A 55,543-nucleotide genomic window follows, 5' to 3' on the forward strand; every position below is an offset into this window, starting at 1 on the left:
AAGTGAATGATATAGAGTTATTTTAATCTTAGACTACGTATGTCCATCACGTCCCACTTCACACATGGGCAGAAGTGAAAAACAACAACACAGGACGATGAGAACGGTGTTAATTGTCTGTCTTAGCAGCTTCTCTCGGGTTTTAAAAATCTCAGGTACAATTTTAATGTGAAAGAGTGTTTATTAACAAAACTGACTCGTGTTATCTAACTAAAGAACACAGGGGTTCTTTAGTGGGCGTTGTTTGTGTGCTTGTGGGGAATTTGATATATATAAAAAAAAAAGTGTGAGAGATGTAGTGTGGCGTTAATCCTCTGGGGATTGAGGAATAATAATACTTCACACCGACAAATACTTAATCTCACAGTGTGTCAACTGTAGTGTTTAGCTCTATGTCGCCATGTCAAGAGAACAACCATGGGCACTGGATGATGCTGTCGACAGCCTGTTGTCAGAGCTGATCTGAGTCCAGTCGCTTGTCATAGGTGATATACAGTATGAACCGCAGTGATCAGAACTTCACTGATTTTGCAGATAAATTGGCCAAACTATTTGTTGAATCTCAAGAATTGGGGTTACAAATCTTTTTAATCAACTAAATCTAATGATTCAGTACAACCAAAACAACGGCTTTACAAATCACTAGTCACTAGTTGAGTTACAAGTCTCCAAGTTCCCTTTTCACTTGGCCATGGGCTGCAACTAGAATGCCACTGAGATACATTGTAGGTTTTAAATGAGTGACCTAATAAGGTTAATTGCTCAAGCTTGCTTGTCATATTGCTTGAGACTGACTGACACAGACCTAAAAAAAGATTGATGAATGGCTGTGGACGCAAAGTGCTTTCTCATTGGCAAGCACCAGCACAGTTCCCATTCGGGCTCAAGTGCCTCTAGGAACCTAGATGCTTTCAGCAAACCCATGTTCACACCAGTTACAGGGGTGTTCCAACACCCTGTTTAATCAACAGTGGGTGCTGCTCAATGAACAATGTGAGGAGAAGTAAATATGACTGTGGCAACATGGCTGCTCACACTGAGCAAATATACAAAATCTTCTTCGTTTTCTTCCCCGTCATTACCACCAGCATGTTGTCCTTCCTTCTCCATCAGGTTTACAGCTTACAATGACACACTCACTGATGATGCAACAATTAATTAAATTCATTTGTTTGGGAAAGAGCTTTTCAGGTTTTGAACGTTCCAGCCAGTTCAACATTCTCTTAAGAAAGGAGTTTTTGTTGGGGTTGAGAATAGCTCTCTTGGATCTGTTGAGCAGACACTGTATACAGCAGATGGGCTCTTTTTTTTATGGGCCCTCAGGCTCAGTATCCAGCCCATCAGTTTCACATTTGGGGCTCACATGTACCTTGTCAGCCATTTAATTCAAATATTCCTCCACTGGGCTTTCACTTCTTTCAGTCATAGCACTTAAATTAAATCAGTGGGCCCGAGACCAGAACTCATTTGCTTTAAAATACAGCATTTACTCCGAAAATTATTTTTCTAGCATGTAGGTCAGTTTGTGTTTAGTTGGTCTTGTACTTTTTTTCTCGGTCCAAGTGCTGCCTTGTTTGAAAATGTGACAGGAGGAGGAGCACTCAAGGGCTACAAGTGGGTCGCCGAGGGAAGCTTTTAGCTCGCTTGTTCCTCCACTGCCTTTCTCTCCTCTAAAACGCCCGTCTGTCATCATCCACACCCGAGTGCTTCTTTATGGGTTGGCCTTTAGTGAAATGGTCCATTGTGCATCAGTCTATGAGCTCAAGAGTCCTGTGTGGCCCCTGAGGAAATCTACTGTCCACACCGAAGCAACAGCACAGACTAATATGTCAGTGATCACTGGCTTTTTGATTTAAGACAATTAATCATTTAAAATGACCTCTGTGTTGAGAATTTGTTCCTCGGCATGCTTTAGACGCACAAAATTGTCTGCATCGTTCACTGTTGCCCCCAAATCCTCCCTCGAGGCTATTTTTCCCCATGAAACCAGTATGTCCACAGGGTACAACACCATATAATTCTCCTCTTCCCAAGGCACCACTAATCACCTCTAAATCAGATGCCTTCAGCAGTTTCACAGGACAATAGTGATACCACTGTGAAGCCCTGAGGCGGAGCATCATACAGGACAGGAACAGGAGGTATCTGAAGCAAAATTTGGAGCACCATATGTTTCTCAAAGGAGTTTTATTTTAATAATAATTTCCCTGATATGTGAGAGAGAGAGAGCTTGGTGTTTGTGATACTGGCATTTAAGTCAACTAAACATATGGCTCCATTGTGTATGTTTATTCTTCTACATATCCTCTTTTGCCATTTTTAAGAATAGAATAGTCTTGAAAATTCAAGTTATCCACTTCTACTGAAAATTAACTTTACAATCATCCAAGATAAAAAAAAAATTAAAAATATGATGTAATTATGTTCACACTCTCACCAGGCAACCCGCTGAGACTGTCGAGTGTGACAGCATATGGCCATGAGGTGGTGAGGCGCAGAACCACTTGTGAAGCCAGAACTTGCTTTTGCACTTCCAGTTTTGAAAAGATTAAATATAATTTGTTATTTTAAGAGATTTAGAAGTGCATTTGCCAAACTTTTGCTTTAAGTACACTTGAGAGGCAGTGTTAGGAACAACTCTCTGCAACTCCAGACAGGAATGCTATCAGCAACACTGAGTTCTTGTGTTGATGTGTTCTGACAGTGACAGCAGAGGGAATCAACTGTCACACTGAATGTCTCAGCGCAGCAGAGCAACCAACCAGACCAAAAAGAGATTGAAGATATTTTCTCATCGTGTAAAAATCAAAGCTTCATTTACATATTTTATTCAATACCAAAAATAAATGATTTATATTGACTTTGGGTGTCTTAGCACAATCAATGCTTCTGCCTTGGCAAGCAGATCTGTTGGTCTTTGGATTTGACAGAGAAAGTCGAAGGTCAGAGATTGTGCACATCAGTTCTACTCAGACAATGGCAGCAGTGGATTCTGCTGAGGAGGAGCAGAAAGCCTCCAGGATCCCCTTTCAGCAGATGGGTGTGTGTTAACAGGACAGAGGCAATTAGGCCACCTATAATCCTCCATCTGCTTTACACCATTCCCGTCCCATCAGCCAGTAGCAAGGTTACCCCCAAAACCCAGAAGACGACTACCGTAGCGAAAAAAGCCCTGACAGAGCATGATGAAACTAAGTAAACTATGTCAGCTGTTTTTCCCTTTTTAATTTCATTCAACCTCCTTTTCCCTGTTTTCCTCGCCTGCACCTGCTTCATTTGCTCAAAAGTTTTGTTCTCTTTCTTCAAGAACAGAGCTACAAAATACTTGTATTAAATAGCACAGAATGACAAACATAGCTCAGGTCCAACATGCTAGTATTATATATCATGGAGATTATATATATCCAAACCACAGATTTGCTCTATGTAATTAATCTGTCGAGTTCAGTCCTCTGGTGGCCTCGGTCGGTCGTGTTGCCACAGTACGATAACATGAATTTACGCGGTAAATCCAGCTGTGATGTGATGTGTCATGGCCAACAGAGAGGAAACATCAACAGCAGATGGGTCTGAGCAGAATAAACAAGCACATCCTGCTATGATTCTCCAAAGTCTGTCCTCCTGATGATAGTCTTTAAGTGTCAGTATGTTTCCAATGAAGAGCTTTTTAGGCTGTCAAACCGTATCAGACATGCTTTTTCAATGTCACACTGGAGGCCACAGAAAACAACTTTTGTCATTTTCCAAAACTGTCAATCTGACATTGACTTGATTGATTGGTGTCAGGAGATGAAAGGATTTTGCCAGGTTTGGAGGACACTGTTCAGCAGCTGGTTATCACATTTATGCAAACAAATGTATTACATATGTCAAACAACTCCAGAAAAATAGGGAGCAGCTGTAACAGTGTGACCAGTTGCATGGTGTAGCTCCTGCAACATTTACATAAGTCCTGCTGCAATTATCTCGAGGTCTTTCTGATAAGGCTGTCGATCTCACAGGGCGAAAACTCATTTCTGTCACTGAAATGTCTTTGGGGAAAGAACAAAACGTTTTCCACTTTCTGAAATGTGAAGGAAACTGACTTCTTGATTGGATTAAATTGCTGCTAAACTGACCTTGCCTCCAGGCCTCCATTGTCACTGATGTATGTGCCTGCCACACATTTGCTTCCCTCTGTTAGAATCAGGCTTTTTATTTTCGTCCTCGTTCTGGATGGATAACACTGAGCAGAGAGGAATTCGTGGTGACTGAGCACATATTGAACATTATGAGACAATCTGCCAGATTCCGCTGCCTGTCTGAGAAAAAACGTGACATTTGCTTTTCCTATTGTGCCGTCTGTCACTTTAACTTCCCTTTTACTGTCAACACATCTGTTAATTACTGTTGTGTACATGGATAATGGGAATTATAATGTGCTTTAGCAGTATAAATGATTAAGTCGCTTTTATGGTTGATGGCTGTACAATTAACATTTTGACATTTGTGTTTGTTTTACATGGCAGCTTTAAATTCCCACAATGCAGGTCTGCCCAGAGACTGGATAGATAGATAGATAGATAGATAGATAGATAGATAGATAGATAGATAGATAGATAGATAGATAGATAGATAGATAGATAGATAGATAGATAGATAGATAGATAGATAATGGGCCAAACCTCCAGAGCTTTTTGCACAATAGCAGAACCAGGTTCCTTTGTACACACCTACTACCTCACAGACCATGTATAGCAACAATATATAATTGTTGCCACTGCTACCACTGGTGCATTGACCTTCTGCAGTGATGAGAGGTCATATGGAGTACAGTTCCTGCCTCAGGACTCATCTTCCGAAGCTAAACACGCTGTCAAGAGGAGACAGAGAGAACATACCAAGGATTCATGTCAATCAAATGAATTGTCTCTTCACTATTTTTGCGGTTTTTATGACCTGGCACCCTGGACAATTATTTATTCAGCTGGAGAAAAAGTGAGTCCTTCAATGTGTAGTCGTGTTGCTCTTGTGAAATGGAAATGTTTTTTTCCCCTTTCTGAGCTCTATAGAGGTTTATTCAGATTTCACAGCCAAAGTCATTAAAAAATGAATTTGGACAACCTTCCGTTATCTTCCAGTTGTGTGTTTTCGGTGTTGTTCGAGCTCTGCAATGGTTTCTCTTACAAAAGTGTGGCAGGACGAGCCTGACATTTGTAAACAGTCACCTTCCTTTTTATTCCTTGATTCAACGTCTTTATAATCCAGCTTGTGTTTCTTCCAGAGTTAAGTGCCACCCTGCCTTTGACCTGGTGTTTCACAGAACTGGTCTTCAAAAAGCATGTGTACAAAATGAGAACGCATTCAGGTTACATACACTGCACTGTGTACTGTTAATAACACGTCATTGTGACTGGTTGGTGGATGCTTTCACGCGGGTGAAATGCAATGTTTAATTGGCAGGAATAACTGAAGTGTGAAAACTGTAGGTGTGAAACACAAGCAACATTCTTCTGAGCATATTGGGAAACTGTGCGTTCTGCGGTCTGTTTTGGTTTCAGTGACCAGTTTAGTTTTTACGTGACTGAAAGAAGCTGAATTCTTGTAATTCCACACTATAAGACGACCAGCTGGCTGATTAATCTCTTTGACCTCCACAAGGTGTTTTTATAAAAATACATGTGCAAGTGTGATCATATAGCTGCCTAACTGGCTCCTGTGGGACATATAGACATATAGAGGAGGAGGAGTTAACAAAACCTCCACTGGTAGCAGCTAATGTTGCATGGAGATCCCGAGAGACGCCGTGCACAAGGTGTCGTTCATTTCCATTATCGTCGAGAGGGAATGCCAGTAGAGATATCAATCAGTCTGTGGATACTCATGTTGAAGCTGTCATGTGCCACCATGCTGGAGTGAGCTGTGACGGACAAAGATGGATGACACGTCCTGACACAGGGAAAATCTAACGGAAGAATAATTACCAGCTCCTGCACACCTGGAAGGTGCTTGAATTCTTTAAATTCAGTTTGCACTGGAAACTTAATAAAGCTCAGAGATTCAGCGGGTAAATGTCCAGACCCAAGGACACTGCCGCAGGCCTGGGTCCACCTGCTACAGAAGAGGTCATGCTGTAGTAGAGTAACACCTGAGCCAACTGGATCATGGTTCTTTCAGTGGAGCTCCACTGCTTTGAAGAAGCAGCGTCAGGTGTCTTTTTAAAAGATTTATAAATAGAACAAAGCTGCTCCCTGAGCTGCAGATCTGCCTACCTCTCCGTGTCATTAAGCCCAATTGGAGCAGTAATTGCTTATAGCGAGGCAGTCAACCACATGTCTGATGGATGGAACAAGACGAAATGACTATTTTTGGCAAAGCTGCCACGACCGTGCCTCACAGGAACAGGACACCAATACATTGTTGGTTTTTGAGCAACACTTTTAAAATAACTATTCAGCATATAAATGTAAATCAAGTGATCTGAGAAAGAAGGGTCCCCTTTTTTTTTTGTCCTCTGCTTCTTCAGCACAACCCTCCAGAAGGTTATTTTTCACCTCACCAACTCACCTGTCCCACAGTCGACTCAGTACCAGTTAAACTCGGTGGCTCTGTGGAGAGCCTTGTGCCTGCAGATGGTACAGTGGTGCTGATGGGGCACTCTGGTGTATACTGAAGACTGCACAGGGATGTGCAGAGGGGAGGGGCTTACAGAGGGTGAGTAATAGCAACACTATCTGCACTGTGAAATGTCGGGGTGGGGGGGGGTGGGGTTTGGTATGGGGAATGGATGAGTCAGTGCCATGGCAACGGAAACAAAGGGAAAGCAGCCTAGCTAAGAGACCTAAGGCAACTGTTCATGCTTTACCAGGATTTCCCTTATCACCAATAACAAGACGCTCACTGGGTCTGACAGTTCATTAATGCTGGAGGGTAACATTGATTTCTATGAAATAATTGTAGCTAATTCCTGAATCAAATTCTACTGCAAAATTAATTAGATTCTACCGTGTGTGTGTGTGTGTGTGTGTGTATTTATTACCTCCTTAGGACCTTTTCTGGCACAAACACTGACCTTGTCAGGAACAGTAGTCCTCATGGAGAGCAAACCCTAGTCCGAATGAGGAATAACCTCATTGCAGAGGAACTGGTTAAGTTTAGGGCTATTTGTGTTTGGGTTAGATTAAGGCTAGAGTTAGGCATTAACTGGTTATGGTTAAGGTCTTTGTTTAGGCTGTCCCAATGAATGGAATTCAATGCAGTGTCCTAGGAAGAGTAGCTGTATGATTATGTGTGCTCTGCTGAAATGCTTACACATTTTATAATACTCCATCTTTTCAATCAATAGTCCTGTCAAGGAAATACAAAGGGGGAAAAAAAGGAAACATATATGGGGAGGGATAGGATGTCCAAATTCTAGACAGCGGTAGTGTTCACTTGTAGCTGTTTCCACCGTGTCCATGACCCCAGAGTCAACCAGAGTCGGGTTCCCTTGGGTGTTAACCTCAACTTCACTGCAGGGTGAATTGCTGCTTCATAAAAGCCCCTGGGAGATGCCTCTCTACCAGCTGTATATTAATAAACATCAGAGGTCTCAATTCTTAGTACAGCTGCTGTTTGCTGTTTACTTATTTTGCCCTTGAAACAGCATTGGCTTTAATTCATGATGTCCTGGACTGGACAAGGACAATTGGGTTTGAGGACGACTGAATGCAGTTTACTTTTTTTATGTGATCTTGGGTTGTTTTTTTAGAAAAAAGAAAAAAAAAAAGAAAAACAGTTTTTGTAACATGAAGAGCCGCAGCTGCTGGAATCAGTGAGCAGTTTCGGAAGCACAATAAACACATTCAGTAGGACTACAGCTCAGATCCTTGAAAAGATAAATACAACATAATTACCTCAGTTCTACATTTCTGTGCATATTACCAAACAATAGCATCTAACTATTGAACATTATAACCCAAAATGTGAAAGGATAGCTTACTGAATATAAAATGTCTTTTCTTTTATTGGAACAGTAACAGCTGCCTGTGTTCGATTGGAAATATCTGTATCTGAACCACTCTTTAATGTTCTATGATATGAAAAGACTATAACATTTCCCAAAATAAATGCACATCACATGTCAGTCAGCCTGAAATTCATCTGAAACCCCATTCTTACTGGTCAAAAAGAACAGTGGGAATGTATTAAATCAGAATTCACTCCTGGGTCAAGTGGCTCTGCAATGAAAAATGCTGGTTTTTATCTGCCTCGGCACTGATCAACATGATTGGAAACATAAGACCGCGCAAATGTTTTCTTCGTCTGCTCTGTTTTTGTCAGAGGTCAGAGCCATTTCCACTGCAACACTGTGACACACATTCATCTTCTGGCAGTTAGCGTTAATGTTTGTAGCAATCCTTCCTTTCAAAAAACTTAATTAGATTGAATAACTTTCAATCTCATTAATGCATGAGTGAAGCAGGGGTTAAAATAAAAACAAAGGGCAGAACAATCACACATAATGGAAATTATGTTAATCCCCCTTTTTTTTGTAGCAGCCTCACTAAACAGAATGTAGTGCTGCTTTAATAAAAAAGTAAATACAATCAGGCCAGATAGAAAATAAAGGTTTTTTTAGTTTTGCCTAGTGCTGTAAAAAATAAAATAAAATGCTGGGCCTGTTGTCAAAACAGGACATGGCACATGTGAGCATTCAAATGAAACTTAAAAATCTCTGGATCGGAGCGACTCTGAGCTGTTTCTGCTCGTACAAATATCTCAAGTCTGAAAATAAATCATGATATATCACAATTAAGTGAATATACTTGATCATGAAGTATAGTTTCAATTATATGGTCTTGATAATATGACAGAACAACAATATAAGCATCAGCGGTATCTCAATCCTGTTCCTGAGGACTCATTCCCCTCCATGTTTTAGATGTTCCCCAGCACCAACACACCTGATTCAAAGAAATGGCTCTTTATCAGGCTTCTGCAGAGTTTACTGATCAGCTGACCATTTGAATCAGGTGTGTTGGAGGAGGGCAACATGTAAAATATGCAGGGCACTGGATCACAGACACAGAATCAGCGTTTGAGTCATATGGCACGCAGAGTGCGACCATGATTGAGGTTAAACTGGTGTTAGGCCAAATGAATTGATTCAGGATATGCACTGACATAAGTGGGGATGTATTTGACTTGATCCATTCACGTTATGTGCCACTTTAATCAGTCGATATGCAGCCAGTGATTGAGTGTGAGGAAGCCTTCATCTGCTCCACTTTTAACAGATGACCCTAAAAGTCCATGTTTCACTGGCCCTATGGCTATTTATAGTTTTGAGAAAGTATAATGTGAAGGGGAGCCACTGCAGGACAAAAGCATTGTTGTGATGATTTAATTAAACAGATAAATTAGGTTAATAAAAAAACTGGTTTGAAGGCCCACGGGGCCTACGTTTTGTTTTGTTGAATTCTGGATTGATTTTAGGAGACACGCACATTTTTAACATTTAACATTTGAATTTATATTTTAAAGTTACTTTTGTATCACAGAAAGGCCTTATATAATACATCTCCAAACATCCAACAATCCCAGACTAAACACACACACACACACGCACACAGTTTTTTTTTGTTGTTTTTTTTTTTACTTTTCCTTGGTGTCATCGCACAGGATGCGACCTTAATCCACTTTCAAGCTTTGAGATGAATATTAATGTTTCCATTTAAATTTATCTTGTCCCCTTTAGCTGTGAGTCTGCTTATGTAGGTTTACCACTTTCATTTCACATGGATAATTTATGCCGGATGATTGTCACGCAGATGCAGGCAGCTGTAATTCCAAACATTTGTAGCTGTACAATGTGATTAATAATAGACTGAGGGGCAAACGTTCCTGTGAAACAGCAAAACATTTCAGAACTACTTTGTGTTGTGTGGTGAAGAAGCGGCACATATTCCAACAGGCATCTATTCTCTGATGTGTGTTACAGCTTGCATCTTTTATAGATATACATCCTCCCCTACAGGAGTACTCTCGTCGCTCTCTGTTCGCTCCGTCATTCACCATTTCTTCCTCTCTTTTTCACCCGGCTTCCATTTTAAATTCCAAATGGCACTAATGTCCTTGGGCTGCTTTTCATCATCTGTTTGCTCCGTTAGTGCTGAAAAGGATGGGGGAGTTTAAGAGGTTCCACATACTTTAGCTGCTTTTGACACATTAATTAATATATTGCACATCTCATGGCTATGTGTGCTATAAATAGCACGTTAGGCTCTTGTGCAATATGTATACTCAATTTTCCTGTGTGTGCGTGTGTGTGTGTGTGTGTGTGACCTGTGGTTCTGAGTGATTATTATCATCACATAAGCTGGAAGTACGAATACTTTTATTTATATTTCTACCAACTTTTACTTTTCCTCCACTACATTTCCTCTAACTATCTTTGTTACACGTTACTACCAAATAAAACCAGAAGAAAAAGAGTTATGTAATGGTCTGTATTTCTATAGAGCTTTTCTAGTCTTGATGAGCTGCAGTACTGATCTACCATGGCTCAATCCTAACTCCTCACTTTTTTAATACTTTTACTTCTAAAACCTAAGTACATTTTATATCATAAACTCACGTTTGATACTTAAGTACAGTAAATGTCATAAACTTTAAGACTTTTACTGAAGTAATAAAAAATTCTACTTCTACCAAAGCCATTTTCTGGTAAGATACTTGTATTTGTATTCAAGTATCCCTTTAAGGTACTTTATACAAGAATGGAAACAAACCAGTTGGTAGCAGTCAAAGCAAATTTTCATTGACATACACAGAGATATATTGTTACTATCAACTATCTACTAACATTTTAATGCTTCAGCATCATATTCCAAAGGTCTACACAGTGACCTCTTTCAGCAGGACTCAACAATAGACAATATGTAAACCAAGTCAGATGTCAACCAAAGTGCAAATCAGTAAGCCATGATGTAAAAAGACCTTATATTGATTACATTCAAAGCAGGTCATGGAGGTCAGCAGAAAATGTATAATATAGGAGGGATCTGACAGCATACTCTCACTACCATTAAAGGCTAAAACATTAATAGTCAGATGTGTTAATACAAACCAGAGTTCATAAGACCCACTTTACCATTTTGCTTCGAGCATCAAATGCATTTTCAGTGGTGAGCAGCGTGTGGTGGTGAACACGGCCGTCTCACAGAGAGAAGCTGATTCCCTGATTCATATTCTGGTTTGACCTCCTTTCTGTGTGTATGTTTTATGTTCTCCCCATGCATGGCTTTCTCTGCACACATGCAGATTGGTGTTCGGATTACCTGAAAACCAGCATTGTTGCACTGTGTTAACTGTAAAAACATCTTTTCTATTCCGTGTTATTTTCTTTCTTTTTGATATATATTTTAACATTATTCTCCTGCTGCAGATCAGTTTACTTCCCATTCCTCCACTCCCTGATTACATGCCCCGCCTTCATTATTTTCACCTGTGTTCTATTAGCCACACCTGCAGTATTTAGTCTTCCCTCATCAGTCATTCTCTGGCAGTCTGTTCATTCATTCACAGGCAGCCTTCGAGCATTTGTTTCCATTTTAGTCTCCAGTGTATGGCTGTTGTTTTTCTTTGATTCTGCCTTTGGCTTTTTTGTACCTTTGCTTATCCTGCCTGCCTTTTTGTTTTGTTTTGTTTTGTTTTTGTACCAGTAAACAACAGTTGCTCTCTGCCACCATCATCTGAATGCCCTGCTTTTGAGTTCACTTTCTGGTCTAGCTGTTAACACTAACCCTTGATAAAAGGACGATCCACTTCGATATCTCTGTTCTGTTCTCCACCAAGTTGTAATTGATATGTTGCTCTTTGGCTCATAAATGCACTTTCAAGTTCATCAGCTTGACCTTGCCTTTGTCTGTCTGCAGCTTTGTGAGTTTGTGTTTTGAGTATTCACTGCAAACTGTTCAAACAAGGCTTATACACATATTAAAAGGGAAGTAGTCTCCTGGTTGCAAAATAAACCCGGTTTTTAAGACCATAAATTTCCAATGTCACCTGAAAACACACACCTGCTAGATGATACTATCAGTCAGCCACAAATGGTAACATCATTTACAAAACAGATATGATGCTGTATTGAAGAAGACCTGAAACCACTCTGTCGACGTCACATTTTATTATCGGATCAGCTTGGAAGCTTGTCAGAGCAGATACGTAACAAAGCACCAGGTACTATTGCTAATGGATAAGCAAAATAAAATAAAAAGAGTAGACTCAAGCCACCATTGCAGTCAAACTGAACTCTTCCTGCGAACAACAGATTTGCACCCTAGTGGCAAATAAGTATATTCCTATTTGCAGGTTAGCTTCAGGAGGAAACAGGAAGACTACCACAATCAAAAGATCTATGATATACTTCAAAAAAGTGACTCTGTGAGTCAGTAAGCATGCACTACCATGCTGCTTGACTATGTCTATGTTGTGTTTTGAGAGGCTGGTGTTTGTATGAATGAATGTACAGTTATCAATACTGTGTTAAAAATGTTTTAACCAATACTCCTAGACCTGCAGACAAGTGCTGAGAAGCAATATCTCACATTGGCATCTTCCTCTCCAGGACAGGAACTCCTCTATGTCTCATTAGGCCAAACTAGCAACTCAGGCAAAAGGAAGGAGTCCAGCCTCCCATGGTAAAAAATCTCCCCATCACTCCCAGGAGCTCTCATTACTCCTCTCACCTCCCCTTTGTCCCCGAGCAGATCTGCTAAAGGCAGCCAGCTCCATCCATCACATCTATCGATCCCGCCCTCCCCTGGTGTGGTACCTGTCTCTTTTTGAGGCTAAGTGGGAAGGATGGCAGCACTGCCATGATATTTCAGCTTTCCAAGTGACAGTCATGTCCCCTGGGGATGTTACAAGGTGAACCAGTGACCGGGCCTCTCCCTTGTACATCTAAATAAAGGAGCTCCTCCTGGAGGAATCTGCCAACAATGTGCTTTTACAGCCTGGACATTAAAGCAATAATCAGTTTTCTGCATCCGCTGCTCTTCACACTGTGTTTTTGTCTCTGTGAAAAAAAAAAAAGGCTACACCCATTACTACACACGAGGGAGCAGTTTCAACGGCTTTTTCCTCCAAATGAACTAAAGCAAAAACACTGTCACAAGTGTTGCTTAAGATTCAACAGTGATTTCTATTGCAACACAGATTTCATGTTGCGTCGCAGCGACTATAGAGTTGTTATTACTCGGATGGTTTTCAGACAGGGAGGCTCACTCCAGCTTTTAAAACAATTACCTTTCAGTTTTTGTCTGACATGAGTAATTCTAACTGTGTGTGACACCGTGAAATACTAGTCAAAAAAACCTATAATGTCCTTTCATTTATGACAGACCTACTTAATATTACTTTTGGGTATTTTCCTGATGTTTGAAGTTTTTCTTCTTGGTTTCTGCTGACCGCCCACGACTTGTGGGGTTTATTTTGAAGTGAAACACATCACTTGTTGCATGTGAGAGTTGTGTGGAGAGGAAAATGGGATATGACACATGTGTGATCGGGTGAATCGTGTTTATGATGTATGAAAAAGCTGTAAAGGTTTATCGTCACAGTTTTGCTATAAAAGAAAAAGAATCCCCTTCTTCTGTCTTCCCGCTCACTATTGCAGTCCAGTCCCAGTTGACCACCGTACTAACAAAACATGTTTACCACCACATGCTTGAATAATCAGAGATCTTAAAATAGGAGATGTGATCTTCTCTTATTTTCATTCTCAGGCTCTCGCCGCACGTACTGATCGTGTGCAGGCTGTGCATTAGTCTCTGTTCGGTCTGTATGATTAAATAAAGAGTAATATAATGTGGCTTGGTTCCTGGAGAAGGTCTATCTGGTTTCAGACTCCTGTGCCTTTCGTCTATCATGTCATTTCTGAAGGGCCACTGTGTAAACGAAAATGAAAACAGACACATGCTCTCAGTGCATTTCCTTCAATCATGTCATTTCTCATACAGCCATAAGTGATGGAAATAGGTCTGCTCCTGAGGAGCCGGCAGCTCCCACTGGGGTTTTGTTTATAATTAAGTGTGATTTTCACCATCAGCAGTTATTTTATTTTTGCTCTACTTCACCGCATTGAATAGAAAGATGCCGTTTTTTTGAGTTTGGCACACTTGCAAAGCAATTATTTAAAATTAGTATTGTTAATTCCACTGGAATTTCCGTCTCTTTTGAAATGATTCAACAGTTGCAGTGCAGTTAAGTGCAGAGTGAACTTTTGATTAAATCTCTGGAAAGGAGTTGGAGTAAAAGCACAAGGTGAGTGGACTTCACTGACTCAGTGACGAGGACTGACAGGCAGTCGATCACACATAACAACACAAGGTGTCAGAAGAAGACGAGGACACAGAAATCTCTGAGGGTGTTAAAGGCATTCAGTGGTGTGTGTGACTGTGGTTGAAGTGACACCGAGACACTGATACTGATTACAAGTAATCAGGTGCGCAATCAGCTCTTTCAGCTCTTATTTCCAAAAAACAAGAGCTGAGTAAACTCCATCTTTGACACTGAGGTCTGCAGATCAGCTTCTCCTTGTTGAGAGGTGACCGAGCTTTCTCAGTGCTGGCACACACACTGTGGAACGAGCTACCCACCCAGCCTGAAAACATTTAAATCTCATCTCAAAACTCACTTTTACTCCTTGGCTTCTAACCCAGCATGAGAACTGTGTGGTCTATGTCTGTCCTTTGGTGTATTTTAATGTGTTTAGTGTTTTACTTGATTTTAGTCCAGTTAGTGGATTATTATATTATATTATATTATATTATAATTTATGTATAATCTTAAATCCAAGGCCAGGTATGATTTGTACTAAATTATTGGGAACAATTTACATTACAGTACAATAAAAAAAAAGAAGTTGGCCTATAGTAATTGTCACTACCAAGCTTTGTAAATAATACTATAATCGCTTATTGTTGCCAAGCTGGAAATTGCATTAGACAAAATTATGGTATTATTTTAATACTACTTTCTTATTATAATAATATAACTGTGAGAGATCTATCTATAGATAATTCTTATATCCAGAGCTGGTGTTCAATATAAACAGCCATAACTTAAGATAAGACACACACTAGGTGCCTTTCATGGTTCTCTCACGAGATACAAACGCACCAGACATCTGGACCAGATACACTATCTCAAGGCTTACTAACTGTATGTAACAGACCTGGCACACTGCTCGCCAGAATCTGCGATGACGCCTCACTGTTCAGATGTCAGACATTGTCTCAGTTCTCCTCAAATCTGAGCTGTCTTTAATAAAATCATAATAATAATAAAAGAACTCATCACTTACTCCAGAGGTTCCATCATTGGTCATCTCACCAAATCTCCATAACAATAACCATGTTGTTACTACACAACAATGTTCCATTAATTTATACAGTGGATTTCCCTTAAACCGCTCAGTCAAACAGCCAGGAAACACCTCATGCTTGTTTTTGATAAACCTTTAAAATGATTGGCGGTTTGTTGGGAGTTGAGAAAAGGGAATCTCTTTGTTGTTGTTGCTGTGCCCAGTTTTCCCCTCACGCCTTACTTGAGTATAATCTGCCTGCTGCAGAACCTTTCTTCCATGGCCATTTTACGAGCAGAGCTACCACGTGGGGCACAGTATGAGGCAGCCATAGATTCACTTATGAGGTGGGCGTGTTTGGCAGAAAGCGTGGGCTCTGTTTGTAAAACGCCTGAGGCTGATTGATCTGGAGATGTATGGCCTGGCAAGTGGTTTCCAACCTGGCAGTAATGTGAGGAGAAGCTTATTGTGCTGCTGTGAAGGAAAAAAACCCTGAGCACTCAGCTGTGTTTACGCCTGGCAGTGTGAGACTGCTGACACGCCTCTGTGGATCCTTCAATAGCCAACTCTCCAAAAGCACGGGGCAGAATCTGATAGAGACAAGGCGACACCATCCATTTTCCCCCCACCATGTCCTCGGTGACGCTGCCTCCCAATTAGCCGCACAGCCGCTGCCGAGGTGAGATAACAATAGAGGTCCATGTATCCCCTCAAGACCTCACTAGAGAACCTTTTATTACCTTATTGATATCTCCAACATGTCACCACTGCCCTCACTTGCCTGGCAGCATGCCCACACATTTTATATGAGGGGAAGTCACGGTAGGGGTGGCAACTCAATCCAAGAAGAAAACAGCAGGACACAACATTAGGCTGACTATAATTAGTGAGACGCTATAAAAGAATACTCGATGTAATGACCAAAACACAAAAATTCAAGTGACCCGCAGTGGAATGAACAAGTATATTTTTTGAGCTGACATGAAACAAGAAGAAAACATAATATGTGTCAGATTAAAAAATAATTGTACAAAAAACCAAAACCACACAGCAGTTGCAAATACGTATGTGCCTACTTATATTTCATCCTTCAGTTTCTTTCTATATGCATGCGACACAAATGGGACACACGTGTGAAAGTACACAGCATTTATCCAGTAATACACTGTTTAAACACAGGAAAGTGGAATTTTCCAACGCACGGAAATAAAGTGTTCAAGTTAGCTCATGTCCTGTAGCACCACAGTTATTTAATTGACAAAACACTATGTAATTAAAGCCACAATAAATGGAAAACACGTTAAAACTGAGCATTAATTGCATAATTTATGTGCAAGACAGTTTGCAGTTAAAAGGTTCGGGTTGTCCGATTGGCCAAAGAGATAGTTGCAGTGAGAGCAGGCTCAGTTTGTTTTTCTGTCTTGCTGTTTAAAAAAAATAAAAATTCATTTATTTGTTAATGCCACTCAATTCCAAGCCTTGTAACTCAATCTTGCACTAATAAATAAAAATAAGTTCAGTGCATTCTAATATAACAGAATGCCTTGGTCTGGTAGGATCAGGCATTTAGCAAACGCTGCTTGTGTCATTGATATTACTGAGCGTGTGGCTTTTCTCGCTGTGTACTGTTACTGTTTTAGGGCTTTTCTGATGTTCAGCAAACCTTTTATGGCTGGAAACGGAACCAGTTTGCAAACGAAGAACAAAAGTTAATGTTTTTAGGGTAGAAACAGAATTAAATTGCTTTAAATTTCTGCTGGTAAGATTCAAGAAACTTCTAAAAATCTGCGTAAAATAAAGTGCCTTATATGTTGTGTTTATATGAAAATCCTTCATGGTTGTCCTCCGTTCGTTAATAAAATGCTACGCAGACTCCGTAAAGCTTTGTACTGGAAACTTTCAGCAGTACCACAGAGGCTGCTCGTAAAGCGCTTCGAGTGAGGATCTGCAGTAAATAGATATGGGGTCACTTCTACTGCAGAGCCAGGGTCACAGTCTCAAAGAGCCAGTGTGTGAGTGAGTGGTCATAAAACACCATAGGCATCGACTTCAAATGTCCCAGCTGTCACTGAAGTACTGGTCCTCATCTTCTTCTTCTTCTTCTTCTTCGTCGTCTTCATCTTCTTCTTCCTCCTCATCAGTCCCATTTTTCATGAGGTCATCGTCCTCTATTAAGTCATTCGCTTCCTCCTCCTCCTCATTGAGCTGTGCGAGCATGGTTTGCAAAGTGGATTTTACTTCCTGAACTTCTTTCTCTAGAGACTGTGCAGACTGAGTTAGGGAAGACTTCAGTCACAAGTCACGTCAGAGTCACACATTCACATCAATAAAAGACACACACACACAACAGAGAATATCAGAGGAATAACATGACACTTGTGGCCCTCTGTGGTTTATGGTAATAACCTGATGAAGTCATCAGTCTCTGATTTGGCCACCAAACAGATCACTGGGGACCACATCTAGTTCACTATTCATGAGCTCATCTCATCTGTGAGGCTCGGTGACAGGTCGGGGACCCAAGCAAACAGACTGCCCACTTAAATAATTTATCAGCCGTCAATGAAATGGGATGGAGGCTGTCGTCGGTGGGAGGGGACTGTTTAACCTGCTTAGAAACTCAAATGAATCGTGGGAGTGTCCGACTTAAGTGGCAAATCAAAGGGATGGCTTTGATGGCAGATGGGGCCGACGGCTCGTTTTACTGTCTAAATGGACACAGTTTGACCTCATCCATTATTTAATCAACCATTAAGGAGCTTTTTATGAATCATGCAGTGGCTTTTACAAGACTTTGAAGGCAACATGATCCAAATGGGATGAGGATGAGAATTAAGTCGAAAAACAGTTAAAACTCACCGCAGACTAACAGTTTCCCTATCCCATCTTCTTTTGTCTATTTGCCTCCTGTGTTGAGAGCCGGGATTCAATTAAGACCCTTTGAGATGAGAGGTTTGATCTACCCGTCACTATGGCAACAGCAGCATCATCCTAAAGTTCTGTTTCGGCTCATTTTCTGCAACACAATAACAAAATTGTTCCCGTCTTCAGTTCGCTCAAGTGTCCGTGGAGCTTTTGCATAAAGAGATTGCCTCGACTTCAAAAAGTCGGGATGATTGACGTGTAGGGACATGGAAACAGAGAGATGGAGAGAGGCGGACCAATCTGTGTCCATCTCCAACTGCCGGGCTGCCTTGATATCATGCAGCAGTGAAAGAGGCTGCAGTGACCCCTGAAAGCACAGCAGGGGATGGGAATCTCTAATCGGATGTGAAATCAGTGAGTCCGCAATTCAGCAGAGAGTGAAGTATTGGATAAGACACTGCTTTTAGGGATCCTACACTTAAATACACCTTGTCATAATTTTTTGGTCATACTGGGCTTTTGTGTTAAAAGAAAATAAATGGAGCGCGATGGAAAATAAGTAAATAAACCACCAGGTTAGGTGCGTCTGCATCCCTGTGTGGAATTATTGCCTTTTCATCCGTCTTAATAAACCCCAAAGAGTAGAGGGGAAATGTGGAGGGAGAAAAACACACTAATCCATTTCCAATCAGTTTTCTAATTAGCACAGAAAATGATGTATTGTGACCTGTAATCAGCTTGGACAGTTTAATCTGAGTCATTATTATGTATATTGTAATTTCCTCCAAGCCGGTACCAGCGAGTGGAAGAAAGCAGACAGAAAAGAGGAGGAGCAGTGAGGAGAGGAAGGGGGGGTCAGAAGGCGGATGGACATTAAGATAGGATGGGAGCGGAGTCATTACACTGACATTCCTTCATCTGCCCCTGCACAGATTCTGTCTGCCATGTTTAATCTCAACTCATGTGGACTGCCAACCCACATCAACAGCCCTCTCATAACCTTGCTTGGACTTTAACCATTTCATTTTCCAGAAGGTGCATCCAGCCTGTCGAGACAAATCCTGAAAGCCTCAGTTTGTCTTCAACTTTCTCCCTGAATGGACTCATAATATCAGATGAGACGGGTGTTTTGTTTTTTTCTTGTTTTCCCCTCAAAAGGGAAAGTCACCGAAAACTAAGATCGGCCCAAAGGCAGTGTGGACGCCAAGGCCTGGAGGAAACTAGGACGTTAAGATGGATGAGCAGAGACAGAAACATACAGATAGAGTTTATATAATACATGGGGATTCAGGGACAGTGAAAGGATATGGGTGAGGGCCCGATCCTGGTTTAGTATGGCCATCTGCAATTCATCTTCCAAGGTCATTAGCCTGTCACTGATCAGCTCACAGCGCTCTGTCAGGTCTGCAGCATCAGCCTCACCACACCCAACCTGGCAGTGAGAGGAAACAAGGCATGAAATAATAGGTACAGAAAAGGGAGTAGGAACAAAGAGAGCTGCAGTGTTTCATATAAATGTGCTATTTAGGGACAAATAAACACAAAGGTTTTTCTTAACCGAGAGAAAAGATGTCCAAAAAATATGGTTTTGACCATATAATAGTGGCTGCAACGTGAGAGCGGTTCAAAGATGGCTGGCATCACTGTCCTGCGACCAAAGTGACGGCTCATGCAACACATAAATATCACTAATGATTCAGCACTGCACACAGATGACAGTTTATTCTTATAATACTGATTTGCAAATATGTAATAAAGTGTCGTCATCATTTACTGTAGTTAACAGACATCCAACTTCATTTTGTAAACAAGTCTACTAAGAATTTACTAAGATTTCCATCATCCTGTTTACATACAAACTTTTGATTTGCAGGAAGGTGGAAAAGTTTGCGTATCGATATAAGGCGGATGTGAAATGGAACACAAGGACATTAAGACGAAAACATTCCTCCTACATCGGCCAACAGCTATTGGTGCACTTTATTTACGTCATAATGGTGCGTCTTGTTATCCTTCTGTGGTGACAAACTTTTACTCCAATATTCACTTTACTGCAGTGGACAGAAACACACGCAATGCAAATTTTCTTCGACCGAATCTTTTAAAAATTTGTGATGCATTTTAATGGAAAACTAGCTCATACAGTGTGAGAACCTTACACTGTAAGATTAAGATGAAATGTTGATTAAAGTCACAGTGAAGAGGCCTTCTTTAATTAAAGTAATCATGTGCAGGCAAGTCTTGAGTTGTTGTTTTGTCTATTTTTAGCCTTTTTAATATTAATTACAAAGAGAACTGTGAGTCGGGGCTCAACTTGAAGAGTTTATGCCGGAAAGTTCAGCTAATTACGTCAGTTTCAGCTGAACATAGAAAAATACATCGTTGGGTAAAGCAGCGCGGTCTTAACGTACACAATGCATATCAGACATCATTTAGCGGCGCACCTGCAGATCACCTGCGGAAGCTGCAGGCCTGAGTGTGTTATTGCAGGCTGGTGCAGGAGCAGAGAGCAGCAGAGCACTGCATGGCCATAATTAGAACTGGCCCCTTTGCAGACACTGTGTCCCAGTTTCCTCACACTTATCAAGCAAAGAGGACACACACACACATTCCGAGCAAATAGACACACACTGGGGCGCACACACAGACACAGTGCTCTTGTCAAACAACACGTGCAAAGTCTAATCTGACTCATAGCTGCAGGTAAGATATATGAACTCCCTGCAGCTCAGAGGTGTCAGAACAATCACCGGGAAGTGTCTGTGTTCTGTCCTGGAATAGCTCCACTTCTCCAGATGATGTAACAGACCAGAATAAATGTACAACAAAACAACAAGCGTGATGATGATAAGCGCGGGCCATCCCTAATGCAATTAATGAATTAAGTAGAACTCAAAGGCGCACGCGGCATGCAAGATTTAAAGGACAGCTCGTGTTTTTATCGCTTACTGTACATGAACAAGAAAGTGATGCTTGTCTGTCCTCAGGTGTTAACTCGTGTGAGGGGAAACACGTTCTGCTCACACCGAGAAGAAAGAGAGTCAATGTATGGATTAACTGGGCTCCTTGTTTGTCAAGGTTAGCAGCGTCCTCTGCAGATAAGAGCAGTGTGTTTGTTTGGCTGATTGATTCCATACGTTAAAGCCTCCCGTCAGCTTTTGTTAAGTCAATACAGCCACGAGATAGAAAACAAAAGCTCACAGTGAAGAATCAGCCCCGGTTGAAAAGAGTCCTGACAGTTTACTGTATGTACACAACCCCCTTTAAAAAGCTGTAGAAGAAAGCCATTCTTTTTGCTCCGAGTGATGATCGACACGATACAAATGACTTTCTCTGCTGCACAGGACTTTGAAAAAACTGAAAACATAGACAATTTGATTTCAGCTATTTGCTCAGTACAATCCCAGATTATTATTAGACTTACAAGTTAAGAAAATGATATGAAATTCATTATTCTGACTCATGCAAGCATGGTTATTTAGAGCAATAATGAGTGAGAGGCAGCAGGTAATTGTCTACGTTCACACGGGAGTTGTTCGGACCGACACTGCACTGTGCAGGAAATATAAAGCAACCATATTATCCTAAAACTAGGAATTAATTGTCCCATAAACAATAAAAAAGATAAAACTAAATTTAAACTCAACGGGAAATGAAGCCGCTTTGATTAATAGTGTCTATTATCGCTGATGTCCTGTTGATAATTAAGTGCATAGATCATTCAAAAGCACAGTATGAGACGAATACATTTTATTGTAACAGGAAGTGACACACTATTCCACGAGTTTATGTTTTAAAGTCACTCATACAATAATATACGAATTGATTTGAACACTCATTGCCTGTAATTAAGTGTAAAAAGAGTGCAAAAAGGGCAATTATCTATTGTCAACAACTAAAGGAAGTGGTTATTACAAACAAAAGTGCCTGATTAACAAATCTAATCAAAAACCTGATTCTGATAATGATAATAATCCCTCTATTGTTGTTTGGTCCTGCAGGTCAGAGTGAAGAAGGTGGTGTACAGACCTTGAGAGGATAAAAGAACAATTAGTCAAGATTAGGATTAAATAAAGCAAGCACACGCACACACACACACTAATCAATCTCCATTGTGGTAGCAGGGCAATCACTTGGCAGCAGCTACGAGGAAATCATTTACTTTAAGTCATTAAGAAAAGGATAAGGTGGTCACTGGACGGACACTTTGCAAGGTAGAGAATTACAACTCCTCCACAACACAACAAGATGTGTTCACTATGTGTGTGTGTGTGTGTGTGTGTGTGTGTGTGTGTGTGTGTGTGTGTGTGTGTGTGTGAATCTTACAAATATAATTTCTTCATTCAAAATAGTGACTTTTTGTTCACAAAGAAATAATACAATGATCAGTTTGCTGCTCTTAAATGAACAGCTTTTGCACAAAGCTTTGAATTTGAAATTGAATTAGTGGCGAGCACCTGTACAGCTGTCAACAGTTTATTAACGGTTGTGATCAATTTAATTTTCTCTCTTTTGTTGTTGTTCCAATTTGTCATTTAATCTCCCCTTCGATTACAGCACCGGCACTTATTTATAGGACTTATTTATTTATTATTTATGACCATCTTGTGATGTGTGTTCTTATTTCTAATACAAAACCGATATAGTAGCATTTCAATCTGGGTTTTATTGATAGTGTTTGTTTTATGTGTGTGTATTGATCTGCTGCTGATAGTGTAGAGCTGCTTTTCATTGTCTTCCCATAAGTGACGATAAAAATCAATATGTCGAGGAATTCCAACTGTGATAGCCGTTTTCAGACATGAACTCTGAGTAATGTCTACAAATGTGGGTCTGGACATTCTCTGGAATTTGTTAATCACATATAAGGAACGCAGCAGGACATGTTCACATGCACAGTTTAATTAAGCTAAGGCCGTAGTCCGGCTAAGACAGGCAATCGGACAACTTGCAGGGTCTGAGTATACATGTCTCCGCCTCTGTAGGTGGCGCTGTATGTCTCTATAAGCTGTATTGAACCAGTTGTTGACCTTTATGCCACAGAAAAAGAAAGTGAACGGCGAGACAGACAGTGAGATGGATCGTGCTGTGGTTCTGTATGTTTCGTACTTGCTGTAAATGTTCATTGTGATACAAATTAGACCGAGCATGGCTCTTGTGGTTGCTGTGTTGTCCAAAGAATGATTTCTGGCAACAGCACTGCAGTTGCCAGTCGTCTACTTCTACTTCTACTACTGGTTCAAAGTCCAACCCCAGTCCGACTACGCATATTCATGCAGGAGTAATCGGACTATGAATCACATTATCCAGGTATGTTAGTCCGACTATAGGTCAATTTTAGTCGGACTAACGTGTTTACATTAATTATTGTCTTCGTCTGACTAAAATCAGACTTTTCAGACTGACTGTTTTTCAGACTGGGGTGAAACGCACTCACAGCAGAAGAAATATCCACGTGAGAGCGGAGCATCCACAAATCAGGACACTCACCCATTCACTCACTGTGGATCCTGCTGCATTCTCACATGAGCGCACTCAGCAATCAACCTGGTATTTAACCTGGTGGGAGAATGTCCACAGAAACATCTGCAGAAGTTTTCATTCTCACATACAACCCAACAATGTCCAGAAAATACTGAGTGGTTGTCATGAAGCCGCCATACAACATCAGTTTATTCTGGTTTGAAAACTTGTATGCACACTATCTCAACACATAGGTGCCTTTGAACCATTTGCCCTTCAGGTGGATCAGCATTGATGTATGAATTTAAAACAGGGAGGTGGTGAAGAGAAGAGACACACTCAGCAAAACACTTGCATGAATAAATACAAAAAACTCAGACAGTCTGCAACACAACCACTATTGATCAGACAGCCAAAGATGTGACAGAGGTCATGTTGGAGTTAAAGCCAACTAATAGATTCTCCCGTGTCCCAGTAGGCCTTACTGTCAATGCACCACTAACACTGAAAACATTCACTTGAACACCACCAACAATGTCAGCGTTACCCACCTCTGGGTGACTATCCTCCATGCAGAACAAAAACTCCTCCAGTTTCTGAAACAAAGGGGAAAAAAAACATATGTTGAGGCCTTACGTTCACAAACCTGCTCATGAATAATTGAGGCAGAAACGATGTTGTGTACTGTGTACGATTATGTGTGTGTGTGCTGCATCATCACAATGGGATGGGGTTATAATTACTCATCACCAAAAATGACAAGGAGAAAACAGATTAACTGGCTCATCTGCACTGCAGGTTTCTTTGTTAGCGCTCAAAGTATATAATTATATATTCTTCACTATGGAAGGAGTTAATTACTGCACCTACTGGAGGAAAACAAACTGCATTGTTTGTGGCTTTAGGGTAAGCACATAAGAAGGCGGAGTGAAAAAAATGAATGAAAATCATCATCAACATTTTGAATTGAGTTTTTAATTAAAAATGTATGTATGACATTATTCAGTGTTCTACACGTCTTTAACTGCACCCGATATGAGATTTTTTAACCAGCCACACAAAATCAACAAATCACTTGTCGTATGCAGATTTCAGACTTGTGATGTTGATTTATGCATTTACAGGGTTTGTATTTTTTCCAGCGCGAGTCCTGATGAAAACAGTTGAGTCCATATACACTAGATCATTGTTTTTAACATTAATATCTTAATCATCCATGAATTATGAGACTCATTTTATATTTTTCAACATTTAAGTGTCTTGGGTAGCTTGAACTGCCACAAATACTTGTGAGGAGTTACTCCTGACATTCTGCGATGAGTATTTGCAGTGCATAATGTATTTTTGCACCCCTTTAATGCACATTGGACATTTTAAATGTAAGTAATGTTGAACTATTTCCAGAGAAGTTTCTCGGTAACATTTGTTGTACACCTGAAATGTGTCTTTTTGCTAGTATCTAAAACAAAAAAAACAACAAAAAATTAGTTTTCTAAATTCAGACAATAGAGGCAGACGGAGACACAAAAAAAGGAAATAAATATGGCTGACTGCCTCACCTTTTAGTTGTTAGGAGGGGCCTGACTTTAGGAGCAGAGAGAGAAGCAGAGAGAAACAAAGGGAAAGCAGGAAACAGATCCATGCAGGTTGTAGAACGTGTTTAGGCAGAGACAGAATATATCAATTCAAGGAGGATATGTATGGATGCACAGAGCAAAAGTGACATGTTAAAGTGGCTGAAACAAAAAGGGGAAATTAAATATGACAATAAGATTGACAGCCTCTTATTAGAAAACATGCAAGCATCAGAAAAAATAAATCTACAAACATCTGCTCTTGGCCGCAGTCCAGTAAAGCCCTACTGAAATAAGTACAACTATGATCATCAGTGGCTACACAACAGGAAATACTGGGATAAATCACAATCAGTGACACAAATGAACAAAAATATAGTCTCACAAAAACATATCTGGCATGTTTCCCATTATATTTTACTATTGCTGTCTCTGTTGGCTTTGTTCCTATCTCAGACGAGTGTGTCAGACGATGTGGGCGGAGGAAAGTGTGAGGAGAGGAGAGAACGAGTCGGAATCGGCCCTGAGGCAGTGGACCTCAACTCACTGTGAGCAACACAGACAACACACACACACACACACACATCCCACATCCCCCTCTAAATGCATGTAATCATGCAGAAACACACCGTCTTAAATCTGCACTCTGTAAAATGAAACTCTTGAAGGGAGCCAAAACGTTTCCAAATGGTTGCCTCCCTCACGCCCACATCTCCCTCATTTAGAGATGCCTTTGAGCGAACGTGTTAATAGACTGCTGCTCATCCCACTGTAATCGACAGACTTTAATAATCCAATAACAGCTGAGCGTACGCGCTGACAATGTCCTCTCCAGTTAAGTGGTATAGGACTGACGAAGCGTGTGGACGTTATCTGACTGTCACTCTTCACGCCGCGGGGACACAAACCAAAACAACACAGTGATTGTGACGACAAGACGTACTGCGCTTGCGTTACCTTTGTGAACTCTGAGTTCTGCAAGTTGGCCTCCGGACACCAGCGTCCTCCTAAAGCAGTCAGCATGGCACAGTCTTCTTCTTCTTTGGTGCAAGGCTGGGCAGGAGGATCAACCGGTGGAGGGGGGAGGTCTTCGACGTCTGCTCCGCCACAGCTAGGGGTCCGCAGCTGGAGCCCACGCAAGAACAGGTGACACGCTTCCAGGTCAGCTTCCCAGATGCGCTCCAGGCCCGAACAGCTACAACTACAGAGAGAAAGAAAGAGACCCGTGTGATGAAATGTACATAATATGTATAATAAACATGACCTGACACGTTTATATTTTATTATTAGAGTTTGCATGTTCTCCCCGTGTGTGCCTGGGTTCTCTACGGGTTCTCCGGCCTCCTCCCAAAGTCCAAAAGCATGCAATATGGGGATTAGGTAAATTAGATGCTCTAAATTGGAATGGTTATTGGAATTGAATGGTTGGACGGTCGAACTATCCACGTTGTGACCCCGCCTATCGCCCTATGTCAGCTGAGATTGGCACAGCATCCCCCGAGACCCTCCTGTGGAGGGTAAAGCGGGAGAAGATGGATGGATGGATTTGCCTCCTGATTTGACCTTTGGCTTTTCAGTGAGGAGTTTATTTGTCCGTCCCCCTCTCTGTTTCCTCCACGTACTCCCACTTCCTACCACAGTCCAAACACATGCAGACTGGAGTTGGGATAATTGGAGACCCTACATTGACTATAGGTGTGAATGTGAACATTGGTGTGGTTGGCAAAACAATGGATACACTGGAATATTGTGATATTCCATGGTGTGAGTATGTACTGAAATGAAATCATTTTTGACTGTTTTCTCTGACAGAGGTTTTGTGCTGTATTTAAATCTGTGACCACTAGTTGGTAGCAGGCTTTGGGCCGTTTGTCTCTCTCTCTTTCTCTCTCTCTCTCTCTCTCTCTCTCTCTCTCTCTCTCTCTCTCTCTCTCTCTCTCTTTCTCCTCCCTGTGCCTGGGCAGTTAAACGGTGTCTTAAATTACATCTCTTGTGACATGGAAAAAAATGCACCATCCAAAGATCCATGGTCAAACTGCAATGAGAGTCATTGTCCTCTCTGCTGACTTCTCTTTCCTTCAAAGAGCTTCAGTGTTCATCTCTGCTGGGGTCACTGAGCACAAGTTCAGTGGGAGGATGAGAGGATTTTCTTTTTTTGTTGTTGTTATTTATCTACTCAGTGAATTACAATCACTCATCCTTTTTTTACCCTCTCCCTGGCCCTCACTTTAGTGATATCTTAAATGTAATCTCTGGTCGTAAAACACAATAATTAAAGTGTATTATTTCGAAAACCAGCAATGGTCAGTCCAATTGACTGAACTGAACTGAAAGCTTTATTGTTTCTTCACTGACAATGAATGAGTGTCATTCATCTCACCCTGAAAGCTATAATTTGCATTTCACACTAAAACAGACCGACACTGTGGAGAAATATGCAGTGCAGTCCTCCATGGTGACAACAGTATGGATGTTTGAACTATTACTTTGTTGAACTGTTGAACTAAGACTACTCTCTGGTCTTTCTGGCAATTCCATTTACACTGACCTTTAAAATATTCATATTTATATCAGTGTATCATTATTTTCACTCTTTCTATATTGTCCCCAAATAACCGAGTGACATTTCCGGATCTTATTAAAAATTCTACATTTAATACGGGTCAAGTGTCAAACGCTTCACACACAGAAAGGTTCACATGGAAGTGGATGAAATATGCTTCCTTAAACTCATCCGGTGCAGAAAACAAACTAAAGCCGACAGGATGCAAGGGCAAAGATGTGGGTTTTTATGCGTCCGAAGTGCATCAAACGTCTTACAGCAAGAAGTGTCCTTATCTCGGTGTGCCCTTCACAAAGCCAGGAGGAGACTCTCTGTCACAAACACTAATTCTCACACTGAGTGATTCAGAACATCAATCTCATAGCACATAGTCTAAGCACAAATATTCTTGCATATAAGCCTCCATAAGCCATGTAATTCCACCTCGAGTGTGTGTCCCTGCTGTGACAATTGATTGGAGAAATTGCCGTCTCCCTCACATGTAAACAAACTGAAAAGCAAAATGCAAACAGACAATATTACTTAATCTCCCACTCTGCTCCTTCATCTCTTTCTGAAAATTGATTGTCACTTCTTTTTTAGAAGCCTGAAAAGACTGCCAACCTCTGTGCCCTGCCAACGCGCTTCTCTCAGCCGCTCTGTAAACTTCATTTTCCACACAGACAATAGAAAAATTACTCAGCTCAGACCTGTTGCTCCCGTATTTGCGACTCATCATCGCTGCTTCAGAATTCTGCCAGAGAGGGGATGCACCCAGTGAGCCATGCCATTGTTGTCTGTCTCCTCTGAAGTGGAGAGCAACACAAATACACACATTTGGGCACATTTGTGTTCACTAAAGCTCGGTTTAGACGACCAGAGAGGCTGCACGCACCACAATTGATGTCATCGCTGTGGCACGTTGGGTACAATGTGGCTCCAGACGTTGTTGCAGCACTGATTTTTTTTTCTGCAAGAGCAATCGATGCATCCAAGGAGAACCTGGGCGGGTATATTTGTGTTCGACAACCTCCCCTGTCTATTACAAATATCATGCCAACATCCCGACTAAAAACTCAGGACGATCTGACCTTTTCTGTAGCTGAGTTACCCATGGAAATTAAATCTGCCCCCACCACTGAACATTTGAAATCACTTTTAAAGACCAACCTCTTCTCTTTGGCCTTTATTATGTTACTATTTTACTGTTTTACTTTTAATGTTTTTATTGATTTTACGTTTTATACCTTTCATGTTGCTGTGCCTTTAACTCTGTAAAACACTTTGGTCCACCTTGGTTGTTTTTAAACATGCTCTAGAAATAAAGTTGACTTGACTTGACATATTTTTTACTAGTTTCATGCATGTAGCTAGATAGGCAAGACGTGCGCAACTCAAATGCAAATAAAAAAGGTTACAGTTGTTGAAAAAAGAGTTTAGTCACTGTATATTTTCCAAAGTAATCACTATATGCATTAATATTGTTGACCTCTTATTTATCCAGACTGACTAGTTTCTTTGTACGCCACCTTGTGGATCAGAGCATATTGACACATATCATAAGCTCCTCTGTGCGGCATCTGCAGAGGCCCAAGTCACAGAGTATAAACAAGATTTAACACATTTATACACACACCTATAAATCATTCTCCGCGTGGATTCGATCCCAAATCCGCCTTAAAATGCCAATTGATACTAAATGTCTGTGCCTAAGCTTCCCTGCGACGGTGGCGCCCTACAGCCTGCCTCGGTATGAACTCATCGCCCTCGGGTTAATTGGTGGCAGCCGCTCAGCCCCTGCCATCTGACAGTGGAAGGATGTGGGCGAGCTGCTCCACTGATGGCCTCGTAATATGGAGAAGAGGCAGGCGGGCACACTCCTTCTACTGTCTCTCACCCTCCACCCCACCCTCCCTGTGGGACTGTTGACTGACAGGACTGCACTTTCTCAGCGCATTATGTACGCACAGAAACAGGGATTATAAAGTGTCTGTTGAATGATGGACGGTCTGGTCCTGCTGTTACCCGAGTAAAGAGACATTACTGGTCCAGGAAAATATGTGCCACCAACAGTTCTTATCCTGAAGCCATGACCAGACTGAAAACACACAACCACTGGTTAAGTGTCTTGCCCAAGGACACATTGACTAACGGAACCGAGAATCGAACACACAACCTTTGGGTTGAAAGACGACTCGCGCTACTGAGCTGCCGTCACCCAAACAACCCCTGATTATCACATATACTGTGTATGACTTTTGCGTGTATCCTGACGTCAGTGCCTCTCATGTCGCCTGTGCTCAGACGCCACAAACACAAGAAGGATTCATTAGGTTTTGGGAAAAATGTGTCGTTTTAAATGTGCAGCGACATCTTGAACAGCACCAGTGATCAAGAGGTGCTAATAATATGGTGACATAGAAGGTGTTGACGACTGGATGAGGTGTGATGGCTGGTGAATGGCGTGGACTGTTTGTAAGGTGGGTGGTTCGATGTCTGCAGCCATAAGAGCAAAATGTCTGTCTGCCTCAAGCACTTAACATTTCACTTAGCCGCATTCAGGTGTTTGGAAATTCCAATAAAAGTGATACTTTACTTTACAAAGTGACTCAGTGGGTCACTTTGTTCTACTCGTTAGATGCTCTCGGTATGTCTTCAATTTTACCTAAGTAGACGTGTCTCTTTTGAGCAATTTAATGGCTTCTACATGAATTGCAGTGAATCTATTAAATACAATAGAACACGTCCAAATCTTAACAGGAGACTGTATAAATATAAGAGAAGCGCACAAGGAATTTTGCTAATGAACTATCTACATAATGTATTAAACAACTGTGCTGCTAAATGAATAACATGTTTTTGTTCTGGTGACACACTTACAGCATCGTCGCTGCTTTAACATCCTGTTCTTGTCTTTAGCAAGGAAGAGATAATTGGCTTTTTTCAACACCATTCGTCTCCACGGAGACCAGACATCTCACAAGCACTAATCTGCCTCTCGCTACCCCCCGCCTCTCCTCACCTCCGTCACCACAGCAATCCATCAATGGTAATGTACTTTAGAGCTGGCGAATTTACAAGGGATGATGGGTGCATATGTGTGTATGGGTGTACTTGTATTTCGTACCTCTTTAGGTCCTTTTCTGGCACAAAACTACTGATTACGTAGACCAAAGCCTGGTTTTAATAACCTCATTTCTGAGGATCTGGTTAGGATTTGAATGGTAGTTATGTTAAATTCAGGGTAAGGCATTAACTGGTTACGGTTAACGCTTTGGTTTAGGTTGTCCAAATGAATGCTACACAAATCTGTGTGTTTGCAAAACTGTTTATACTTAATGTCCATTCAGTCAAGCCAAATATGTGTCACTGTGCCAAACCGGAGACGGTGGGAGCCAAAGCTGTCTTTGTGATTTGATCTGGACGGCCTCTGGTTATGGAAGATGATCCAAGGCTGCAGAGCCAATCAAATATTAGAGAAAGTGATGAGCAGGTAATTGACTTTGGAGAACCCTGAGGTACAGGTGTCCCTTTAATGTGAGTTTTCTCCCAGTCACAATGTGGTTACATGCATACGATCTGCGTAATGGGCACAACTAAATGATACCGTCACAGAATATAAGAGCAGCATTAAACAGAGAGACACAATTACCTAGTGACCATGCTGCTTTCAATGTCAACCTTTCACATAATAATTATTTATGTTTTATTGGCAATGGTATTCTGGGACTAAAAGGGGTTGATTTTAATTTCCTTAGGAAGGGAATCATGAGATCGGAAAGGAAAGGAAAAAACAGTCATGTGAAATGATACCAAAGAAGAAGAAGTTTAGGTGTACATGGAGAGTAAATTGATATTGATTCTCAAACTCATAAGACACATAAGAGGACAATGAAAGGATATTTTAAATATTAAATATTATTATAGGTTATTATATTATATTAAGTTATTTTTGGGTGGACTGGGTTGATTACTGGGAGGACCAGTCCTCTATGGTTTCCTCAGTGGTTCTGGATGGATCTCTTCAAAGTCTATAGAAAACAACTTTAGTTCTAACCGACAGAACAACACCAAATTCACTTGGTCATTGTAATGCTGCATATTACTTACAGCCAGTCTGTGGTGTGAACTATACAGGCTTTTACGGAGGATCTGTTGTACTATTAGAATTGTAGGATTTTAAATGCACTTATTTCTTGTGTTCGAGGCGGTATTTTGTGACGATGATAATATTTGCTGTTTGTATTGGAGGTGTTGCATTCTCTAAAGACTTCCCCCTCTGTATGTGTAGCACTCTGCCTTGTGTTTACACTCATCGCTGCTCTTGTAAAATACCCCAACAAAAGGTTTCTTCCAGTAAGTCAATGTTTGTTGCAAAAGTGTTTTTTTTTTTGTTTTTCAAAATTCAATATTCCTAGAGAAATCTAACAAGCACAGACAAAGTAACCATCTGCCCTTTTGACAGTAAATGTCCGAAGGCAAGCTTCCCCGCCGGGCACCGAGATCACAGCCACGTTGCTCCTTGATCATATAGACTCCCAGCCTGTGCAACTGTCAGCAACAAACAGCCCTGCAGTAAGTGACTGTCTCCTGGCTCCATTCCAAGAAGTGACCCTGCCTCTCTAAGGAAGCAAACAGTGAAAGATTCCCCTGCCTCACACTCCACACAAAGAGATATGGGTCAAGTAGATAGAGTGTCTCTGATTTTCCTGGCTCACAGTGCACCCATGTTCCTGGCCTTCCTTAAAATAAAGAGAGGGAGAGTGGAATCACAGCTCACGCCGTTTCACACAAAGACAACAACTCCATTTATCCGTCTGTAAAACACAAATGGTACAAAAATGCGGCAGAATTTGAGCGGACTGCATCTGCTCAGCCCTGTCTGCTGGAGAGACGAGCAAAGCGGCGCTAATGTTCACAAGGAAGAACAAACAGGTGTGTGGTGTCAACAGTTGACTGGGTTCATCACCCTGTGTTCACAGAGTCAGCCGCTCAGTGCGCCGCCGTCCTGTTGTGTAACTGACAGACAGGCTGGGTGAACACCAGCAACAATGGAGACGTTGTCCTCTGTGAGCGAGGTCTGAGGTGCAGAGGGTCAGTGAAACAGACAGAAGAATGTTTAATTTTGTGAAAAATGCTTCATAGATGTGGAGGCAGGTATAGAAGATTTCTCTCCATGACCACCATTTATTTTGTACCATGAGGTCTAACTGGAACGCCTGATGCATACAATTCTATTAGAATGGAAAGTATTAAATGTGGGGAGGAAAGGTATAGAGATACAAATAAGAGATGTGGTGAAATAAGAGACAGGGGCTTTGAAAGACAGCAACAAAAGAGTGCACGATGTGGTGGGTGTAGGTGATGCATCAGAGAGACAGTGCTCTGATTGAGGACAACAGAGGTGCGAGGAAATTCCTCTGAGACTGTCGCTCTGGTTGTGTCCTCTTGTGATAATCCTGTTGGAATACTGAGTGTTCACGTGGAGAACGATGGCACAAAAACCCTCCTACCTGTGCAGTCTGTCCTCCAACAGCTCAATATACTTGCTCGTGTTCTCTTTCAGGCGGCTCTCTGTGTGGAGAGAAAAGCACAGGGGGAACAACAGCCTGTTACTTGCACTACTTTTATTAGCCCCAATGGGGTATCCTAGCAACAAATCACAGCTCTAATGCCATTAAAACTGAGACTTGACATTAGCGATCTTGTACATTGGCTCGATTAGGAAAGGTAGTCATCACAGCTGGCTAAGAGCGCTGTGGTGAGAAACTGAAAGAGCACTGTTAGATACAAAAGCCCAGCTGGTTCTCTCTTCAGACAAAGACACATCTGAAAAAAGAGCATTCCCACTACTCTGAGAGGAGATACAATTAGAGACGGCCTGCAGATAAAAGAAGATTTTATGATGGTATAGGTTCATATATCGTGCCAGATTTCCTGTGGGGCACAGAGTTAGATGGATAGCTTGTGTCGCTTGCAGCGCCCTTCTTCCAGCAGTGAGCTGCGCCTGAGGAGGCAGACGCAGGCTGGCTGAGCGTTAGTCAGGGCGGAGAGGAGGGCAAAGTGAGCATCGTTAACAAGCTCATGTATAAAACATGAGAATAAGACCCCCACAGCAGCAGGTCTTTGAACACAATAGGATGCACTTATATCAAATTGTGTACATATATATGTGCATAGAGCATATGTGCATATTAATATACAACCCTCCTTCTCTGCTTTTTTATGGCGTGTTTCCACTAGCGCAACTCGACTCGCCTCGGCATGGCCAAACACGGGTATTTTGCTTTTCCATTAGCGATTGTACCTGGTAGTTCATTTAGTACCTGCTCAGACGAGGCTCCAAGCGAGCTGAGGCGATGTGTGACGTCGTCAGAGTGCCGTGCTCTGATTGGTCAGAGTGACGTCACAGTAAGAATCAAACCGAACAATGCCAAACTGTAGATCAGTTAAAAAAGACGTAACAATCCTGAAAACGTGGTTTCATCTCCAACATTTCGCAAGGAAATGTCTTAAATCTCAACATTGAACAGAGGAATCGGCGATCGTGAGTGGCGAGTCACGTCACAAACCCTGCCACTGTATTCCAGTTCAGTTCTGTTCCAGTTCTGTGCTCCTGTCATGCAGGAAGTACTGAACTAATCTGTTTAATTAACTGATGACAATGATTCAGTACATCTAAAGCAAAACTGCTTTACAAGTCACTAGTTTGACTGTGTCTCATATAAAATGAAGAGTCACAGCACGTTCATGCAGCCATGCAATGATGAAGGTACTATATTGTAATGGAAAACCAACCAAACCACGCAGAGTCGGCACTATATAGTGAAAAAACGCCATTAAATGGAAGGTTAGTGACACCTAAGAGATTGTGAGACAGACCTGACCAGAATGAATCAAAAAAGAACACTTTACTACACAAACTTGAGTAGTTTTCTTTAAGACATTTCTGCAGTTATAGCTTTTTATTTCAAAGGCTAATATATTTGTTATCTGTTGAGGTCTGTGAATGTTTTCAACTTAAATAATAAAAGAAAGAGGGATTCCAACTTCGCAGGAACAGTTCTACATAGACACTAAAGACCTCTTGTCAACAGCAGTAGAATGTCTTTACAGACACGGACGATGATCAAACATCTCTCAGCATCATAGTGATTAATGGTGTTTCCCAAAAACTCATTACTCTAACAGAGCATATAAAATCCAATAAAAATCTATGATGAAGGATCATATGTATGGGAATTCCTTCGCTTTAGGGAAACAGGAGCCCAAAATAATTTTGAAACTACTCCAGTGTAAAGCTACTTAGCTGGCTCACATCAGATTTGGATCACACAGAGAGAACGTTCCCTAATTGGCTGTTCTGAATATCACTGAGGTTTGAAATGTGATTTGTATCATTGTCTTGATGGTGGTTATTAGAGAGCTTCAGCTCCAGGGTGAGACAGGCTGGGGGGGTGGATGGCTGGCACAGCAGGGAATCTCTGAGAGAAAAAGAGGAACACACACACACACACACACACACACAAGTTCGCCCAGCTATCCTTTTAGGGATTTACATTTACTTCCATTCATTTGGACAGGCTGACCAAAGCATTATCCCTAACCCTAAACTTAACCTATCCACAATTTAAAACTTTGCTCTAAACTTAACCAGTTCCTCAGAAATGAGGTTCTGCCTCATTAGGACCAGGTTTTGGTCCCTGTGAGAACTACTGGCCCTGACAAGGTCAGTGTTTATGCCAGAAAAAATGTCGTAAAGGGGTAACAAATACACCTGATTGTCACTTTTAAAACTGCTCCCTCCCAGCACCTATGTCCAGCAGCAAATCAGGGATTTTATATCACGGCACTTGTGTATTTCATTTCCTTTACTTGAATTTACCAAAGTAACACAAACGTGGCAAATGAGGCAGCAGTGAACCAGCAGCTCTTGAGACCTTGCAAGCTAAAACCACTGATTTGAGGAAAGGGCTGTCTAACAATGAGATAAGGAGGAGAAAATATTCTTAAGATACTACACACTTGTGCAGGCTTGTAGCATTTTGTTAAGTGTTCTTCACGTCCCTGCTGGCAGCCATGTTTTCAAGGAGAGCAAGCATCCGTGTCCCACCTCGTTCTTGGCCACACCGGCACGCTCGGCACAGTCAGTGCTGACAATGTGTCAGTACCTCAAGCAATCACACTTGAAAAACCCTGAACTGAAGATTGAAGATACAGACACAAGTCTATCAACTAAATGTTGTTTTTTTTTCACATCGCTAACACCCTCATATGCTGAGGAGTGTCGACGTGCCATCTCGTCACCATGCCAACCGGTGAACTGGTGTGTCTTTCTCAAGCATGACAGATTAAAATAATCTTTTCCTGATAGAGTGGGACAAGACATCCAGCAGCAGAGAGTGGAGGCGCACTGTGAGACTTTATCACTTTGGAAGGTCTGAGGTAAGCTCCTGTCATTGGCAGACAATGTGAATAAAACCGTTATTAAAGATACATAAAGAAGAGAGACACTCTGGTGTTGGGGGAACTTCACAGACGAAATGAAAGAGTCGACATTGGAAAATAAACATCACCGATTGTTACCAAGGACGGACCGTGGCCAAAATCACCGAAGAGGCCATTCATTCATAATACAAACAGAGCAAGGACTCTATAGACATGTGAGGAAAAATAACATGATCATTTGCATGAAATACAGGAGGTGAAAGTACTCATTATTTAGTCTAATGAAGAATGAATTACTACAGCTAAACAGATGTAAAGTAGATAAATAAAAACGATGAATCTAATGATTACCATCAGTGATTAGACGGATGAAGCAAATGGAGCAGAGTTACTATCTCATGCTAATGCACGATTGGTGATAATGAAGTTATGGGCTTTAATGAGCCTGCAGAAGTTAACAACGACAAGGTGTTTGGATCTGCTGCAGCATTCTAAGCATTTAAACGGCTCGCTAATTGAAAGTGAATAATGCAGTCATTTGTACGCGGCACTGTAACAATAAAAGCGGCCAACATCTGTGAGGCCTTCACGTTGTCAAACAAATTAGAGGGCGGCTCTGTGCTAACACAGCACCACAGATATGTGTGTTCTAACAGCCTGCGCATAATAAGGCAGAAGAGAAATCGCGTGTCTTTGTAACTGAGTTTAAGGCACTGACTGTGATTAATGGCTTCAGGCTCAGCTTGGGCTGTTGGAGAGTTGCAGCGGCGCGGGTAACACAAACACACTGTCAGCATATGTGGGAACTCATATTGTATGAATGCATCTGACCCGACAGCAGCTCAGCAACATAGCGAATGGAGGGAGAGGGACACGCTGATAACTCATACAGACACTCTATAAGATGTGGTGCGCTAAGGCTGAAGGATCACAAAGCAGTGCAGTACCTAGACCGAGGCCAGCACCGTGTAACATATTGTGGGGCATATGCAGGAAAGCGCTACACAATGAGTAATGTGACAAAAAACATTGGCTGTGTGGAGGAAATCTGTTTCGGGGGTATATATTTCAATTGTGGGAGCTAAAGTGCTCTGAGATTTTAGACATGCTCAAGTCAAATACCATGAAAAAGAGTTTTGTTGAGAAGAGAATACAAACTTATTATTTGCTGTGTAAATGTAAGACCCTAAAAGCTCGAAAACAACTCCTCCTTCCTTCTCCCTGGGGCTGGGCTCGGCTGATTGCTCACCTGGCGCTCACTGCACACCTGCGACCAATCTGGCTCATCAACTCCCACCTCCTTCAGTGTATATAAGAGCGGCTGTTCCTCCACACCAGTCTGTCAGGTCACCTTTGCAGTAAACCTGACTTTAGCAACTATCTTTTGCATTCTACAACCTTGTACCTTGTTTTTATGCTGTGGGTTTATGTATATTGCCTTTTTTTCCTGCCTTGTTCCTGTTGTTGGCAGTTTTGTGTTCTTCTGGATTTGGGTTAAATCATCTTAAACGTTCGATCCATCAATGAACTCTTGTGTCCCTTTGTCTGCAAGCTTAAACTCAACCTTCTTGATTTAGCATGTTAATATTTACCACTAAAATATCACTGGTTTCACTGATATTTAGAAATCCAAATTTGGCTGTTGATGGACCAAAGTGGGAAATTCATGGACAAACATCACAGCACGGCTAAAAACACACATTGAGCTTCTCTAGTTCAAAGTGGAACTAGATAAAAACCAAAACTGTGCTCTAATGATTAGTATGGATTTCTTTTAAAAAAAGAAACTGACTGATGAAGCAGCAGCAGCAGCAGCAGTAGCTACAGTGGTGCCTCGATCAACTTCTCTCTGCTTTACGTGGTGATCATTGTGTTTGTATGGATGCTATGATGCATCATTAAAAGCAAACACTGGCAAAATGTCAAAGACAAAAACATTCTCATGGGTCTATATAACCACCACGCTGTACTCACTCAATCATTCCGGCACTCTTTTTAGGAGAAGAGCTGTCGCACATACCATCGAGTCCTCAACGGAAGCACCTTGAGAGCGACAGACACATGAATAAATCATACGTGTCCTCACCTTTAGTCCCTGACACTCCATTAAGAGAAAAGTTGAATTTGTCTAATAGCACAGAGTGACGGGATTTTGACACGCACTTCAGGCATTGGACGGACGCTGTATGCACACTTGACATTGACCTGGACTGGCTCCATAAACCTGCACTGAAATGACACTGGAGCGGGACACGTGTGACGAGAGAACTGACGCTGGTGATTGTGATAAAGACCGACAAAAGGGCTTAATTACATGTGTGCAAGTGGAGCAATGAGACACTTTACTATCTTCATCACAGATAGCCCACTGACCTACAGAATATATAGCACCCTGCAAACTGCATTCAAGGGGTATACACACACACACACACACACACACACAAACACTGCCTCCACTTTTAAAAGTCCCCACTCCTGGGGGTCATTTACTCATCTTACTCGGCTCCTCAATTATTTATTTGTTAATTTAGTATTACTACAGATCTCTCTGGGGGACAAAATTATACTCTCAGCAGGGAATTGGACCACGGGCTATAATAGGTTTGGTATTCATCACCACTCCTACCAGTGGCAATTAGGGACACACTGGTTCCCAGGCCAAAAAGCTCCACACCACAAAGTACATGCTCAACAAGCTAATGCTGCTTTTAAGATACAGCGGTTGTTTTTTTTTATAATTTACGGTTTGGGGTCAATAAAATAATTAACTGAGTTCATGTCATGGCAGTAGATATTTTCATAAACAAGGAACTGTTGACGCTTACATCATAATGTTCTTTGAAAAAAATAAATAAAACATGCCTCAGAAAAATGATGGTCGTCTTAACTTGACTTGAATTAGACAGTCATTTCTAATACCCTCGAGCTACAGAGATGGTAATGTGATGTTTGTGGGCCATCACTTTAGTTTCCAGCCCCTTGCAACCAAAAAAAAAGGATGACAATTTAATGAGCCCCTTGCTTAGTGTCAGCGACACATTGTGAAACTGCACTGATGCCATATTATGTGCACCCACTGGAGCATTTGAGCAGACCACACAACCAATCATTAACTGGCTGTATCTTCCCACATGTGTAATGTGATTCCCACCTGACTCTCGTTCCTTTGTTCAGCTCGAGCATTTTGCATGTCATTGGTTTCCAGAGCTGCGTTACCCTGTGTGTGTGTGTGTGTGTGTGTGTGTGTGAGACACTGTATTTAGTTTAAAGAATAGGGATGTGAACTTGAACATGTCTTTGCTGGTTGCCATGTTGGCCCTGGATGTTCATAGCAAGTGACAGGGTTCACGACTCTGCTTCACCAAATAAATATCAGACAGGTGACTGAAATCCTTACATGGGCTGGAATGAAAACAAGTGGTATCTACTAAAGCTTGTTGCAACTCACCATGCTTGAAATGAAAGGGTGCCCCCTAGTGACGGTTAGAGGGTGCATTCAAGACAAGACAATGGCTGGACACGAACGTCCACAATCCTCAATAATACAGTGGAGGCTAAGAGGCTGTATTGCAGAGCTTGAGATTTGCAGCAGCACTCTGGTGTTTCACATCATCCTCTGACCCTGTTTCTTCAATATTTTCCTTTTCCCCTGTGTGTGTGTGTGTGTGTGTGACTGATGGACTGAAGAGAGTGGCACTGTAGGTGGTGCCATCAGAATCCATTTATCACTCTGCCAGCGCCAGGAGGATGAACCAATCCCACCCTGTCAGTCGTTCTCTGCACCCTAAAACACAGGCCCCTCCTTTAAGCAACATTCACATCTCCTTTTAGTTGGAGACTGAGTGCCGCTGATACACCATGTCTGCACTGAGTGGCTTGGAGATAATTGGCTACTTCACACAATCTAAAGCTCGTTTCCCCGACACCCTCCCACCACCACCACCACTCCACCACAGCCACCACTTACCCTCCTCCCCGCTCCTCTTATAACAGCTGCCAATCCTACTGGCAAATGATTTGATGCCAGGTCCTCACTGACAGATTTTTCACATGTGCATTGATATTTATATTCAAAGGGAGAGAGGCACCTTTTCAAAAATGCAACTAATAAGAAATAGCAGCGTGCCTCCTTCACAAAAAATCACGAGGGCAAACATTTGTTGCACAAACCTGGGATTCATCAATTTGCAAATGGTGATGGCTTGTACGTTCAGATAAGGGTGCCTTTATTTTAAAAACTATAGTCTTTTTACAGTAATGAAGATGATAATCCAGTTTCCCTGTTAAGATTCATGTGATCTTCATGAAGACTGGCGTCAGTGACTCACCGTGCACGGCCTCCCTCTGCTCCAGCTCCTGCCCGAGCTGCTGCCGCTGCTCCTTCATGCCGGCCAGCTCCTGGCTACTCCCCGAGCTGAGGCTGTGCAGCCTCTTGGCCAGAGCCTCCAGCCGGTCCCGCTCCTGGTACACTGCTTTCATCTCAGCCTTCAGCTCCTTAGCACTGCTGAAGTCATTGCCTGCACCATCACACCACAGCAGGACATTAAACTTACACTGCCTATTAATGGGCACCTCAATCATTTTGGCATAATTAAGTGAGGCTAATGACGGGTGAGTCCAGTAAATGAGGTAAATAAAAGACAAGGAATCTGGGCAGTAGTGTGTTGGGGTGTGGTTGAGTGGAAGCGTACCTGAAATGGCTGCCAGTTTGGCCTCATGCAGTGCCAAAAGCTGTGTTTCAGTCTCACTGACTTTCCTCCTTAGGCTGCTTCCCAGCCTCTGACTCATGACCACCTGGGGAAAAGAAGCAGGAGAAGAGGCGGAGGGGGGAGTGGAGGGGGGCTGGTAACTAACAAAACCTTTGCAGACACATGGATCCCACAGGATACATAGCTCATTCTCAATTCCGCTTTCATTTTCTTTTTTTCGACACTCGTTCTTACGAGACCTTACAGACTCATTTCCATCTGCGCAGGCTCGTCCTGCATTGAGTACGCAGCAGTGCATCAACGTCTAAGTGTTATCTTGTCTGTAACCTTTAAAAAAATAAGGAAATGTGTCTCTTTTTGAGCAGACAGACGTGTGAAATCTCCATAACTGGTGCCATTAGAATGTCAGAGAGGGAAAAAGGCCCTGAATGTCATGGGCCTGACGGGGTTGCAGCACCGGAGATCTGTAGCATTCACAGAAGGTTTGATGGCTTCAGATAGAGCCTGCCTGGCCCTCATCTGCCCTCAACCTGCCCTTTAAACCTCTGTTCTTTCTAATGTATTCACTTTGAGCCACGGCCAGACACAATCCCCATGATGAGCATCATTCTTTCGAGGAACTATTTTCACTCCTCAAAGGGGTTATGATATGGTGGTGGAATATCTGACACACATTCTTGTTGAATCTGGCATAGTTTTGTGCAAAGGCTGTCAAATGGCAGAACATCTCCGGGGGAATTTCTTCCCACAGAAAGATAGAAAACGTAATTTTATTGAACCTGAAGTTGCTCCTGAGTTCTTTTCAACCATATAACTTCTCACAAGCTGCGATTTGATTTCAAAACATCTGGCCATTTGTCAGTTTTTGGAAAAAGTCAAGAGAGAGAAAGAGAAAGCTCTACTTTCACGGCAAAAAATCATTTTGTCACAGCAGGTGTGCCATTTTTCAGGGTAGTCATTTCAGTCAAGAACAAAGCAGTTCATTTCAAAAATAACAATGGACACACCTGTGGAAAGAGTATATGTATTCATATACATAAGTCTACTTTATAAACCCTATATATTCCTATATTCATAGGCAAAGTCACAAAAACATTACATATATACATTTACTAATTTGGTGACTTATTTTTATTTATGAATGCAAAAGAAAAAAAGAATCAAAAAGGTGTATTTTTCCACACTGCTGTATTATTTTTAGGGAGCATTTCAGGAGGAAAGTTATTCAAAATAAAATCTCCTGCTGTTTCCGACTCTTAGTCTACAAGCGTGGAGAGTTCACTGCCTTGTCAAATAGAAATCAGCTCATGAATACAAACCTTAACATTTAGTATGCACATTCAACACAGTGAAGCCCGCACACAACACATACTGTCTGTTTTGCCTCACTACTCATCAGATATTCACACACATTCAATCGTCGTTGGCATGCTGAGGCGAGGCTCAGCTCTTATGAATCAAATTGGGTGAAAGGAACAGTGGCTTACTTTGGCAGTAGCTTCCTTGATGGACATATTCAATGCCTGCTCCTGCTCCTGGAGCCTGCAAATGATAAAAAAAATAAATGTTACAGTGCAGAGCTAAAACTAATGTCCTCCTTTTACTAGAAGGCCACAGAGTGGTGTGTCCAGCATCCAAATAATCTGTTTCACTTTTGTGAGGGGAATATCTACAAAGATCAATAAAGGAGAGAAGAAAGAGGCCTTTTTTTTGTTTGTGTTTTTTTTTATATATATCTTTTCATCCTCGCAAGCAGCACCCTGCAGAACAGCACAGACAGAATAAGAGGCTTACAGCTCCACTGTTTGATTACATTTGTGTTTAGGCTGATTGTGATTTGGACTGACCATTTCTCTGCTCTGATAAAGATATTCTGCGCACAAAAGCAAAACACTACGGCTGCAACTAAGGCATATTTTCCTTTCCATTCCATTGTAAATTTTGGAACTTCAACATGCAATGACCTATAATATTTAATATTAGTAGTGTTAGTGTTAGTGCCGCCATTTCAGGGTGAAACAGTGAACAAAATCATTAAGATGGAGATTCAAATCTGTTGTCAGCTCAAATCAGGCTGTTGTTTCATCATGAATGACGACTTTCAAACATTTGATCCCATTCATGACAAAAACATTGATTGATGAAGCTTCAAAGAACCTGCTAACACTATTTTTTGCCACTCAAGTGCTGCAGAAATTACTTAGAAGGCGCTCCTATTGGCTGTTCTATACAGGTCCCTTCAGTGGAAATCATCTGGCGCTGGCAACAATTTCCTATGCTGCAAAGAAAATCAGACAATAAAAGCAATGGAACTTGTATGTTGAGTTTCTGAGATGAAGAGATTAACTTGTAATCTGTTAAATATGAAACAAGTGACTATTATCTGTGAATAAAAATCCATAATCTTCACATTTTCTAGTGACCCTGCTGACTATGGTCTAATACTTCTGTCCAGTATTAGGCTTCAGATGCAGTCAAATTTGTTTTGAAATAATAAAAACTTGGTAAAGGTAGATATGATTTCTCCCTCGTCACAGTCATTTCAGTTTGAGCCGCTATAAGTTTAAGTAATAAAAAGCTTCATTATTCTTACATAAATGGCAACACCAACAGTGGAAAATATCAATTAAAGTGTTTTCCTTATATTTAACTGTGTAGATTTGAGCTATCAGGTGTAAACGTGGCATTAGTGATGCTAGTGCTGCATGTAAACTTGCAAACAGGACAAACCATTAAGGTCACATTATTTGTTGACAGAGATATAAATCAATTACGAGATGGGAGGAAAAGAGCATAACATCCATTATGCACAACACGGTCACCTTGAGACAGTCCCAGTTGTCTCATGTCATAAAAACAGATCGCCCTTTACATGTTATTCACGCGGCTGTTCATGGTGAGGCAAAGTAAAAAACGCTTTCTCTTAACATCAGTAATACAACATCCAGTGTTTCCATAAGAGAATGTGTCTTGATATGAGAAAAAAAGACTCAGTGTTTTTTGGGAAGGGAACTGCAACACCATCATCACATGGTGACCCACAGCAAACCACCTGGAGATGTGCAGCTGAATATCCAATCTCAGCTCGCAGTTTCAATTAGCAGTGAGAATAAATGTGTTCCAGTCAGGGTGAGAGTATGTCAAATATCAAATTATGCCAGTGATGGTGGGTCACACCGCCGAGAAGGCGATAAGTACAATTTACATGTCTTTAACGAGTGGCAAGACAGACGGGCTTTCCACTGCGCCTCCTCACAAGCTATTAACTTCAGTGGAAATGATGCAAAGCAATCTTTTGCATCTGAGAGAAAAAAAAACTATTAAAATTCAAAGCAGGTTGAAGCAGGTGTGAGGGAAAGAGGATGTGAGGGCACAGGGGAACGCGGGGGGGGGGGGTAAAGAGGTTGCGGCTGTGGCTTCTTGTTTTAACTGTAAGGTACATACAAACACGTCGTTCCTCATTAAGTCTTACAGATTACATTCACTTTTTGTCTAAAAATACCGACAGTAAAGTGCAAGAGTTAGATGTCATCAAAGTTGGATGAGCACCTTCCAAAACTCTGAAAACACTACAAATCCTGTGTGTAACAGTTTGGGTCATTGACGTAACCATTTGAAATGTTCATTTGGTTGAAAATGGCTCAATTATACTGTAAAGGTGTATATTCAGAATGCCACTGTGTTAACCAGAGGATTAATAAAAGCAAGAAGTTGTGCAACAGAACTTCTGCAACGAGGCATCCTCTTCCAAATGAGCAAAGTTAATGATAAGGAAATATGTGACACGATGCTGGGGAAGAACTCCTCATCCTCCCTGCCACTCGCTCTCAGCTCTCCAGTAGCACCATGTGGTGAATAGTGGTACTGCAGGAGTCGTCACACCTGTTCACTGCAGGATACGTTTTAGATGTTTCCCTGCTCCAACACACCTGATTCAAATAAATAAGTCGTTCCTCGGCTTCTGCAGAGCTTGATGACGAGCTGACCATTTGACTCAGGTGTGTCGGTGCAGGGAAACACCTAAAACATGAAGGGCAGTAGGACCCAGTGCCCTGTCTGTTTTAAAGGTTTCCTTCCTCGCTCCAACACACCGGATTCCAATAAATGGCTCGTTATCAGGCTTCTGCAAGGCTTGGACTGGAGTTGGTCCCCAGGACCAGGATCGAGAAAGCCTTGGTTATATAAAAGTTATTTTTTTATGATGAATAAATTGAGGAAAGCACTGAAAGTCTTAACCTTACATTAAAATTCATTCTGTTCTCTGACACTGCTGTGAATTATATATGACCGAGGAGCATCAGGGACTTTATTGTCAAAGTGTCCCTGACCTTAACCACTTCATGCAATCCATATAGAACACATAATATAAACCATAAAATGTATGATGCATGTATGTAAAAATGTTTATATAATATGTGTGAAGTGGAGGTTTATGTATATGACACAGTTCAACAGCGTTCAGGTTCAGCCAGTGTGCAAAATGCAAATATATTAAGTGTGAATATGTTTCTTCACAGAACACTCCAGAGTGCAGTTTGACATTTCCATTTTCCACATTCATTTGCACATTCTCTCAGCTGTGCTCAACTCTGCTGAGCACAGAGAGAAATCACAAATTTTGCCCGGAAGCTTCAATAAATGCTTTAGTTTGGTCTGTGGGAGTTCGTCTCTCTTCACAGTTATGAGTATTTGTTTTGTATTCACTTATTCTGTTCATAAGTAAAGGCTAACCTGAGCATGGAAGGTGGAAGAGAGACAGAAATCTGCATGCGGTTTTCAGAGGTGATGAGGTCCTGCAGGGTCCGGCCCATGTCACGGAGCTGAGCCGTGGTGCAGCTCCTCAGCACTGAGCCCTCCAGCTCTTCAACCACCACCTGCTGCTCCTCCTGATGGATCTGCTGCTCCAGACATCGGCTGCGGTCCTTCAGCTCTGCCAGCCTCTGCTGCAGCCTGGCTATCTCCTCCTGCAACGTTATGATCCTGGGGTTCATTTTCAAGTTTTACTCACAATCTAATTGGAATATCAGTACACAGTGGGCACCACTAAACTGCATTTATCAGAATATTCAATATTCATAACTTGTTGCAGTGCCAAACTTTACAAAAAGAGATCTGCACATAGCAAAAAAACCAAGTCTTTCTATAAATTAAAAGCAATATGTTTTATAATATTATTAATTGACACTTCTCTGTGTAATCCTCTCATAACACTCTTATGACATGACACAACACCATCTGAATTTACCTCCACCATCCGTTTCTCTTGCATCAGGCGATCTCTTTGACGTGGACCCTGTGAAGACTCAGACCTCTCCCCCACATCAGGCTCTGCACCCTCTCTGCAATCCAACAACAATACCTCAACATTTCAACATTTTCCTACCCTTTTAGTTAACATATATAGTGTATATCCTTTTAAATAACATGCATAAAATGAAGTGTAAATTCATTTCCCAAACATATCTTGGAAATAATTCCTACAGATGATGCCGTAAATGAGGGAAATGCAGCGACACGGGTGTGCAGCGAGTAAAAACAGCTTTGCTGTGTGAGCTTTAGGTTAGACTTGTTCAGGATGCTCTCTGATCAGACCACACCTGATTCCCTTCCTGTTTCAAGAGCTATTTTAAACATCCCTCCCTCACTGTTCCGCTGAACAACATTACAATGGAGGGAAGAGAAAGAATGTTTGGCATCCATGTTTTTTGTTTTGCTGTGCAATGAGTTATTTTTTACATTTTTGTTTATAGTTTGTTTTTCTTTGTGATATCTGAGAATATAGGTTAGGGCTTCAATCTAATTAGTCTATGTACTAATGGGTATCTGGTGAATTTCTCCCAATGTATGATTACTTTATTGACTGTTTATTAATTAGAAGAATCCCATGCATTTAAATACAGTTATCAGATCACTTTAGGGGAGTAAAAAGAATACTTTGAAGCAGCCACAGTCACTCAAATTGTACTTGAACAGAATTTGATGATGTTTTGTTTCTGAGATCAGTGTAAGTTGTGACATCACTGTTGACAAAGCACTACTCTATGTATGGATTCATCATTGCTGTCATTGTGCTGCAACTGACCTGCGATGGCCGCGATCTGCCCTCTGGAGGGCGCTGTGCACCACCTGTCTGAGTCGATCAAGGAAGAGCGCCACGCTGGGCTGTAGGGAGGGTAAACCCAGCTGCAGATCTCCTCGCTCCCTGCACAACTCCTCCAGCTTTTTACCAAAACGCTCGGCTGAAGACAAACACGTACACAAGCTGTTTAGTACGCGGCAACACAGGATCAAAAAACAAAATACTGTGTCGATCACAACATCCATGTAACCTACATTCAAATAACATGATGACATAGATTATTCCTTATTGAATAATTAAATCACTCCTAACTAGACACAAAGAGGGCAAACTGACAAGACAAGAGTCTCCACGGTTCAAGCTAAAAATAATAGAAATCTGAGCATGGAAAAAAATCGAATTAACTGTCTTGACTGAGAACAGCCTTCCACGAAATACTGTAAACAAGAAATGTGCTGTCAGGTTTTCTGTTTGACTTCTGATAATATGCATCACAGGATCAAAAGACAAACAGAGAAGTTGACAAATCACTCTGACCCCGATAATCATTGGGCAGAAATAGCTCAAGGTCTTCAGGAACTCCGCCGCAGATGTTGGTGTTTATTTCTGAAATGGGTCAGAATATATTCTGTTTTAAAAATAAACTTTCCTGAGGCCAACGGGGGAAGAAATATCTGGGTCAAATGGGATTTGAAATACATTTTCCTGGACATAATTAGCATAGCATTTGGTAAATGCTAAGGGTAAATGATGAATCTGTGCTCTTAAAGCCCAAGACAGTTTCTCTAATAACATAAAGTGAAATCTTATTTGTTTTTGGATAATTAAGCTGAGTTTTGCACTTTAAAGTAAAGACAGAAGATCAGAGCCCATTCAAAACTCCAAGCTTATTACAGACTACAAAACTAAGAGTCAAATGTCAAACGTATTGTCAAAGAAGAGAAATTAATCATATTACTTGTATAATATTCTCGATACTACACACACCTAAACCACAATGAATGATTCAAAGATTTAGGGCATTTTTTTCCCATGAGCAGTTGCATTATGTGTCACAGAAGTAAATATGTGGTCGGTAAACAACAAACCATTTCTTCTGTGCTAATGAATGTGCAGCCTTTTGCCCTCACACGCTTTATCACACATTTCAGTATGAACCAGAACTAACAGCTAATCTAGTTAGCAAGAAATCTAATAACAGCAAAGGGCTGAATTCCCATAATTCCAACATCAAAACAAAGATTTAATCATGACTGACCCAAATTCTGTGAGAGAGCTAGGATGTCCTACTAAGTTGCCATATGTTAATCTGCTACAGGTTTTAGTCTGGTACAAAACGCATTCTCACATTATCCAAACAAATAACTATATAATAATAATATAAATGCTCTTGATAATGAGTGAAAGAATTCCAAAGATTTAGCGCGTAATACCAAAGGAGACATTTGAGTTACTGTTGTTCATGTGCCACTCCGCTTCATTTTCACATCATCTGAAAAATCGGAAATGACCTACTTATTGAACCAAAAGCTCAGCTGAAAGTCTTAGTTCACCTGCGTCATAGTCATCATCCAAAATGGCCTTCTGCTGAAGTCTCTGCAGCTTCAACATCATGGACTCAATCTGAGCGGGAGACACAATGAACAGAACACAGAACAGATTACCCAACAGTCCAAAGAGCAATGCTCTCTATACAAAAAGAAACGTGTGGGTGCAACGACCGTCATTTCAAAGTGACAGCGAGGTCTGCAGTTTAAAACCTCATCATAACCATAACTATATGGGGTTTTTTTTACCTTTAACATTTGTCTGCCACGGATCATTTTAAAGACTTAACCGGTTTTAGTATGTTAAGCTCTTTCAAATTCAATTTATTTATAGATCATTCGTAAAAATTACCTGTCATCAGAGATAACCGTGTTATATTGAAATAGCTTCAATGCCAACAATGCTGCAGCCAGTATTAAAAATGTCATTTAAAGCCTGCACTCTGTTGATGTTTTGAGTTTACATTTGGCCTGTTTTGCACCCACTGCCAATTTCCCCATCATACGGGGCTCATAGTACCTTCCACATCCTAGTTTCCAGCTTAGTAATGCAAACACAGCGAGCTGGTCCTTGACTGAGGGATTTACACCCACCTTGATGTGAGAACGGCTGTTTTGGAGGCAGTCCTGCAGCACAACCTCGTACTTCTTCACCAGGTTCTCCCAGCCTTGGTCGGACGCAGGTGTGGCGCTCTCATAGCCTGAGGTGACAGAGGAGGCAGAGGCCGTATCTGAGTCCAGAGATCGGGAGTCACAGTCAGGCAGGTCGGACATAACCTCCGTGCCGCGCCACGGACATTCGCGCCAAAACCTCCCACCTAACAGCAGCTCCTCTCTCTCTGCATGACTAGCTGGAGCAGAGGAGAACGGCGACGGGACAGGAGAGGCATCACGTGAGAAGACAGTTTGTGGTTTTGTGAGAGATAAACCAAGATCTTTCACTGGCTGATGAGTTAGTTGTGTTTCCTGAGCTGGTGGAGCAGTGGTTGTGTTTGTTCTCAGGCCGGAGTTGAGCGACTGCTGGATGAAACTGAAGCTGGAGTTAAACGAGTCCTGTGGTGAGGACCGTAGTGCTGGACTTGGGCTTGACCTGAGTTTACTCTGTGACAGTGAGGACAGTCCATGATGGCTGGATGTGCCATTGACAGCACTGCACTCCATATTAAGAAAGGGATGGGTAAGGGAGAGGATACTCTTTCTGGAGCTACATGTGAGTTTATCAGGCTGTTGCTGGTTTATTAAGGACACTTTGACAGCAGGTGTTAGACTCATCCTTTGAGTGCTGGTGGCTTCAGTGAGGTCAGTGTGACGTTCAGACTTTGTCCTGCCTTCCTCCTCCTCCTCCTCCTCCTCCTGCTCCTCTTCCTCTTCCTGCCCATGAGTAGAGCTCTGTAGTCTGGACTGCTCTCCTCTCATGTACCCGGGTCTTCGGTGGAGCCTCTTACGGCCAGAGCTGCCAGCTGCCCCTGATGCTCTGCCACCTGTCAATGCAGAGATTAACCATTAATCTGGACAACACAGTCATGAGGAAGGTAAACAGTGAGCTCATAGAAGTGCACATGATTATCTGTGTAATCATGAATGCTGTACACGGGAACATGCCCTGCTAAATGAGCTAATTACACAAGAATGTAATATTCACTCTCGCCCAGTTTCACCCAGTCCAACCACTGCTGTTAAGACGAGCAGCCTAATGCTGACTGAATAAAAAAAGAAAAACTCAGGCAGCTGTGTGACATTTCCCAGGGTTTTGCTCCAGCTGTTGGGAAATACCAAAGCCACACAGTCACAGCTCTCGATGGAGGAGGAGACAGGATTTTAACTTCCGCTTGTCTCATCTGAATGCATATTAAAAACAGCCATATGACTGTAAACTCCTACAGTAATCTGCAATAGTGAAATTAAAGTCGGAGTACATGTTTAAAGCTTAGCTTTTTTTTTTGTTCCAAAATATATTTAAATGTGCAGCAGGTCACAGAACCATCAACAGAGAGCTGAAAGAAGAAAGACTGTTTGATGGTCGGTCACTGCAGGGTCACGTGAAGAGGTGTCATCGACCATTATCACTGGTCGATGATACCAATAATGTCACGATACAACGATTCTGTGATCATCAGTCTATTGCAAGACAATCCTATAGCAATACATCACCATATCTGTCAAAAGTGAAAAGTTAAACGTGGTAAGGTTTTCTCTGTTTATTCACAAACAAGGGGACAATGCGCATAAAGTCTATGTATTGAACGAGAATAGGGCATCTCTGAACGTAGCTTTCTCCACCATTACCCCGCTGTAAACTTTTTAACCCTTTTTTCGTCCAGATGACTTCCACCCAAGTTTCCCTCATTTGTTTGCCTTCATTTATTAATTAAAATATTAATATTTGCCCTGGCGTACTGCACGAGGAAGGACGCTGATATATCACCAAATGGATATTTTGACCCACCCCTAGTCATGGGATACCTCTCTTTATGTCAGTAAGTGACTCCCTTCACATCAATACATGTTGTCATGTCATTAAATCTTAACACTAGGGTTGAAAAACGCTGCTTTTTGGTCTAGAATTGGGGGAAAATATTCAAGTTGGTCAAGTAAACACATTTTTAGTCCATCTTTCTACAAGATTCAGTGTCAAAATAGCCTCATTTTATTGTCAGCTTTGAAAATGACTTGCTTCTACTTACTCGGCTGAAACTCACTTTTGATATTGCTAATGGAATAATACACTTAACCGTACAGAGGCATGGCCAACCCAAGCAATCAGAAGTGCTGAGTGTAAACAGTGTTTGGGTCTGAAGCAGAATGATAAGGACCTGTTTGTGCTCAGAGCTGGACACCTGCTGCAGCTCCACATGATTAATACATATGTGTAGGATTCAGAAAAAAGGAGACAGGCTGCAATGTGGGTGATCAACAGTCTCTTTGTGTACAGCTGAGCAGCTCCCTTTTTCACTGGCTCTCAGTTTTCTCTTCCCACTCTCTCGCGCTCTTGCTCACATACAAACACACGCATACATTTGTGAGGACGCTCACAGACATGATGCATTCAAGAGCTCCGGAACACTAAAACCAAGTCTTAACCCTCAAAACTAGGGAGAGCTAAATACCATTTTTTTTGTGTCTGATCCCAAAACTGACATCACAGTCTATATTTCAGTATCTACAGATACTGACATCAGTACAATACTCTCCTTTTACAAAACTGCACGCGCCTACTCAACATTCTGATCACGTGACATCAGTGGTGCGTGTGTCTTTGCAGCCTGTGAAATGTGATAGTGATAGAATTTAAGTTTTTCCTTTTCCATGACCAGATCCATTGATTTTGACTGTTACCAATGCTGAATATCAGTGCATCCATACTCAAACTGCCCTTTGAAATTGTGAGGACCTGCTAAAATGTCCTCACAACAACAGTTTTGAGCCAAAATTCATCCTCACAACTCAATAAAGACACATATACACACACACATTTGTTTCTCTACAGTTCACCTTAACCATTTTAACTAAATGACTTCACCTTCTAACCCTAAATGCAAATCTTACCCCATTGTATTTGTAAGGATTTGTTTAAATATCTTCACAATGATGGTTTTGAATCAAAATTGAGTTATTTACACAGAAACTAAGGACAGGAAAACACTGGCAATGAAAACAGTGGAAGCAGTTTTACTGTCACTGAAAAGCCTTGTTAGATATTATTAGATATTTCAAAATGTAGCAACACAACCAATCATTCACAGAAATCTATACATAAAAACAAGATATTATACTGCTATGATATTCATAGTCATCCTTTACAAATATGTCCAAATCAAGACCGGGACATGGGGCACCATACAAACAATGACCACTACAAAGCCACTACAGCTCAACACCCCCATGACCCCCCCTAATGATGTCATGCCTAGAGCATTCCATGTGAACGGAAAGGAAGACGCATTAAAAACAGCACTTAAGGGAGAGTGGGGATGTTCGGATGATGGGAAAGAGGGATTGTGAGAGTAACATTGGGGGTGTTGCTCTGCAAAAAAGGGGCAACAGTCTTTGTGTGCTGAGCAGAGGACAGTCTCCAGTGAAAGTCCTCGCTCTGTCTCCACTGAGACCACCACACTTAAGATCAGGTTACAGCTCCATTAGTGTTTGTCTGCAGACGTGGTCACTGTTCCATAACCAGTTTTAAGAAACCCAACACTCTCGGTGGGTACAAGTGCACACCGTCCACCACCTGGTGTCGTCAAGATGATACAGTCCGTTCTACAGTAACTGAGAGACCAGTCCAGAAGAGTCAAGAGTCCAGCAGCTGTAAAGAGAAGGGACTCCATGGTAGAAAATGCCACTGTGTCCTCACCATGCTTCAAATGCACACAGACAGATCCTCTCAGTTTAGGGGGAAAGGAAATTCCTCAGTTCCATTGAATGTGTGTGTGTGTGTGTGTGTGTGTGTCATGAATCATGAGGTATGTCACTTAGCACTTCCTGTCAGGCTTTGTGCTGCAAAAAATGAACAGGCCAGAAACCAGTGGTTTAACACCGAGGACCTCATGATCCCACTCGAAACATCAAAACTTTTCACAGTGTAACTCATTGCCAGTGTGATAGAAAGAAGGCTGAGAGAATCTCAGCCAGAGAGAGAGGGCAAGATTATTTACTTTGCCAGATTAAAGAGACGCCCGCTTTAGGTTCAACACTGCAGCCCATTGGTTGCTTTAAGTGCTACAGTGGAATGCAGAGGGTACCGTTAAAAAACACAAATATTTGAGGAACAAGCTCACAAATACACATGTGCATGTCAGCAGCCTCCAGAGAGGCACTTCACCAATGTGACTGAGCACAGAGCTAGAAGTAGGGAAGTGAAAGTGTTCAGAATAAAAAAGGTTTATTTTTCCTTTTTACATGAAAATGCTAAAAATGTATACTAAAAAGCAGGAAACTATCTATGACTGTGAAACTGCCACACATACATTTTGGGGAAAGAACACGTATTAATTCTATGGAAGAACTGACAATAAGTGCATTGTGTGTGTCTTATAGAGGGTACGTCTGCCTACAGACAAACTTTACTAGATTCCAAAGAATGTGGAACATGCAGCTCAGACAAAACATGTCAGCATCACTCACACGTTCTACATAATATTCAGAGAGTTTTTCATCATATTTAGTCACTTTCAGTTCATCACCTACTGTATCTCACCACCACAACGGTGCCTGGGTGAAGCCTTTGACCTGTGTGACCTGAGGGCAGGGAACCCTTAAAGATGTCACTCGATTATTCAGTGACACAAAGCCACACTGTGCCAGTACTGTGTGTGTTACAATAATTAGATCCACTCTGTGTCCGCTACTCACATCATGCGAGACCCCCTTGAACAAATTTCCCAATAAGCCATTGTTCTATCATCTACATGTTGTCTTTGTATATTCATTTCAATATACAGTTAAACTAGTTTTATAACGCACATTTGGTACCAACATAGGTGTTGGTCTACGTATACTGTAGGTCCAAGAGTTTGGCGTTCACCAAATACAGTCAAAAGTGTAAAAATAATCCAAATACAGAGTTCATTTGAACACATTGAGTATAAATATCCAGCTGATGTGTAATTCTATAAGTCAGGGTTTAGGAATCTCTTGGCATACGTGATTATTTAACATTTGGAGAGTAAAGAATTACTTTTCAACACTACTTTAGTGTGTCTCGGTGTCTACCTGTAGTTATGGCTCTTTCTGCATCAGACACACAGACACTGGTTCGGTGAATGTGATGTTCTCTCTCACACAGATATCATTATTTACCTTCAGTGACGTGTCGCAGAGGGTTGTTGTGACACTCCAGCCCCATCAGCCCAGCAAACATCTTCCCATCCAAGTGTCAGGAGCCAGAAGTCAAAGATGTCAGATCCCGGTGCTTCACTGATTTACATCGACCATGTTTTTAGCAGAAGTGAGGCCATGCAGGCACTGGTGCTGGGGCTGAGCTCATTTCCGTTGTGGAAAAGTGAATTCAGGCTGTTGTTTGTTTCCCCCGACACCGGCTTTTACGCGCGCGCTCCTTTACGCATACTAAAACGTCTCCTGGTGAAATGAAAAGTTTTAAACCGAATTCGCCAGATTGTCACATCTCTCTCTTACGCAGTGGATAAGGAGCAGCTTCCGATGAGACGGAGACAGTGACGAGAAAAAAGGATGGTCTTCTTCGTGGCATGCTCGTTTGATGGAAGAAGTGGGGGGGGGGGAATGGAGTAAAAAGAAGAAAGTGTTCGACAGCTGAGAGATAAATCTGTGTCACGTCCGACAGTTGGTCAGTAATCCGTTAGTCGCTGCGCCCTGTGTCGTGCGTCAGCGTGAGGATCGAGCTCCTTCCTACGTGTTCAGGAATTTGACTCCTTCAGGCTCCTTCAGACCGCCTCATAACCACAGCATGTAGTCACTCAGTCAGTCAGGCAGGCACAGTCTGTGTGAATGTGGCTGCTGCTGCTGCTGCTGCTGTTGCACAGCAAACGCATCACTGAAAACCCTGGAACACTGTTCACATGGAAGCAACGTACAAATCCACCCAGTGGGATTTCAGCTCTGTTGCTGGATTCATGCACAATTATGACTGAATAAAAAATGAGTACTACTTCTGCAATGGTGATGTAACTAAACGTAACTTTTAAGAAGTCATTTAAACGTTCAACATTTTAACCATAAACATTATTAATTAAAACTAGAACATCCATATGGGAATACTGAATAATAGTAATAACAGTACTTGATCTTGATCTACAGCAGGCATCAAGACACATAAAAACATTAAAAGAAGACAAAGACACTAAAGCCAGAAAGTGAAAAGTATAAAAAAAACACAGCATAGTAAATAAAGTACATAAATACATTGTCAATTGTCCTTAAATTGTCATAAAACGAATAATAAAATAAATTATTCAATGATTATAGTAAAATCATAAATAAAGAGCAAATATATATATATATATATATATATATA

The 55,543-nt window shown here is 41.6% G+C and overlaps 1 protein-coding gene across 1 annotated transcript; it reads right to left on the reverse strand.

Annotated features, from left to right (window-relative positions):
* Positions 1-16,278: 16,278 nt before the first annotated feature.
* Positions 16,279-55,013, reverse strand: disc1 (DISC1 scaffold protein). The gene is made up of 14 exons (XM_058651933.1): positions 54,352-55,013; positions 49,150-50,036; positions 48,562-48,631; positions 47,012-47,168; positions 46,175-46,268; positions 45,661-45,893; positions 42,417-42,471; positions 40,912-41,014; positions 40,549-40,737; positions 33,286-33,346; positions 26,188-26,431; positions 24,208-24,252; positions 19,501-19,625; positions 16,279-17,591 (listed from the first exon to the last, which is right to left on the reverse strand). Exons 1-14 carry the CDS (start codon positions 54,410-54,412, stop codon positions 17,378-17,380), a joined length of 2,538 nt encoding a protein of 845 aa, XP_058507916.1. The 5' UTR covers positions 54,413-55,013; the 3' UTR covers positions 16,279-17,377.
* Between the last annotated feature and the right edge of the window lie 530 nt (positions 55,014-55,543).

This window comes from Solea solea, chromosome 15 (assembly GCF_958295425.1).
Source record: "Solea solea chromosome 15, fSolSol10.1, whole genome shotgun sequence".
In the NCBI taxonomy this organism is placed as follows: domain Eukaryota; kingdom Metazoa; phylum Chordata; class Actinopteri; order Pleuronectiformes; family Soleidae; genus Solea; species Solea solea.

Excerpts from the sequence above, each read along its gene's own strand:
- disc1 (XM_058651933.1), bottom strand. The coding sequence starts at position 54,412 with ATGTTTGCTGGGCTGATGGGGCTGGAGTGTCACAACAACCCTCTGCGA. Across the intron at positions 24,253-26,187 it reads AGAACTCAGAGTTCACAAAG|AAACTGGAGGAGTTTTTGTT; the intron begins GTAACGCAAGCG and ends CCTTTGTTTCAG. Across the intron at positions 19,626-24,207 it reads TGGAGGATAGTCACCCAGAG|GTTGGGTGTGGTGAGGCTGA; the intron begins GTGGGTAACGCT and ends TCTCACTGCCAG.